The sequence below is a fragment of the Corvus kubaryi genome, unplaced genomic scaffold (assembly GCF_017639235.1).
Source record: "Corvus kubaryi isolate FWS band 111438036 unplaced genomic scaffold, C.kubaryi_AGA036_p1.0 split1-131, whole genome shotgun sequence".
Lineage (NCBI taxonomy): Eukaryota > Metazoa > Chordata > Aves > Passeriformes > Corvidae > Corvus > Corvus kubaryi.
This window is the reverse complement of record NW_024582073.1, coordinates 7,616,026-7,688,114: the sequence shown is the minus strand read 5'-3', so window position 1 is coordinate 7,688,114 and position 72,089 is coordinate 7,616,026. Positions and strand designations below refer to the sequence as shown.

Sequence of the window (72,089 nt, the reverse complement as noted above, 5' to 3'; positions counted from 1 at the left end):
AGTATTACTCAAAGATATTTTTCAGATTCACTACTTTTCTGATTTTTTTTTTTGGCTGAATAGGTTGTATTCATTTTTTTCTAGATGTAAAAAACTACACTTCGCAAAGTTGAACCGTGATTTTGAGGTTTGGCTTCCACATAAACCCCCTCATCCCCCTTGCCCATTTGTTATCCCCTTCTTGATCTTTTTAGTGTGCACCTTATTGATGATGTGTAGTACTGCTATTTAGTCATATTTTGTCATGTTGCAGTATATCAAATACCTTATAGAGCTGTGTGGATTACATCTGCTTAGTTATTTTAAATCATCAAAGCCTATGCTCTTAAGAAATGCAATTAGATTTGTTTGACAAAGATGATGTATTTCCCATAAACCATGTTGACTGACTGACTGATTCCCACAACTCTTAATCAATTAAATCGTGTACCATTTCCTCCTTGAATTTATCTAGAAGCAAGGTCATGCAAAATTATGCTCTTTTGAGTCCTTTTCTGTTCCTGTTTTGCAAACACTTCTTACCAAGAAACCCATAATAGACAGTACGTTTGTATACAGCAGCTGGGCAGTTGAAAATGCATTAATTAGTATATTTTAGCAGTGACACTTATTATTTATTATGCCATCATCAGAGAACACAATTAAGTTATTGTAGAGTTGCTATGGTTTCCAAAGGAGATACAGTGCAGACTAATTACCTCAAGATGCCAGATGGTGCTGAATAATTCCTGAGCAAATGCCTCATCACCTCTGCCTCTCCGTGTTTGTATAGTAAACAAAACATGAATAAAATGGAGGCTGAGAATGTAGTGATTTCCCTTTATAGGTCTCCACAGGTTTGTGTTTGCCCTGAGCATATTTACATTCTTTAGACTATATTGTTTAAATTTCTCCCATCTGTGCAAATATCCTAATGAATGAACTACAAAAAAGCATGGAAGAAAACTCTGCTGCTGGACATTTTGACTCAAAATGTTTCACCTGCACTATACATGCAGTTTCTGTATTGTCTGTCATGTCTATCCCAAGAATATGTCAGATAGAAAGATGCTTTATCCTGTTCACAGGGCAAGTAAGCTCTAAGAGACACTTTAAGAATAGTCTACACCCAGGATTTCCCTTTAGCCTAAAAACTTTGCAGACCATGCGACATCCTGGGCTGCAGCAATGCAGATGAACATCATTTGGACTGTAAGCCTATAGGGTGCTCCACATAGCAATGTACACGCAATCACTGGGAATCAGAAACATTACAAAGCTTAAAGACATTGACGTTTGAGGCCACTCAGTCTTACAGACAATATTGTTCGTAGATCTGTGCCTGATCTCATGACTGCTTTCTTGTATCTTTCAGTGATCACAGTTTAATTGGGTATCTCCAAAACCTTCAATTTTACAACCTGAGGGGCAGATAACTAGTTGAGCTCCAGATAACCAGTTGAGCTCTGCATGTGTAGAAAGTACCAAACTACGACTTTGCCATCAAGGGATGCAACAATATATAAGGCCACAAAGAAAAGTCTTTGGGATAGTGTGTCAGAAAGACACATGCCATAGTGCAAAATTTCTGACTGACTGTAGTGTCAGTGGGTATAACCTGAAGCATCAGGTCAGTACAATAAATAGGTCAGTCTTTGAGCAAGGGCTTTTGTGCCCTACTTCTGCCACCTCTGTCATAGGATTGCCAACACATGACCATAAGAAACAGCTTTTTAATTTAGTATATTTAGTATATACTCAGAGTTTAAATTCAGATTTGCTCTGTGGTTGGTCTAGGAAATCAGCCATGGAAAACCATAACAGCAAATGTTTCCCCTCCAGATTCAGAGCTTACCTATACAGAGATTGCTTAGGCTTTTCCAGATATGTGCAGTTATCTAACTGATATTTCACTTCTACAAAGCTTCATGGGGCTTGCTTTTCTCTGAGCTGGTCCATGCTGTTGGGATTCTGTGTTCTTTTAGCTTCTCTGCAAGGTTTCAGTGGTTCGTGCTATGGGGACTCTCATGAGCACAGCTAACAGAGGCAGCCACAGGTGTGACAGCTTGTGTGGGCTCTTCTTCGGGAGCTTCTGGGCCTTCTGGGGACAAGATCCAGGATTGGTGAGGAATGGCCGTGAAACCTCTGAGAAACTTAAGGGTGCCTGCTGCTGTCAGATAAGGATGAGGTAAGAGGAGATAAAAGGGTGCACAGTGTCCATACCTAGTCCTAAGGTAAGTGCTGCCTCTGGAGAAGTGAAAGTATGGAAGCTGGTGACTTCTAGCACCAAGAGGAAGGATCCTGCACTATCTAAGGGCTTACAAGTACAAGATAGGTCCACTACACTCAAAAGTGAAGAGGAGCCAGATATGCCTTCAAGAAAAAGGTCTGGTCCACCTTTGATTCGTAAAAAAGAGTTTGGTCAAAGGAAAGAAGATGCAAGAGTGGCAAAATGTGGTTCTGGAAATAGAATAAATTAGAATAAGGAGTGATATCAGGTAAGGAACACAGGAGGGGGTAAAACTTCTGATGCCAGGAGCACAGATATCTACAAACAGTGAAGCTGACTTGTAAACTGAGATATTGGCCCATCTTCTGGGATGCTGGAGGGAGCTCTCCTAGACAACCATGGAGCTTTCCATCAGGTCTATGTCTGAAAGACTTGGTGTGGGGTATGGTAAAGATAGGTGGACTTGCAGCCATGTGCTGAGTGGTGGTGGGAGGAAAGGGGGTGATAGAGCTCTAATTCAGTAGTAGTTTTGTGTGTTTCATAATACTTGAGTGATAATAGCTTTGTAATTGTATGCAATAATTATCCAAAATTATGCAGCTAAATCAGAAGTAGTGAGATGCCTATTATTTAATTATATTATTAGGTAATTACTTTCTTAGTAGTGTATTACTAAATCAGTAAATGCTTAATCATTATTTCAATATTATATATTTTAAGCCTGCAATTTAGGGAGTGTGAGTTAGGCCCATGAAACAACAGTGTCCAGAGGAAAATATACATAAACCAACAAAGATGTAAATATCAACTCTTACTTTGCAGTGTTGGACTTTAAGTACGAAATGAGTCTCTGCCTTGTCAGATTGTTTGAATATTTAAACACGAAATTAGTTTAATAAATGGGCATTGGAATCATTGCCTCAGTTCAAGCTACATTTGTAAATGTAATTTAATTTCTTATTCCTGCATAAATTTTGTTTTGTTCTTGATTTCAGAAAAGGAAACAATAATTGAAATGCTCAGATCAAATGAAATATTACAAATTTTCCCTTAAAATAATAGGTTCCTAGGAGCACTGACGATAGATAACTTTCTCAGGCCAAACTGTAAAAAAAACACTGTTAAAGTATCAGCCAATTTACTAGGAATATGTATGTTTCCCAAGATAACACATGAAGCTCTAGTTAGTTTGAGGATAATACATACAATTCTGGTGTAATAAAATTATTTTATTACAGGAGCCAGAGAGGTAGGAAATCACTTCTTGAATTACACCATCTATTGATCATGAAACAGCAAATTGCATAGTTTGATAATTTGGTGGGAAATGACTTGGCCGTAATCTATCTTTTTCCAGTCAGAGGAATTATGCATTTCTTGTGTATAGCTAATAAACCATGACTAACTGAAAATAAATTCTTATACTGCTGAAAGCTTACAATCTAGACATTCTAAATAATAATTTTGTTTTACTGTAAAAAGCAGTGTAGAGATTCGCTCCTCCAAGGAAGGATCAACAAAAGAGATCAGAAAGAAGCAGGTAAAGCAGCAAGGCTTGAGTGGAGGAGGAGAAGGTGAGCAAGTGGTTCAGAGCAGTAGAGAAAAAAAAGGACTGTGAAAACTTTGTTCAATGTTTCTGCTCTGAATACTCTATTTGCCAGGAATTTTGAATCTGATTAAAAGGCTTTCAGACAATTTGCCATAATAAAATATTTGCTCCTAATTAAATCATTGCATATGAGAATAATGGAAATTTTTATACCAATTAATGTCTTTCCCACTCTGCTTTGTTTTCTTGTTAATAGTGCCTGAAAGTTAGAGAAAAATGTTTTAAGCTGAGAGAAGTTCGGACAGAGAAAGGGAGGTGCAAGGACTTCAAATGTGACACTGAAACACACATACGAATAGTTTGTCGTGTTGAACAACATATGGCAAAGAAATTGTGATATACACATGAAATACATCAATATGTGTTTGCTAAAAATGAAAGATCATAAGCATTATTAATTTTCTGTAAGGTAAAGTGAGACTCTTGACTCCAGCTGATGGCACCAAATTCAATTCCTGTGCACCAAGAAACCTACTAGCTCTTGAAATCTGTCATCTCATATGCTGGCTAGTGTAGTCTTATGAAGTAAGGGCTACAACTATGCACCAACAGAGAGGAAACAATCCTAATTTTCTTCCAAAAAGAAAAATAAGACACATTCATGCATTTCATTCCAGTGAGTGTGCATCTGTGTAGTTCTACTCCAGTTGTAGTCACAGAAAACCAAAAATGGGATTTAAACTTCAAGTTTATTCAAATCAATTATTTATCAGCATAAAACAGCATTTTACAGCACATATGTATTTTCAGTAATACAATCATGGTATTCTTGTAAGTGATATCATCACACTATATGCCAGCTTTTGTCCCAGAATGCACATTTGTTCAGGTCTATGAACGATATAAAATGATAAGTAATAAGTCCTAAGAAGCAGAAATATATGTAGCCACAAGTGTAGAAATTTCTAATGTGTTCAGATACAGTGTTTACTTTAAGTATTCCTTGTATAATTGTGGACATAATATGTATAAAAATTGACATTCTTGTCTATAAGGAAAGAAATCAATCTGTATTACGTGAACAGATAATGGTAATACAGAGCTCATAAAAGCATGGAAAGGCATTCTGTGAGAATTTCTTTATTTCTGCTCCCTATTTGACAAATAGTATTTTTTAAAAAGCAGTATTTTAACAAAGTCTTTAGGCAAATACATTGTTAAAGCTGTAGCTGAGATTCCAAAACCAAAGAACCCTGCCTGTCAGTGACTGAATCACGAACTCAGACCAGCAGGGAGCGTGAATCGTTTATTCAAAGGAGTGAGTTGGTTTTAGACACTTCTCCAAGGCACAGTATTTCCTTATGTGGCGTGACCTATCCCGTGTTGCCACATCAGCAGCACACTTTGTAGGGGTCTGCTGAGTGACACCTCCTCCCCCCAGGGCCCAGTGGACACAAGGCTCTCTGTGCTGCCATGTGCTCCCTTGTTCTGCCATGTGCCTCTGCAGGCAGGTTTTACAGCTCACAACCTAATTCTCTCTTATAATTCCCATACCTGCCCTTAGTGTTTCTGACAGGAACTTTATCCCATTTGCTCATGCAAATTATAACTTGATTCCCTGCAATACTCTGTGTTGCCCTCCACTGTCAAGCTGCTGAAGGGAGACATCAGAAAAAGCCCCCACTTCACCACTTGACCCTGTCTTGACTCAGTGAGGCTTTAACCTTGTGCCTTACTGTGTGCTTGTGATATTTTTAAAGGAAAGAGCGACTGAAACAACAAAAATAAAATTTGACAGGTGGTCTAGGGTTCAACTTTTTCATCAAGAAAGACTGGTCCAGCCATCTAAATGCTAATGGTGGGGCAGCTCAGGTAAATGCTGTACAGTACCACAGTTGCTGTGTAGTCTTTGAGCCGCTCAAAAATTCTGTCTCCTATCATAAGACTTAGGTCTGTCCAGGAGGGCTGAAGTGCCTGAGTATCACTGGGGACCTGGGAAATGCCATAGCATCTATGATTACTTCGAAGGTCAGAGTGCTTCTTCCACCAGCTGCTGGCATCCATACTGTGTTCACATAACCTTCACATGTCACCCCTGTAGCAGGCAATGTGAGTGTCCCTCTGAGGAAGGTCTGTGTTGACCCGGGCTGTAATTAAACATCAAAATGCTATCACTAAAATACCAGGTAGGACAATAAAGGTCATGTGAAATATAGATGGGTCTGTATCCAGCATCTATAAATTCACCCTGAGGTCTCTTCACATCTGGAGTCCTCCCACAGCAAGTGGTGGCAATTTGCTACCCAGCTGTTCCCTGATTAAGCAATGTGGATTGCTGATGAGTGGTTTTGCATCCCATTGTGAAGATATTCTAAAATAAGGTTAGGTGCTTATCCACTGTGGTAATATGGACCTGGCAAACTTGACAGTAGAAATACAAGTAAATAGTGGCTGATGGATTATCAGATGCCAGGTGTTGAGATCTCACTGAATAACTTTTGCTGTGTGAGTTAATGGCTATATCTTTTGCTAGCCTATCCTGATACAACAGTCTATATGGAAGAGGTTCAAGAGAGGTGCAAGGTGCTGTATGCACCCTGCTGCAACTCACCCTAAGAGACTAGTTTTGGCAATCCTTGCAATTTTGTTGTATCACAGTGACCAGCGAACTTCAGCACAAGGTTGGAAAATGTCATTGCTCAAAACCTGACTGGACGTGGTCGTGGGCGATTGTATAACTGCTGAAGTGAAAGGATTGCATGGAGATCTTAGCTTCTCTGAAAAAATGTGATTGTTCTCTGTGTTGTTGCAAGGAAAGGTTTGAAATTAACAAATGAGTTCAAGATCAAAGACAAAAGAAATATGCACATTTTAAAATTGTACTATATTTACCCAGTCTTAAGATTTTAGGGGACCTGGCTCAGTACTTCCGAACATTTAGGAAATGCCATTGATAACTAAGATTCATTTGTGTCACTGACTGGGTCATCCTTAAAAAATCTGATCTCTGTGCTAGAGATACACCATCAAAATGCTTCACTTTTTAAAAGGAGTCTTTGCCTGACCAGCTGATTTAGCTTTCATCTGGGTTATTTTTGCTGAAAATAAACAAAGCCTGCTGTAGAAAAATGAGAAACTCTCCCTCAAAATGTAAGATACAGAAAGATTTGTGAGGATAAACCTCACAAATTACTTGGCCTGGAACTGAAGTCCCAGCAAAAGGAGATTTTTGATCCAATAAATACATGCCTTTGGAGACCACAATAAAAGGAATTCTAGTGGCAGAGCATGTCTATGAAAATTCACTGCAGTATCAGACATCCCAGGTGCCTAATTTATCAGGAATCATTATGCTGCTCAGTGTTCCAGGGACAGGTCTGGACAATGAAATAGCTTTTGCATTCAAAGAGGTGACATTTAGTCACCCGGCATTTAACTGCCAGGCATAAAGGCCACTGCTTGTGAATGGGGTTTGTTTGAGACCTCTGTGGTTAACTGGAGACTAAGGGTAAACTTTAGAATTAAGTATGCTGCAGCTCAGTCAATATCTTGAGCTCAACATCATTGATGGGGGGTGATGAGGCAGTTTGAGTTCCTGCTGAGCTTATTTAGAATTGGGACTGCCACAGAACCTCACCAAAGATTTGGTTTGAAATTGTGCCTTTGAGAATACTTACTTCAAATGTAAAAACCCAATAAAATTAGAGTGTATGTTTGAATTTGCCTCTGATGAATACATATCACAAAAGAAATAGTCATGTTCATATATGTGTTCAGCTGAAGGCTGCATCCTTTGGGAACTGATATAATTCAGCTCCATGGAGCAAACAAATAAGAAATAACAAGTTAACAGTTACAGTAAAACCAATGAAACCAAAACAATTCAATGCAAAACAAAAAGCCCCTCCAAAAGGTATTCTAACCAGAAAGTCATTTATAAATTAAGGAATCTCACACTCACAGAAGGAATCTCATAACTAAAAGGTGGAATAGCACTGTGATCAGTAATAATGCTGTGGGGCTGGCTACATTGAAAAAGCTTGTACAGGCAGGCTCAGGATACAGCCCTCAGACATGCCTTCTGGAAACAGCGCTGAATCCTGTCACTGTTTCTCAGCAGTGACAAATCAGGGTAGAGCTAGAAAGACAAAGATTTGGAGAGAGAAAAATTGTTTATTTTGTTTTGAAACAGCTTTAAGGTAAATCAGAAAAAAAAAAAAAAAAAAGATTTAGCATACAAGCCTTTTGTCAAGTCAGTCGTTATTTGTAAAGATTTTACCAGGAAGCCTATAAAGAAATTCACATGCAACTTAGTATATAGTGGAGAAAAAAGAGTTACAATTTTCCTTTCAGTTTCTTTTACCACTATTGGATCCTATTTTGGATTGCAGGTATAAGAAATCAGACTGATGCTGCATCAGAAGCTCCTGAGATTTTAAGACCCAGAGACCATTCTGACATTGAGAATTCCTGTGGAGATACACTGTCTTCCACTTTCATTTGCAGTCTGGTTAATGAGCCTGTAAATTGAATTAACTCAGCTGAAGTCCTCAAAACCCAAGCTGAAATGAAAACAAGATAAGGGAAGTGTATGGCAGCAATACTTGGTACCTTTGGCTTCCTGAGGAATGTAGTAAGACTGAAATAATAATAATAGTAGTAGCAACGATAACAACAACAATGACAACTGAATATGTTACTGAAGATAAATGATTCATTATAGTTTACAAAGCAAGCTATTAAACAGTGTTCATATATCAGAGTGCTGGGTACTCAGTGAGTCAGTGTTTCCCAGTTCTAAAGAGCAGTCTCTAAAGAGATTAAGAGTAGCTAAAGAGGAAGGCTTCATATTTTAATTTTTTCCCTGGTACTATGGTATGTGCATATCCTTTTGGATGATGTTTGGCATCTCTTTTTTAAATAGAAAATGAGTGGCCCAGGGAAGTGACTGCCAATTGGAATAGTAAATAACTATTTATGATAGCAACAGTGCACTGAAGTGCAGGGAAAAAGCTGGATATCACTGCATCATTTTTTCCCAATGGTTTTGAAACAATCAGTGACAGAAGAAAAAAACCATAATCTGTCCTTCCTCTATAGATGAAAAAGTACCTGTTTCTTTGTTGGCAAACAGAAAAGAAAGGCCTCCCTCCTCTGTTGGTGGTGCCTCTCCAGCCCCCCTGCACCTGCCTGGGGCTGCTGTGTGCCAGCATCACCCAGAGACTGGCTCTGACAGAACCTGACATCCCTGCGCCAGGGCGTGAATCACTGCCCCGGCTGCTCATTTGCACTGACTACACTCTGAATTTCTATTGGTATGAGGCAGTGATTTCATCCAGCTTCAGCATGGTTTCATCAGTCAGTCCAGACATGCATTTGCTGACATTGTTTCCCTGCTCACAGTAAGGGTTTCTCTGAATCAGACTGAGTGAGGTGATTCCCCATTTGTTTGCTGAGATAACAGAGCCTAAGTGACTTAATGATTCATCCCTCTTGCAATTACCTCAGCCATTAAACAGACTGATGCCCTAACGCCCTGCCCTCTGTCTGTCTTTCTCTGCTTCTAGACTCAGTTTTGGTTTACTGTCAGGTGGAAAAGTCAAACCTGTCTCACCTCTTCTGTGTCCATGAATGGTTCTTCTGCCTCAGGTGTCATAAACATTTACCTTTGTGAAGTCATGGCTATTAACTCTCCCCAGAGGCTCACAAGAGAAAGCTGATATGTTTCTGATATCCTGAAGGCTGTATGAAATGCCATCTAGGTTTGAATATATTTGTATATAAATAAATATTTCTGTCACAAAAACTGATATCCACCTTAAATTAAAAACAGCACAGCAATCCAGGGATTGGATGGCATTTCTTATCAGCTGATGCATGTACGGGGAATCACCGTGCATGCAAATCATCTTCTTTATACAGGAGTCAATCTGATGTCATGTTCAACAAGAGAATTTGGAAAAAACCCAACTTCACAAAATTTTTTCTTGTCTCAGCTGAGAAAACTGAAGACATGGAGAACAAACATACAGAGATTTATCAAGTTTTGAATGAAAGAAACTTGCAGCAAGAATACTAGAGGTGATATCAGTTAGTGACAATGGAACTAAATGAAAGTCCTTTGTCTTATTTTCATCACTTTTATTCCTGGGTATGAAATGAGACCTAAACTGCATTATTATATATTAGAATCACTAGAGTATCTGCTGTGTACTATCACAATAATGACGTGATTTTCTGGGGAGAAAAAAATGATAGGAAGAAAGCCCTGAATATATTTTTTCTCCTGTGAAAGCCATAGATAACTAGTAGTCATGTTTTGGCTCAAAAATAAATGTGAAAAGTAGTACATAGTGGAGGGAGGCATGCAAGATATGTGCTTCAAGTCAGATCAAGGGTTCTGGTAGACATTTGCATGCTCAGCAGCAGAATTTTCTGTCTTGTTAAGATCTGGTTATTAAAATTATTAGAGAGATGTCTCTGCCCAAATTAAGGTGCAAACGAGACCACATACCAAAGTCAATAGTATGGATTTTAATTTAACAGTAAATGTGAGGTAGAGAGGGAGAGGGAGAAAGAAATAGGAAAAGAGAGAATCTGTGGATCCTCCAGCCAAGGTGTGCACGCCCACTGCATCTGAGCTGTTAAGTGGTTGATTGTTTGAGTCATTAAACATTAACAATCCAGTCTCTCACAAGTCTGCAAGCAGTAACTACCACAGAAGAATAAATCTGACCAAAAAAAGGGCTACTTACATGTTGTTAGCATTGATTCCCTCAGAGTGAGAGCCCCAAAATAACTTTTGCCCATCCAAAAAATCTGGTTGGATATAAACCAATCTAAAAAACATTTCTATAACCTAAGAATAAAATTTAAGAAAACATAAGCCTACTCACAGTACTTATAAGTTCTTTTCATTTCTCTATAAGAATCTCTGAGTAATTCCTTTAAAACGATATAATTAAACTTTTCTTGCCTCCAAGGAACATTTGGGAGATATGTTTAAATAAGGCTACTCAATAATGAAGTTTAGAGCTCAGCAATAGGACTCAGAAGCTGTTTAACAGAACAGAAGAATGTGTGTGGGGAAGACCACCACCTTCAAAATTTAACAATGCAGCATTTAATGATGTACTTGGTGTTTGTCCAAAATATTGAAAGCAACATGTAGGCCTAATATACCTACCTTAAAAGAGCTATAAGGATTTTGTGTCTGATACATATATATGTACTTATGAGCCAAAAAATGACAGAAGTTTGATAGAATTTGAAATTTTATTTAGATGATATTACCCAGACATGCTATCCGTAAAAATGGTTACTCTAGAAAGCATACTTGTGTTACTTAATAAATGGTTATAAATCACATGAGAAAGAGCAGCACTAAACTGAATTTCACTAGAGTGTTAGTTCTTTCCAATGTAATTGAATGCCAGGTCCTTTTATTACTTATACTTGTCTTGTTTATATTTTCCAACAGGCCAAACACAGAAAGATGGCCTATATCGCTAGTGGGAGGTAAGAGAAATAGATGTATGAGGAATTTCAGGACAGGATTCAGGTATCTCTGCTGCTGCTGAGACTGTTGTGTGTGGAGCTCTGAGAATGGAAATGACTCTCTGAAGCTTTCATGTTGATTTTTTCATCTTTGTTTGCAATGAAGAGAGACTGTTTGCAATACTTGAAAACGAGCCTTGAAAACTGTCATCAGTCATTTTTCTTTACAAGCAAAGAGTATATCTCTTTTTAAAGTTCCTGGTTGTTCCTTAGTCATTGAAACAATGATAAATGCAGGGGATATTTTTTCTAGTGAATCAGTGCTTCCTGTAGTAGGTTCTTCTTCCAAAGCTCTAGTATTTGGATTGGGACATGCGATAGAGAAGTGGTATCAGATATTAGGTCAGATTTCAAACAAAAGTGTCATAAACTAACCAAAAAATATGGGAAGACATTTTCACATTTAGGAAATTTAAGCAGGACTTACAAGGACTGTGTACAAATATTTTGCTCTGCTATTATCTTCTAATCTCAATTGTTTTCTTTCACAACACAGGCCTACCTATAGTTTCCAGTATAAATGACAGTAAATCCAAGCCCAGAGGAGTTCAGACAGAGCCACTGGAATAATCAGATAGAAAACAACATTTTTGTCTTTTTTTTTTAATGGTTGCTCCACAGCCTAACAACCCTTTAGTTTAGCCTCAGATGTGTTCTGTGCTAGATTCTGGCACGTAGATCTCCTTCCCTGGGACTTGCCTGTCAATAGGGATGTGGATTGGTGGAGGGGTCCACACTCTGTTCTTAATCTTACCCCCAAGTAGGACATGTCTTGTGGCACCACAAACTGGTGGTGGTACTTGGGTGAGTGGAACTTAATGTCTATTTTAATATCTGGCCAGTACATCACATGAAGAAACAGTCTGGCTGAGCTATTACATCTTACAACATACTTTTTCCATTCTCTGCTGAACTGAAGATTTTTTTCTTTGATGCATCATGTCTATAAAACAATTTTTTTCACAACAAATTTGTTCTTTCCTCTACAAGCTGCTGCTCTAATGGAAATATTTTTCTGTCATTTTTTTTCCTGTTCAACTAGAACACAGGAGAACATGTAACAGAACTCTTAATGGAGCTCAGCATAGGAATTCAGTCCTAATATAGACTGTAAAATTTGTGTCCACCAAAAACTTTGGCATCTAGCTACAGGCTAGAGCTTCTGGAGAGACAGCTAACATTTACACATATCCTATGATGACAACTTACATGACTTGAAGAAAGAAGAGCTACAAACAATGAATTTTGATACCAGCTAGGTAAGAACAGTAATATAAAATAATGCTTGCTATCAGCTATCTGACATGGATCCAAATTTCCAGCCACTATTCTTGCTACTACAGGCAGTAGGCTGTAAGTGTTTTCCAGGACCTCCTGAAGGAAAACTGGTCTTTGCCTTGCATGACTCAGACATGTAACACATGTAAGAGCTGATCTTTTACTTTGTCCAGAGTAAATAAACAAATTGAGTCTTGAAGTACCACATAATGACAGAAGCTTTTCACATACTGTCGCTTCTGTATTTAGCTCAGCAGCTTGACTCCTATGGAAACCTACAGTGGGAAAAGTATAAATGAATGAAGTGTTGAAATGGCTGTGAATTTCAAGTTCGGAATAGTAATTGTTTGCGTTTCCAAAGGCAATGTAGAGCATTTCTCCCTAAAGATTTTGGAAATGGAGGCTTTCTGCTTACCCTGGCAAAAAGGATAGCAGAAAGAACCCATATATCCCTCTATGTCCTTGTGCACTTGTGTACATGGCCTAGACACAGGTCTTGATTTCCTAATTCATTTAATTCCTTCATTATATAAATTGAACAAACAATGCACCGAATTTACTAATGTAAACAGGAATGCTGGCATTCTGTCTAACTGTTTAACAGAAGTAAAATGAAATCTACTAATAAAATGAAATTACAGTGTAAAGCACTTGTCATATGAATAATTAGGCATTATAACAGGAACAGTATGCTTGCTTTGTTCTTGTCCATATTATTTCCATTTAGCAGCTGCTACACCTGACAAACAACTGCCAGATGCAAGAGTTCCCTGATGGGGACCTGAATGTGCTCTGTGTGTCCTCATGAACTTTAATACAGTTAAAATTTTCTCCAGGACCTGCAGAAAAGTAGACAGATGTTTTGCCAACTTAGCAAATTGGAAAATTCCTTCTCTGAGCAGGTGGGAAATGCACTAAATCTATCTCAGATAGAAACGATTTGGATAGCATTCACGTTCAAATCATCTGCTTTTGTAATCTCTAAAACATGGAGCATGTTGTTCACAAACTTTACTTACTTGTAGCAAAATAAACAAACTCAGCTTACCACACATGCTTTTACAAACCAAAACACCTGCTCTCCAACAGCAGGTGGGAAATCCAGATCTTTTAAATATCTGTGTCCTGATGATTCCTCTGCTAATTTTGCATTAAGAGTTAGAGATTACAGAATATGCTTCTGCTTACTACCAGTGTAATAGAGCTTGGGACAGTTGCAAACAGTCTTTTTTAGAGTGAAAAAAACCACCTAGTATCACAAGACTTGTCACTGTGAATTCATACCATCTGTCTAATGATGAATGACACCAGTGTGGATGGTATCAAGTCAGCCTACAGATTTGCTATATATACTTATTATCCTGCAGATACATCACACAAAATGGCCCTGCACACACTGTGCATCGAAACAGAGCATATAATGCTTTATCACAGGGTAGACTGGTCTATTAAAATGATCATGTGTTCGGAAATGAAGAAGGCAGTTGTTGATTTCAGCCTATAATTTATTTTTGTGGCATTTTTTCTCCTGAAGTCTCATTTCATGATTCACATTCCATTTTGCTGCTATTTGAATACTACAAATTCTGTTATTTTTTTATACCTTTTATTCTCTGATCCATGGGAATGTCACAAGGTACATTTTTATAGTCATTTCAAACAGCACACTCTACACTTCTCCAGCAAAGTGCAAACAATCTTTGCTGCTTAATACATATCTAGATACTCTTTAAAAAATTTTGCTGCAGTTTAATGCTATTGATTTGTGGTTCTTTCCTGAGGTGAATCTGGTAGTGCTCCAAACTTAGTGAAATGGAACACCTAGGACAGATTGTCTACTTGTGTAAGCTGCAGAAAATTGAAATATGTTTATGTATGATGAACTCTGACAGCAAGATTTACCCATATATTAAAGATATTACATCAGAATTATAAATGAGATTAGAGTTTCCTTCTATTCCCTTCTGCTCCTTTTTCCCCCCTTCCTGATACAGCTCTCACTTGGCATAATGTGATTGCTACTTCAGCTTCGTTTTTTCATTTTAAAAGTATTAAAGGCTTTGGCTCATATGACCTAATATCAGTGATTTAAGAGGTAAATATTGAGACTAAGTTTATTATCTAGATTTCCTCTACTTTGTCATGGATAAAAGATGTGATGAGTTGCCTCTGCAGGTACCTTCTTTCATGGAGTGTGAATTCTCAGGTGTCAGTCTCAGAGTAGATATTTGTCTTTCAGTTTGCCATGTAGTTTTCACCTAGTACTGGTATCTTAGCTCTATGTCAAGCAGAAGCATCAGAAGCCAACAGCCAGCAGAAACATCATCTTCTTTGTTCCTTTCAACTTAGTGATATTTTGAACATGATAAAATCTGCGGATTTTATTGGCAGTCATATTATTTATGACAACATCAGGGTAAATGGCTTGGTCCAGTTCCTTGTGAAATGAAACAAAGTCACATAAGAGGCAATTTACAAGTGTTTGCTGTTCTTTTTAACAGAGTGCTTCTCTGTTCAGGGGAGATCTCTATTTCCTGTGTGCTTTGACTTTATGGCTTCTGGACCCCCTGGCCTCAAATTATTCAGTGGCAGAACATTAGAACCAAACTAAGCAGAAACAAAATCTAACAATAGCCAAATGATTCAGAAAGAGTAATAATTATGGACAAGAAATATCTCATTACTGCAAAATCCCACCACGTTAGTTTTTAATAGATACTGCTCACTAAATGAAATAAGCCTTTGAATGAAAAGAAGGGTGTGTAGGGAAGCTAAAAATGATAAAGAGAAATTTAACAGTTGGCAGGGTGCAGCATCAAACAGCACAAATTGAGTTAGTTTAAGCATTTAATACAGTTTTAGTCTACAGGAGGGACAGACATGCTTAGTCAAGTTTTATCCTTTCTGCTGTTGAAAGCATACACCCAGGCAGATGGTACAAATATGTGCATCTCAGGTTTTTGAACTCTCAAATGTCTTATGTCACAAATACAACCTGCTTAGAGTCTGTAATCTGTTTACTACTGGATATGTGCACTTAGCCCCCAAGTCACATATTTGCTCACAGAAGGTCCACAGCTGGAACATCAGGATGGAATCTTATGCATGTAAATGGTTCTGTCAAGGGGCACGCTCCACCTCACTTAATTTTTTTTTTTGCAGAGAAAATTGTGCATAGAGTCTCTTATTTGTCATAACCAGACATAAAAATATTTCCCAGCGAATAATGGAATTGCCACGAAACTAAACAACAAGCTGATTTCCTACTAACAGAGAACAAGATGCGAACAGTATTTGGAATGTTTTTAAAATGGGGTACTGATTAATTCTGCATTTATTCAACACTACATTAACTTTTTAAGTCACTCAGGTAGCATCAAATTCTTTGCACTCCAGACAATACAAGTTTCCTCATTGCCTGCAACAGCAGTAAAATGATTTCTGTTAAAGGATATATAGTGCAATTGTAGAAGAAAAAAATATTATAAAATTTTTGTGCAAAATATTTTCGTTATAGAAGCTCAGATTTTTTAATATGTGGCAATTAATAGAAAAACAGTTGGGTTGTATTATTTAAATAAAAATTAATTAACAAATTTAATTACTCCAGGTTTCCAAGCCACTTATATAATCATGGAAACAGTGCGATATGGTTAACTTTGGCATAGGTAGCAGACTAAGTAATTTCTCCAGGTATCTTGCAGCCCTGTTTGGATAATTCCGTAAAAGACACTTTGAAATATTCATTCTGCTACAGAATGCTCTTTGTTCTGAGTCACATTTTAGTAATAATGAACTATATTTCTTGTCAAAACTCCTGTGGGCAAGTGGCTATGACACAATCAATGTGATTCAGCATCCTCCTCCTCAAATGAATTTCACAAAAAATCTTATAACTGCATTCAATATGAGTACAGACTTTGATACAAGATGTTTCTTTTCTTTGAAAGATAAGTAACAATGTATTTTAACTCTTGTAACTTATTATTTTTACCTATTTTTTCTGTATTAATTGTAGTAGTTAATAATATGGTGAGTCATCTTATTTAGGAAAGTGTGGCAAACACTCGTGCTATGAAATGCCACTAATCATTGTGTTTCCATTTTGTGGATCGGAAATAAGTAATTTTAGACTTCAGACTTAAAAATCGTGATTTCATTTGGGCTGAAGAGCAATATTTTCGTCACTCTTGTTTGAACTAAAGTCACAGTAACTCCCACATAATTGTTGAAAGATTTGAGCCTGCATTTCTGAAATCTTGACCAGAAAGTCTCTGATGCTTGAAGCTCTGCAGCTGCTCGTGACTGCAGGCATTACCATTCTGGGTTGGCTGAGGATCTAGGGACTCATTTCATGCCTACACTATCGAGGGGTCACTGGCTTCAGGAAGCAATTCAATATCCATGAACCTAGAGAAAAAAATGAAGCTGTAGAGAGTGTCTAGGGAATGTTTGTCAGGAAAGTGAGAAGGGGATTGAGTTCTTGATGCTGCATTTTTCTTTAAATGGAGAAAACACAGAAATAGCACTGTAAGTAGGAATCATCATGCAAACTCAGAACCAGCTTGGGGGTTTAAGGTGCTACTACACGATATTGAGTAGACATAGGCAGAAACCTCAAGTGTGGGTTGGTTATTTTTACATCTAGAGCTGAGTGCTAAACACCATGGCAAATGCTACTTGTGATTTGCTAGGATATAGCAATGTGATTCCCCATGGATGAATCCATGCTACCCTACTTCTCATTGTTGATCCTTGACACCTCAATTAATTAGCTTTCTCCTACTCCTTGTTCAGATTGCTTTGCCCAGTCCCTGACAAAACAGAACATACACTGTGATTGCTGTGTGGTACTAGCCTAGCTGTGGCTCAGTTTTATTTAATAACATTGTGTTACTCTGTGGAACAAATTCTGACTAATTGCTTCCCACCACTCTGCCAGTCTGTGAAAAGGTCAGCATTGAAAACCATCAAGTCAAAGCACCCTGCTGAATCTCCATAAGGTTGTACAAAAATAGCAGACTTTGGTGAATGAGGTCTGACTGGTAGGGAAGTTAAGTGTTTTGATGAAAGAACTGTGCTCATCGTTGATTCAGGTGCTGAAGTTTTGATTTTCCCCCCAGGTGCAATGAACATAAACAGTTTTGACTTTGTAGATCTTGTGAAAAACTCTTCCTTTTTGCCTTTTTTAGCAAATCAAACTACTTTCATATAAACTTGCGTAATTGCTGTTGATTAGTTTATTGCAGAATCACAGACTCAGAGAATACCATGAGTTAGAAGGGATCTATGAGGATCATCAAAGTCCAAGTCCTGGCCCTGCGCAGGACGCCCCAAGAGGTCCTTGCGCCTGAGAGCATTGTCCAAATGCTTCTTGAACTCTGTTGGGCTTGGTGCTCCTCTCCTCTCCTCTCCTCTCCTCTCCTCTCCTCTCCTCTCCTCTCCTCTCCTCTCCGCTCCTCTCCTCTCCTCTCCTCTCCCCTTAGCTTGAATTTTTATTTTAATCAATGAATATAATTTCTCCCTTTCTTGCTTTCTTCCTCAGTGCTAAAAAGTACACAATGTCTTTTTAATATTTAATTAATGAGATCACTTTACAGGTGTTAGTTTAAAGGTAACCATAGCACAAATGCATCCATTATTAACTGCAGAACGACAGTGGCTTCTTGGGAACCCTCTTCAGTTTAATATGAGAACCCCTGTCAACAGAAAACAGCACTGATATTGTTGTTAAGTGTGACAGACTGGCAAATGCAATGGGCACCACGCTGGAACAATGCAAACTGCTCATATCAATGAAAGAGGCAACATTTAAAAGCGATGTGAAGGCAGACAGCGAGAGGCTGGCCAGGAAGGTTCGGTTCCGCGTGGCGTCCTCGCACAGCGGGCGGGTGCTGAAGGAGGTGTATGCTGATGGGGAGGCTGCCGACTCTCTGGACTCCGAGTATGCCAGTAGCTCAGAGACTGACCAAACCAGCCGGCTGAGTGAAGTGGATGGGCAGCAGAATGGACACGTAGGGTCGGAGTGTGATGAAAATGAGAATGAGCAGGATGACTTGCTCATTTTAGTCAGAGCCACTAAAGAGAAAGGATTTGGTACAAAGAGAGTCAACATCCTCAGCAAAAATGGCACAGTCAGGGGAGTCAAGCATAAAGTCAGCGCTGGTCAAACCCTTTTTGACAATTTGGCAAAAGTATTTCAGGTAGGTGATGCAGATCTGCTGTCTGTAAGCCCTGTCTCTGTCCCTTTTAACTCCATACATTATTCTTTGCTTTCTTCAAACTGCGCTCATTTTGGATTTCTCAATATTCTGTCTCGTTCCCATTGCTATCCACCTGCTGTTGTTGCACAAGAGAGGCACACTGGTCCTTCTAGTACAAAACAGCTCCGCACTCCATATTGACTGTGAACTTTGTTCTTCAAAATTGACCCAATATTTGCTGAGTAGAAATATGTGTGTTGTGCTTCCCATGCATGGATTAGGAAAGAAATGTAACAGAGGATTTAACTGGGGCTTTTCTGGAGATCCATACAGGTCTCCTGTACAGGGATGTGTCATGTTTCCACTCCTGCTGTATTAAGTCTAATGAGTTTACGATGTTATCTGCTGTCCCTACATGTAAATATGTATACTTGCAAATTCCATTCTGTTTAACCTGCAAAGTAGATCGAATTAGGTGCAGGGTGGCAGCAATGATGGTTTTCCCATATGAAAATTTCAGGGGAATGAAATCTTAGTCGGAGGTCTCTTTTATCTATTTTCTATCTATTTTGTAGAAGGAGCAGAATATCTGTATTTGAAACAGTATATGCCACACTAATGCCTTAGGCAGAGAAACACAGGCCTTCAGAAAAATTAAGATAAAAGTTCTAAAATATTTATCTCATATGTATAATTTATCTATATATGCTATTCAAGCCTTTAAACCATTAATCTTCACACAGATAGCAACAAGTGTGCAACCAGACTCTTTCTCAAGGTTCTTAGAATCCAGAATTACGCTTTTCAATTAAATTATCCTGTGATGGCTTCAGGGCATTATTTTAAAACTTTTATGCAGTTTTAAATCATGGGGAATTTGATATTAATAACTAGTGTTTTTGCATTTTGAAATTACTTTGAAATGAGGTAATTTCATATTACATTAATAAATGGCAATAGATTAACATTCTCTTGCTTCTGGATATGAATTTATCCTCTATGTGGTACCTAAATTAACAGTCTTTTTGTCAATATGAATGTTCCTGTAGAAGTTGAAGTTTCAGAGAAGAATAGCCTGTTAATTTTTGTTCTTTACGTCACATCACACAGCACTCAAGTAGTTTGCTTTCTTCCAAGCTGCTCAAAGAAGAGTTTGTCCTTAATTCCTTACTCTGGTAAAATTTGTAACAAACTCACTTTTTCTAAGTAGATTTGAATTTGTAAGTATTAACTGAGGCATGTTTGGGTTCTTATCTAGCTTCAATGCCACTGTTCTGTGCTATTTCATTATGCAGAGTACACCATTTCACCCCACTAACCTCATTCCCTTCTAAAAGCTGTCTTCTACTACATCAGTAACACCAAGCTAAGAAATTTGAATCAGCTAGATAAACAGATCTGCTTGAAGACATATGCACCTTAATTAGTGTCCTTGCCATATTGCTTTTTCTGTCCCCAGTTTTAGATTGGAAGTTCTTCAGGAAAGCCCATGGACTGAAATCAATGTACTTTGATTGCAAAGCTTCTTGTATTTCTAGCAGAGTTAATGCTAGGACCAGGGCTGTTTCCATGAGGTGTTTTGCCAGGAGAAAGTATTTTCTTGAAAGGAGGCATATCCATCTTATAACTTCAGAAAATTACATGTATCCAAGTCTACCACAGAAGTCCTTAATTAAAACCTGTAAAAGAATGAGTGGTTTAAAAGGTGGTAAGGATTTTTTTAATTGACAATATTTTACTGCAGAAGAAAGGGGAAAAATTAAATTATCAGATGAAAACAAACCAAAGTTTTTCATACAGCATTACTATGAAGAACTCTGTGCTACAGGCATTGTAAAGTCCAAAAGAAAAGGCAGATTTTCAAAGTGGATGAGGAAAATATATGTGGAACTGAGAAGCTTCTTCCAAGGCAGGTCTAGATGAGTGATTTCTGAAAATAACTGTATATTCTTACATTAAGCACCTACTGGATCAAAGACATATATTTAATAATACAGAGAATATAATGGTTTGAGGTTTCTACTCAACTTCCCATTTCCCCAGAGATAAAGTTCTAAGTCTAGTGAAAAAGAATGACGGTTTGCATGTCTTTTATGCCATACTGTGAGCCAATTGTGTATGCCACATGGTGAGCACAGAGGAGAGCAAAACACAAAGGTTGGCTTTGAGATGGATTTGAAACTGCTCTATCCTAATGAGAAATATGATTGAAATCCGTCCAATTACAAATGAAATAATGGCCTTTGGAAAGAGATTAGAGAATGATTTCTAGTTTTCTGTAAGCATGTTCCAGACAATTAATTGAGCTGTAATACCAGTTAGAGAACAGCAAGCATTCTTCTTTCAAAGATTTAGTAATATAGAAAGATGTCTTTATTAGCAGGTAAAACACAAAATCTCCTTATCTGGGCAAGTTTCTAAGTTACCCCCTTAATTATGTGAGGTCATCTCCAGTTATATGTTTCTCTTAGATAAGCAGCAGCAGATGTATAACAATAGCTAAGAGGAGAATGCCCCTCCCTGAGGAGAGTCCATCTCTGCCCTTTTGATGTTTCAGCAGCAGGAACTCGTATGAGATGAATTCGTTGTGCATTTCTCAGAGTTAGCGTCAAAGTCAGTATTTTTAATCTCAGAGTATGCATATGAGCTCTTGACAATCCCATACTCTAGGCAGTGATAAATTCTTGTATGCAAACACTTCTTATTTAGTATTTACTATATCACTTCCTCACTAAAATGTGTATGTAAGAAGCCAAATACCGAGTGTGTGTGAATGTCTTGTGACCCTGAAACTAGGGGGTGTTTTTTTACTGTAATATCAGCATTCTGCTTCTTCAGACTATATCTGCAAACTCTTCTAATATACTATTTCCCCAAATCCCTAGAGGCTGCCTGTGATAGAGGAGAGATCCTTTAAAGCAAATCACTTTGCTCAGATATTCTAGGGATAAGCATGGATTCATTAACTGGGCTTTGTTATGTTGTGCAGTCAAGACCTTTGATTTTGTCTGTTCAAGTACCTGTGCTAAAAGCACTCATGTATTTTAATATTCTATGGAAATATTTGGATTTTTGAATTTTTTTTACACATTTTCTTACTACAGCCTTTCTACAGAATTGGTTCAGACGCTTTCTTCCCACAAACTTATCTGAAAAAAATCACACCTTCTGGAGCTTTTTTCAATTTTAAGAGAGTGATGTAATGCAGGAAGTATTTCTAGAAGAAAAGGTGTTTCTGGTTGTTTCTATATGATACAAGCCTGGTTTGACAACGTATATCTAGTAGATGTGTGTCCCCTGCTACATCTTCCCACAGTCACGCACTGAGTGCTTCTCTCACCCTCTCAATCCATGACGTCTCGTTTCCACTGTTCCCTGAGAAGCTGAGTCCTTCACATTACTCTGTCTGAGGACTGTCTGTGTCCCCAGAGGAGAGCTGCTCCAATGCTGTGACAGTGAAAGGTCTCCCACAGGTCATCCCTGCACAGCTGGTGAAGCTGCTGCCAGGTGAGTGGGAGCAGCTGTGGCAGCTGGGGCTAACACAGCCATGGGGATGGAATGTGGGACAGAGCAGGAATGTGGGACAGAGCAGGACACATCCAAGGGTTGTCTCAGCTTCATGGAAGAACATTCTGGGGGAAGAAAGGTGGGGAAGAGACCAGCTCTATTGAGGCTACAGGAGAGCATGGTTTCCATGGCAACCCCTCCAGCCTTTTCCTCCTTGGGGTGGATGCCACAGGGAGGCTGTTGACATAGCAACCACATCCTGTCGGGGTGAGACAGTGGTGGGTGGGGTGATGATGGGTGTTGACATAACAACCGCTCTGAGTGGGGAAAGTGGGAGGGAGGTCACCGGTGGTCATTGGTGGAGGGCAGGGACAGCCACATGTATCACCCAGCCCCCACTAGCACCTAACCTGGGCCTGGGGGTAGGCTCCCACAGTGCTGGAAATACAGGCGTCAGACAGCTGGGAACATTTTATTTGTGAGAAACACACACTACTGAAAATCCTGAAAAGCAGGAGGGGGCTGGAGCTCCCAGTCTCCCCGTTCATGTATCTCCTTGGTATAAATTTTCTCTGGCTGAGACACTAAAACTGACAGCGTCAGCAGCTCTGAAGCTGGGGACATGACTTGCCAATTATGTCAGAAGCATAAGCCCCTTCTTATCTGAAGTAATTGTGGTTGTATTTCAGAACACTATCAGAAATTTTGTTTTCTAATATCACAATACTGTTTAAATGCAAATGGGTATGAATATTTCCTGCATCTTTATGTAAAAAGTAGTAGAGAAATAGTTCTTTTTTCCTTGAAATAAATACAATTCTCTTCACAACCAATTTTTGTGACTAAGCCATTCCTATGATGGCTTCCGAGTCACATAGAGCAAAAATCCTTGGTTTGTCTAATATATTACTAGGGAGTGCAATGATTATTGTACGCCAAACCGGGTTTCCATCCCAATGTGCAATGTAATGGAGCTCAGCCAAAGGTTTTACACAGGTCTCTCCTCATTTTCCACTGTTTCAGCATGGGTATTTTTCTTCCATTTCCATACTTACACACTCCACTGGCCTTCCAGCCTCCTCTGAAAGGTCACGTTCTGCTAAATTAGCCACAGACCTCATTCTCAGGCAGGGCTTGCTGACATCTATTGCAAAAGGGCAGGCCTGGTTAACAGACCTGATGAATGTCTTTGTGAGCATTGTGTCAGAGAGGATATGGGTGAAGAGTCAGACATAATATACTCAGTCTTTAGAATATTTCCAAGCAGTTTCTCAGGTAGAGCTCACCTTTAAGATTGCGAAGTGCAAGTCATTATTCAGCCTGATGTAGAATGAGCTCATTAATGTTTAGAAAGGTGGGAAAGAATAAAGAATCATGTGGAAGTTTGTTAAGAGGAGGGATTTTGGGGTGGTTAAGGGCACTTTGATATTTCTTTACTTGTAGGTGACCTGGAAAAGTCAATACACAGCAGGACATGTAGAGCTTACAAACTGATAGGGCTAGCTAGTACCACAGACAAAATAAAGTGAAATACAGCAGGAAAACCAACCATCTTCCAAAGAAGACAGAGGCTAAAAAGTGATGTTAAGGAAAGTTTCTTGTGTCATAGTACAAGCAAAGGTTTTTAGGGTGGATGGCATGCTGTATACCACTCCAGCCTCTGGAGGATATATCGCTACAATCCCCAAAAGTCTGGGGAGACGAGAGAGAGATCTGCACCTTCACTGGAGAAGTCACGATACTCTCTTCCTCTCTGATCAGCTGATGATCAGCGCTGGCACTCCAGAAATCATTGGACTATTTGAATTCAACATCCTCTTCTAGGACTGGACAAAGATTGTAAAAACTCTCCTGAACTTTGCCTTCATATTCTCCTCCATACACACTACTCTGTGACTCCCAAATGGACATAGCCCACCAGAGAAAACAATGGACTGGATTGCTTGCATAGATCATTTGTTGTAGTAATGTCCCTTGTATTGATAGAGATAAATCCCAGTGAGCTGCAGGTATCTGAGGTAGAAACATCCAGTGTATTTTCCTAATATTAGCAAGTCTGGAAGACTAATTACTGAACAGTGTTACACTGAAATCCACTGGAGAACAGGAAAAAATGTAATGACATGGAGGATGAAGTGATTATGAAAAGCAGGATTTCGCTTGTTACAGAAAATTCAGAGTTAGAAGGACAACTGGATCACTACTGGGATGGGCATAGCATCCCTTCACCACTTGCTTTGTACCTTCAGAAGGGCTTTGATCTGTGGCCACACTGCATGGGACAGTGATTCATCTGATGCCATTGATCATGTCACAGTTAAAACAAGTGGTTTCCGGAGCTGATATCTGAGCAGACACACTGAATTAGAAAGGAAGATGTTCAGGTCTGTGAGCTTTTAACTGGAACCTGGATTTGGCCAGTACTTAGGGTATTGGTTTTTTATTGTTCACATGTTCTTGTAGAAATCAGCTATAAAGCACTGAGGTCAGACAGGTCTATTACTAGACTATTCAGGACATTTTAGGATTTGCTTCTGTTGGACTTGAAATGTATTTGACATAGACTTGAAATGATCAGTAAATAGACTTTTAAATATCTAAACCTCTGGAAGTGATATACAAGTTTTGAGTTAAAAATGAGACTTACCCATCTCATTTTCAAAAACTGTAGATATGGGATGTCTTGACTTCTCAATACACTCAACACTGGGAAGCTTACCAACAAAACTGTGATTAAATGTATTACTCTTTTGAGACTGAATCAATAACTGAAGAAAAAATTTATAGGCTTTTATGCTGGCAGTCTGACCAGCATGTACTGGACATCTGTCCAACCTTCCAGTGCACTGCATGGCCTCAAAATTAGTCTTGCTGTGATGAGCAAGATCTTGATCCTTGTGAAGTGTCCATAAATGAGGTCAGTGTTCTTGAGACGCCTCGTCCCTTGCATGGGAAAGGGCACAGCAAGGAAGCTGTGGTATTACTGCAGTGACTATGTGTACACAGAATATGTAGTACTAGAGGGAATCAAGACTTTAGGTATGGATTCAAAAAACTCACAGGCCTCTGTGAGGAAGGACTTAGACATCAAGCTCCAAAACCAAGATTCTCCAAATCTCTCTTTGGTGTACCCTTGCATCAAAGGCAGCAAGAGCCTTTCCTTAATGAAAATTTGACTAATTCTCTGCCTTGGCCACATGCCTCAGCATCTCAGGATTGACAGGACCTGACAGTTACTTACTACTTGTGTCCTATGGGATCTGTAAAATAAGGGTTCCATTGCCTGTCCCACCTGCATGGCTTCATGCAGTAGGTGTTCCATGAGCATGCCTGGTACCTCAGCTCCTACACAAACTACACATAAACAGATGCTGCTTTGTTATGAATTGTGCCTGCAGGAGGCAGCGGTGGGAAATATACTTTGAAATAGTCACAAGATAGTGAGAATAAATTGTTGGACCAGGAGTAGAACACAGGCTTGCTGATTCTCAACTTGCCATAGCAAATACTACTGTGCTCTTCAGCATCATCCTTCCCTTCCCTTCCCTTCCCTTCCCTTCCCTTCCCTTCCCTTCCCTTCCCTTCCCCTTCCCCTTCCCCTTCCCCTTCCCCTTCCCCTTCCCCTTCCCCTTCCCCTTCCCCTTCCCCTTCCATTTTCTCTTAAGCACTATAGGGATCACATTGTTCCAGCATAGAAGCATCCTAGAAAAGCTTGTAGCCTGTGACTTGCTTGTTAGGGAAAAGAGGCAGGGAGGAGACTGAATCAGGTATTCAAGACATGAGAGATTGCAAATTATGATGTTCTGCCACCTTGTTTCATCTTCTCTCTTTTAGTCTAAAAATAGATTTTCTTTCTTTTTGAAAGAATAAATGCAAATGCCAAATGGAAAAAGGCTTCCTGGTTGTACTAAGTGGGATTCCTAAGTCATATTGGCCTCAGGAAATTCTCTGATCTGAAAATAGTCATAAAATGAAACAGTATTAGTAGGAAATGCCATATATACTTTCCAGACTCTTACTTTTAATTATCTGTCTGGTAGATGGCCTGGGATACCAGATGAGCAGTAGGTCTGAGCCTACGTACTGCTCTGGGACTCTTACATAATGTCCCTTTGGGGGGCTGCTCAATAAGGTGCTCAGCCTTTGAATTACCATGGAAAATGCTTCATCTTGCTTCAAACTAACTTGAAAAAGAGTCATGTTATGCAAGCAGCCTATCAAAAAAATCTTAGGATGCTAGTACATAATTTTTTTCTACTTATTCTAAGAGTAAGATTTTTTTTCCCCCTGAATTGGCCTCTTACAACAGAGATGAAAAAGATGAACTGATTAGTCTTAATCATTAATTAGTAGCAATAGCTCTTGTCTTTTGCCATCTGTGAAGCTCAATTTGGTAACTCAGCAGGAAAATAAGGAGAAAATATCTTTTGAAGTATTCTTAAAACTAGGACTATCAAGAAAATTTGGGGCTATTCACTTTTCTTTGACATGGTAAAACAGGCTGCCTGCTAGTTCATTGCCCCATAATCTTTGCATGCCTTTGACACAGCAAATACAAATATTGTAGAACACATAAAGATGAAATAAATTGCCTATTTGCTTAATTCCTATCATCATACTTGGTCATTGACCCTTAATTTTGTGTACAAATAAATTACTCTGCAGCCAAATATTTAAGGGTCCTCATTGCACTTGAGTGTCTTAGGTGAAGTATCTTTTACTTAAAACTTTACAAACATGGAAGCAAATATTTGGCTACATTGGGCTAATTTGTCACCAGAGTGCACAGCTGTGCAATTGCAAAAATATGGTAATAATGAAGATGAAAAAACAGCTCCTTTATTAAAACTTAAAAAAATTTTCTAACAAGTTAAGTGCATTAAAATCCCATTATTTAGTTTGCAGATCTCAAAACTGTTTCAGTTCTTAACTAGGATTTGCAAATACTAGGATTTGTGTAGGTTTACACAAGCTAGGAAATATCAATGTATATGTGCCACAGGTGTTGTGTTTCTAGACTGCTCTGTTCTGTCAACAGCTTGCTGTGATATTTGTCTACTAGGGTTGGCAGTTTATTACATACTGCACCAAAACAAGGTACATGATTAACAGCTTGAAAGAAAGAAATGGTCAAAGACATCATATTTTTTTTTGGCTAGAACTTTAGCCTGTGACTGCAACATTTGGTGGTACCATAACTTTGTAGCTGAAACATAATAAAACATTCTTCAGAATGGAATTTGCTACCAGAGAGAAAAGAGTACAGCTTTCATGCATGAAAACCTTTCTAATGGCTGCAACATCCATTGCAAGGTAGTACAAAACATGAAAATCAAACCTCAGTGAATTTTCCCAAAGCTTGCAAGAGGAATAATAAATAGGACAGCATCCCCAGCATGTTGGTTTTGAAAAGAAGCTGGAAAGTTACAGCTCCCCATCCAAACAGGAAATCTTGTGGTTTTGCTTGATGCAGGAGTTATATTGTGGAGAAGCTGTCACAGCACGACTCTTTATAGCCTCCATCATAGAAAGCAACAGAAATGGTCACAGATGAACAGCTGGATTCACTGAGGCAGAGACTCATTTCACGCATGGCAAGAAAGAAGACAGAAAAACTTCACTCATTGCTAGTATGAATTGTGGAAAGCATTTTAACAGCCTTAGTACCATTTTGCTTTGGAATTTTAACAAGAGACACCATCCTTCAATGTCAGACAAGTATGTCTTCTATACTGCAGTAAAACCACACACAGACTCATTCTTTCTCCATTTCTCAAAAAGAAATATAAAAAGCCTTACTGGCCAATATTTGCACACATTTATATCACCATGCAGTGTTATGAGCTGCATTGACAAATCAGCCAATGCTGCTACAAAGGCAAAGAATAGTTTCTTTGAAATTCACTCTCAGTACCCTTGTTTTGAATATTACTGATTGCTAATTATCTAACAAGCTTTAAAACTACTGGGAGTTGTCAGGAGTCATACACTGTTATTTAAGAAAAATCTGTTTCTCCTTGCAAATTCTGTAAGACAGAAAGAACTCAGTCTCTAAAGAACTTACAGCTTTTTTAAGAAAATGTGATATTTTCCTGCCCAGCTGCTCATGTCTTGCTACTGGTTTGCTATACCTAAATGCAAAGGACTCTCCCTCCTAGCCCTACAAGCAAATATGAAACATTTCATTGTTGTTCAAGTGGAGGATATCCTAAGAGGCAGACTGATAGACACAGTGAAAAAGGAGAGCTTTAAGCATTATTGCTTCTTTCCACCTGTCACAGGTCATAATCCGTACCTTGAGAACTTCCCTTTCCAGGTGTTGGCTGATGAGGTCTCTGGTGAGACCCCACCTGAAGTGCGGTGTCACCTCTGGATTTCAATGAGGGAGGGTTATTGTCCTGTTGGAGCAAGTCCAGAGAAAGGCCACCAAGTTGATCAGGCCCCTCTTATGAAGAAAGGCTGAGAGAATTTGGTTTGTTCAGCCTGGAAAAGACAAGTCTTTGGAGTGATCTAATTGTGGACTTCCAGTCCAAAGGGAACTTAGAGGAAAGATGGGGCAAGACTCTTTACAAGAGCATGTAGTGACAGACAAGGGGGAATGGGTTCAAATTCAAAGACAGTAGGTTTAGATTAGATCTTAGGAAAAAATTCCTTACTGTGAGGGTGGTGAGGCACTGGAACAGGTTGCCCAGGGAAGTTGTGAATACCTCAACCCTGAAGTGTTCAAGGCCAGGTTGGATGAGTCTCTGAGTAACCTGGTCTAGTGAAAGGTGTCCTGCTGATGCCTTCTATGATTCTATGATGGTTTCAATCGGATTCACTCATGCAGTGGGTAAATCTGGTTGTTCTTTCAAATCCCACAATGATTCAAAAATATAAGCACCTACTCAGACCCTCCAAGTTCAAACTTAAACTTGTCATAAGGATTTAAAAGGCTCAGTTTCTAAATGACTTGTTCAGGAAATAGATTCTGTTCATCTAACTGTCGGCAAAATGTTGCCATGACAGCTATTGTTGTATTTGCTGGGTGGTCAAGCCTTTTGCAAAGTGGTCTGCTTGGTGAGTGATGTTCTTGTGCATCCTCATGTGGAAGATTGTGGGGTGGAAGGACACTTTTACTGGCCAATATTTGCAGCTGAATGTAGGCAACTAATACTATGGGGAGCTTTTTTAGCTGTTTGTGAGTGGGAACAGACTTGAATAATGTAGTTCCTTCACCCAGGTGGTTTCATCATCAGCTGCTCCAGCAGTTCTCTTTTGAAGACACAACAGATAACAGCAAGAGGTTTCCAAAATGGAGAACTGTCTAGTGAACCTTCTGACCTGTTCTTTATGCTGTCTCAATTCTCATTTTGGCAGGCTATTCAGCTGGCAGAAGTGCAATCAAGTATGGGGTTTCAGCATTGTTTGAAGACATGATATGAAATTAGAATAAATGTTATTATTGATTGTTCTTGCTACATGGTATTAAATGATATCTATGCAAAGAAGCCATTGAAATGTTGTTCCAAAAGAAAAGCAGACAGATGATTTAATAATCTCAGCTTCTTCATTTGTAGTCTTACTCCTTGAGCAGAACACATTTAACTCTATGACATGATATAGATGATATGATATAGCCCCATTGTAAGAACATTATTATATGAAAAGTATGATTATATGAACATGAGTTTCTGTTTTATTTAAAAAAATACACATCTCTGGGCGAAATCCTGAATCAGACTAGAATGTAAAGCTGCTTACACTGACCTTGCTAAAACATTAGTTCAACTGCAGATGTGATATATACAGAATAACTAACTCGGTGGCTATTTTGACCAACAGGTTTAGGACCTGGTATAAACCATACAACCTGCTATATTCTGATTTCCAGACATTATACCTACGTGGTTAAAAACCGAAAGAAAACAGAAGCTTACGCCTTAGTGTTTTTCCAGCAATGAAGTTTATAATTCTGCTTCATGAAGTTGACTTGTATTTTGCTCACATGGAACTGGTGGACGAGTCACCTGTCCCCTTTCATACATCAAGGCTAGCTGTGACAGTATAGGCTGTTCTAGGTCAGAGCTGGTTTAGGTATGCTGTCTAGGAGTTGTATCTGCATAAAAATCTCAAGCTCTCTGCCTTTTTTGAAAATCTATTGCTTAAAAAAGAAATTAACCTCTTTAAGTGTGCAATGTAGATGGATCTTTAATTTAAAAAATGGATATTGAGTATATAAGTAATAATTAACTACTCAAGGTTTGAAGATGAAGGTACCAAATATCTAGGTATTATTAAGTAATGAGATAGCTGAGAGCATAGTTCCAATTAGGTTAAGTAATACAGCAGGGAAACAAGGTCCTTCATCACTCAGTGCTAATGCAGAACAAAGTAGTGCTATAACTACAAGATACTCCTTTGCATCACTTCCATAAATTGAGTGATAGGGCTCTCTGAGAGGTGAGGACTGAATCAGCACTTTGGTGCACCAATCCCACTGTAACTTTGATCTTTGCCTCGTTCAAAGGTCTGTGCAGAATTCATTACCAGTTGCTGAGTGCTTTGTGACCCCAGGTGAGATAATGCTTCGTGTCCACCTGACAAATGGTTGTCCTTTTCTTTAACTGTGTAGTGCAAATGACAACTCCAACCTTTACAGAATAACCTGTTTTTATCTCCACCCACGAGTAACATTTTCAGCTAGACTTCAAGTTGTATAAGGTGTCAGGGAAGAAAAAGTACATCGTTTGTCAGATGTTTGGCATTGAAAATTAAGGGAGGGTGGTGGTTTCTCTGATTTGCTCAACATTCCTTGAGAGTTTCAAGATTTTAGTGAATCTCATTTCAGCTTCCATTTGTAGAAATGCAGTAAAAGATAAAATAACTTTTGACAGAAAGCTTATTATCTGCTGAACATAAAAACTCCATGTATCCCAAATCAAAACCAGAATTTTTTTAACCCTGTCCTCTCATTTTATTGCTTAAGAAGGTTAATTGTGAAGAATTGATAGTAATTTTTCAATTTTCTCTGTTGATGATTGCAGTTGAGAATGACACTTATTTCATTAACGTTATTACCTTCTTTAGTTGTTTTTTGAGTGAGGAGTTCTGTTATATATGACAGACTGACTCTAGGCTGTAATTAATCCATGACAGTCTGAAACACTTTTCAATGAAAATGCAATATATTTTTGATTGAGCTAAGTGTAACTGATTAGGGCTTTTCTGAATACCAGTTTTACTTGCTGATTCTCTCTAGCACTAGGAGAATCACCAGTTGCAACACTGGTGCAAATATAATAAGTAATGGACTATTGTGCTGTTTCCTATCTGGTATACTGAAAGTAAGTGTTGGGAAAACAGGTTCACTTACCACACAAAGCATAGCTGACAAAGAAGGAAGAGCCATGAAATATCATAAGCAGGATCTCACCAGTTTCATTCTCCAGTCAGAAATATGATGAATGGCATTTGTAAGAAGCTCAACAGACTAGAATACAGTTTTCATAGACCTCTAATGCCTGTTAATTAACCAAACTAACTGACATTTGGGAACTATAAAGGGGATCACTGCATGAGTTAACTGCACCTGGCAATGTTTAAATGTAAAATGAGTCAGAGATCCCTGTATGTATGTATTATTATTATGTTATTATTAGCATTTATCAGTCTCTCCAGCAGTCTAAAGACGCCAAGGGAATATTTTAGAAAGAATGAGTAGGGAACTGGTGAAAGGGAGGAGCAAAGAGAAAGAGGGAAGGGATAGAAATCTGCTTTTTTTTAAACTTCATCTGCCTGCCAGAGAACACTATACAGGGTATTCCAAAGCTGCTGCCAAGTTTAAAAGAAATGGACCAGAGTAGACATTGTAATTTTCATGGCAGCCATTTGCTGCTGATCACACAAGCCTGTTGCTCTGAAGCATGAAATGTTCTACTGAATGAAGCAGAAGTGATTACAGACAGATGGGGTCAGGGTTCACAAACAAGGACTCACTCAGAGCCATGCTGTTAGCTCACTTTTTCACATAGTCTGAGATAGCAAACACTTTCATCTTGATCTGTCTATTCTCATCAAGTCCTGTTCTAGTTCACTCCTGACTAAAGCCATCCTTACTTGCAGAATATTCTCAGAGAGGACATGAGCTGGCCAATGATTGTCCCCAGATAGACAACATAGGTTCAAACATCTAGAACACTGTGGTAAATAAGAAGCAAAATGAAAAGCTGGTCATGAGAAGAGAAAATAGGATTTGAACTCCACAACTGCTGTTTCAAGCAAATGTATTGTGTTTGTTTTTTAACAAGTCAGGGTGTCATCGTGGGAAATGGTACATAAAAAACCAGTAGAATTACCACCAAAGTCTGAGTATGTAGTAGAATTAAACGTTCCCTTCCAAGAGAATGAAACATATTTTAAAAATTCTATTAATATTATTAGAAAGAAATCCACAAAGTAGCTTAAAATGTGAATTGGTGGTATAAAAAATAATTATGTCAGAAAAATAACTAGTCATTTATCAAGTATTTCATACATGCATCCAAATATAAACAATTCTAGAAGTGTTTAAAGGTCCTTTTTGGTCAAGTGACCAAACACTAAGTGCTAAACAGAACACTTTCAAATGGACCTACATGCCCCCTCCTTTTATTTCCAACCCTTCTTGTTTTGAGTAGAGCCCAGAAAACAGAAAGGTCCAGAAGAAAAAAAAAAAGGAAAAATTGAACAATATTTTTTAAACTTGAGAAAATTTTCAATTTATCAAAGTTCAATTTTCATTTTACTCAGTCTATGTATTCCTGTTGCTAGCGATAAAAGATAGAAATGAAATAAACACTGATCAACTGTTGAATAATAATTATTTTTCATACTCCCACATATAACTGTTATCACCAAGTGGTAACTCGTAACTGTTAAGCAGCAGGAAATTAAATGAAGTAATCTAGAACAAATCTTCTAAGAACGGAGACTTATTCTCAGATTTCTGGGGATTGAAATTTGTTTAGAATTGTGTAATTAATACTAACATTATTCTCATGACCCATCTGTGATCCATTGTTTCAGTTCTCTGGTCTTCCACACTATTTACAGGCACAACTTCAGGTAGGCAGATGCTATGCAGCTCAAGCCATACATTTTTAATTTAGCGATAGCAGCATTTCCTTAGGTGACATGCTGTAGTCTTATTTTCCCTCTTTTACATTAATTCGTTTCTGTTTGCAAGGTACATTGAAATAACAGTGACCTTCAAATTTGCCTGTTCTCTAACTATGTGTCATCTGTTAGTAGACACAGAAAATGTGTAGGAATGATAAACTGTGAACAATTTTTACTTTCACATTTAGTTTTACTTCCACATTTCCCAGCCACTTTAAAGTGCCTGTATCTTACTCATGTCCAAGGCACACTGCGTAAAGTGTTATGCTGCTGTTCTGTGAGCAAAGTCTTCAGTAAACTTCCTCCAGATAAACAGCTGAAAATAGCCAAAGAAATTCAGCTCTCTCCTTGTCCTTTCTCACTGATGTAACGAAGTCATAAACCCTCACTGGGATAATTGAAAAGCTGGGTCCCCTTAGTTTCACATAGATCAGACATTTACTGTAGCAGCAGAAGAAAGGCTTCCACATGCTGGCAGCATTAGAGGAAATGAAATCACTCCTGGAGGCCTGGCAAAATTGTGTATTCATTTTAAAACTTATTTTAAAATTAATGAATTTGATGTGGAAGAGAGATAAAGAACAACCAGGCTTTCTGGAGGGAAAGGGAAGCTTACTCTGCAATCTGGTCAGATCTTTGAAGTAAAGAAAGAAAAAGGGATGAGGGAAACGTGTTTTCAATTACAGCTTGAATTCAGAAATTTTGGCAAAGACAGATTAACGGGAGTATGTAGGAGGTTTTTTAACACTGTACTTCAACCACACTTGTTGGTGACCAACAGTAAGATAAATCCTTTTGTCTGTTCTTTTGATTACAGCTTAAAAATACCTATATTTTAACCCCATATTATGGTGAATTTTCTTTGTAACTTTTTTAGCTAAAAGAAAAAACTGTATTGTCATTTCCACCAGAACTACTGTTCTGACCACAAGGGAATTTGAAGTTTTGCAAAATTTGTGCAGTTTTTACCATTTAATTTTCCCGAATTCAGCTCTTCATCTGTACCTGACTGGCACAGTCTATTTCTTAAGAAGCAGTAATAAAATTTAATAAACACTTCTAATCAGCATTTATTTTATGCAGTTGAAGACCCAAGAAGCAAATCAGAGAGCTGATATAACCTATAACACTGTAACACAATTGTGCAGAAATATGGGTTTCAATTTCCTGATCCAATGATTACATCAAACAAAGAAAAAATGTTTATATTGCCACTCAGATTGTTCAGCTGAAAGCCATTCATCAAACATAGCAGATAATCAAACATCAGGAACATTAGCTTATAAATCTCCTACTAGCACTGCACCTGTGGAAAACAAATATTTCCCTGGTTGGATGCCAGATTACAGCACACTACAATGAGCCTTGCAATACAGAGTAGGCACAGAGGGGAAATATGGCATAACCCAATGCCAAAGGAAATTCATTTTTAGGATAGGCGCCGATTGGAGTTTGCACCGTGTGGAACCACAGAACCATAGGATGGTTTGGTTTGGAAGTGACCTTAAAGATGATTCAGTTCCAACCCCCTGCCATGGGGAGGGATGCCACTTGCTAGATGAGGTTGCCCAGAGACCCATCTAGCCAGGCCTTGAACACTTCCATGGATGGGGAATTCACAACTTCTCTGGGCAATGATGTATTCTGTATAGGTTAAGGTAGGTATTAAGAATGTTCATATTAAATATACTATAAAACACCTATGAAAAGCAAAAAGCTACTTATTAGAAACAGCAGCATTTCCCCACTGAAAAACTTAGCTTGTTTTGCTGGAAAGAAAAGTTTTATGGTCTAGTGTTGTTTCCTGTCCCAAAGGAGCCATTTTGCAAATACTGTGTTTACAAGTAAAGTGATGCCAGCACCTTTCCTCTTGTACAGGAAATCTTGTTGCTCTTAAATGAATTGATGAGGGAAGAAGAGGGTAATATATGAACAGGCTGTTTGATGAACAGCATCAGAGCAATCATTAACTTTCTTTACTCTCTCCTTTCGCAATCAGTTTGTTTCAGAGATGACAAAATACGGTTACTGAACTAACAGATGAAAAGACAAGGCCGGAATGTGCCATGGCCCTGCCACTGAAGGCTGAGAAGCATTCAAGCTCTCAGTGAAGATGAAGATCAATGTCAGAAAAAGCAAGTGCACTTCCCATGTGGTCTGAGACCATTTTGGTCACCTGACAAGAAAACGCTGTATTTGGTAAAATGCATACACTAGCTCCCATGGAACTTTATCCAGGTGAATAGTCACTAATGTATGCTCAAAGAATTGTGCTCCAAGAGATGGCAAATAAATTTATGAATATACCTCCAGTCAACCTTCTCAATGACAAATAAATTCCCTTTGCCTAGTGTATTCTAGGAAATACTGCTGTTTCATTCACTTTATTTAGTGAATGCCTTGTGAATGACAGAGCATTCTCTCTGTCACATTTACTTTTACAAGGCTGAATCTTGGTTATCAGCTAGAACTGGTTAAAGACCTTGAAATGTATCTGTATTGTTAGTCAGATGAATAGATATAAAATAATAATCCTAGAGTAATTCTTTCCATGGTTTACAATGATTGATATGCTCAAAGGAATCAAAGCAATGGGACAACACCCAATTCCTAATTTGAAGGAATCCAGGAAGTATGTGGCTACAGAGACACATTTTGTAGGAGAGATCATAATGAGGCTGAAAGGTTGTATATGAGGTTTCAATTGTCTATTTTGGTGTGAGATCCCACAGCACACTTTGAAAATGAAGGGGAAAGTTATATGCCTTGCTGAACCATGGCTTAGATATTTTCTCACTGCTGCCTCAATGTTGCACTGGGAGATTCCTGCTGTAAATGGAAAAGAACTGAATCTGTCTTTCCTAAGAAAATTATTGCATATTATTTTTGTATGGTGATTGTGATGGCTGATGAAAATTTTCTGAAATAATTTTCTCTGGCTAATGCAGTTAAGAAAATTGTACTACACTGAATTTTGTGTTGGATTTTTCTGATGTGAAAGAAGTCATAAAAATGTTGTGATAGGACTAGGGAGAATAACTTCCAACAGAATGAGAGTAGGTTGAGATTAGATACTAGAAAGAAATTCTTTACTTTGTGGGTGGTGAGGCACTGGAACAGGTTGCCCAGAAAAGTTGTGGAAGCCCAAGCCCTGGAAGTGTTCAAGGCCAGGCTGGACGGGGTTTTGAGCAACCTGGTCAAGTGGAATGTGTCCCTGCCCATAACATGAGGGGTGCAACTAGGTAGTCTTCGAGTTCTACTTCCAACCCAAACCATTCTATGATCCTATGATTTTCTTTGATAATGGAAATTTCAAAGTTATTGGCAGTGCAACTTTTTACAGGCAAAAAGATTACCTGTGGGATGATGTGACTGGCTCTAATATTTTATTGATGTTTGCTCCATAATATTGTATTTTACTTGGTGTCTTTATAAGGCTAATGTGAGGGGAAGGGGACACTAGCAAATTGAATCACACAGATCTCTGCAACAATTAAGGGGTTTTGAAATAATAGTAACAGCTCAGCTATTACCTCTCTTAGCCTATTCCCCACACAGGAGTCTCTACCTGAAGCGGCTTCATATAAATGTCACAGGACAGTCTAGGTACATCTTGTCTGGCTTCTGCTGAATGCAGGAACAGCTCAAAGAACTGCACAATGTGAAAGGAGGTTGTTGGGCACTCCTTATTTTGGCTTCTTGTGCCTCACCTAAACTGCTGAGAACAAAACTATTGTCAGTAGCTCCTGCCTCTTCCCCTTCAATCTTTGTGAGGAGTGTCCTTGCAGAACAAAGAAATGCTTGTCCTTTCTTACAAACCAGAGTAACATTTCCAGGACTCTTCTCAGAGACTCTCTCATTTTTCTATTTGAGAAGAATTTCTTGGAGATGTAAAATTGATAAATATGAGGAGAGAGGGAAATAAGGATTGAGCAAGCAAAAGAGAAACAAGAATTACATTACAGTGTTTCTTCCCAGGAGAAGTGCAGACTAGGTTAGGTTTAATCACAGGATCATCTTTTGCTTCTGATTTTCAAATGTTTCATTTTATCCCATCATACACTGAATGGCATAAATACACTAATAAGAAAATACTGATAGAACTTTCAGCACTTGATAAATAAAATCCAATTAGATGTGGACAGATATAGATCTTCTTTCAACTAATTTAAACATATTTCTCATTTATTTTAAATAAATTTTGCCCCAGCTGACTTCACAGCATTGCTGTGCCCTGTTGAACAGGAGCTGCTCTTACGCCAGTCAGTGCTAGACCTGTATCACACAGTTTGACTCTAGAGGATACAGGGTCTCACAGAGACCATGAGCCCTGGGCAGATAACCTGTTCTCTTATCGGAGCTCAGGTCACCTGTGAGCAGGCTGTAACCTGGTTGTATGAGTGTGTGCTGGATGAGCAGCAGCAAGGACTCTGGGAGGTGAGCTCAGCTGTAGTCTTTGTGCCTTCTGAACCTGACCATAGCTGAAGCATTACAAAGAGCAGGGAGAGGCCAGGTCATGCCCTGCACTCCTTTGCTGTGGTATTACAAGTATTCTTCTGCTTCGAAATCAAAGCCCTTTGATATCCCTGATATATGAACAGCACTCTGTGCAGAAGATATGTGGAGAAGTCTGAAGTGGCAGAAAAAGAGATGTGATGTTATATGGTATTATTTGAGGAACAGAAACGGTAACAACACACATATACATGGTGTCAGAGGATGGAAAGACTTCCTTTTGGTTTTTCATTTTTTAGTATACTGCCAAGTGATTTTAGGATAAAAGGAACAGTATAAATATCACAAGTAATATTGTTATTACTTTTGTTATTTCCTCTGACATCCCCAACATTGACACACAGTGAAAAGTACAAATGAATTACAGATATAAATATGCTATACCAATATCTGAGGTATAATTGCATTCTGTATCTATTTTACTCTACAGTTGAACAATTTTGAGGATGTCAACCTTCAGGAGGTAAAAGTGCACTATTTTACAAACAGCAGTATATGTTGTGTGTGTAGATAAGAGAGACAAGAATTGCCCAGGAGCTAGAAGATCAAAGAATTTAGGCTGTTGCTGGATCATAGGCCTTCTCTGTAACTGTGCCCAGCTCCTCAGAGTTATCCAGCCCTATGAAATGCAAACAGGGACAAAAGGCATGTCTCATGTCCTGTGTTATGACAGGTAGAGGAGCCTGGGCTCCTACACAGCTTTTGGAAACTGATGTATTCTTAGAGCTGCTGTTTGTGGATGAGGTGAGTTACAATGCACAGCCCGAAAAAAGCCACACAAGTATTTGTACTGTTTTAAAGCCTGAGGAAAACAGGGACCTGACCACTTTTTTGGAGAAAGCAAAGCTAGCGTCTCTTTGGGAGTGTCCCAGACTCTCTAGCTACCTTGTTTAGGAGTGCAGCTCTTGGTAGCCTCACATGTAAATTGGTATTGGTGGACCTTCCCAGCTTGCTGATAGTTATGAGGATGGCAACTGGTGATATCATTTCAGTGCCCTAAGGGGTCACAGATTACAAGTCCTACATTTTATACCCCCTTTAATTGCCAAAACTGCATAAGAAAAAGTATAGTGTTATTTCAAGACAAGGCCAGTACATGCTTTGACTTGAGTGTATGAGTGCTGTGTTGCAGAAATCAGTCTTCATTCTATTGAGCTTTTCTAACATGCACAGTTTCCTGAATTTAATAAAGTTCTGAATTTTACTGAATATTGATGTAGTGCTGGATCCTTGAAGGCAATGCAAACAGTACTGCAGTCTTAATGTAGTAAAGCACTTAAGACAGAGTGTAAATTCAAAATTATGTGTGCACTGTGCTTTTCTGTGTGAGAGCCCATAAAGGGCTGGACTTCAGACAGTGACATGTAAGGGATGTGATTTCATACCAAGAGTACACGCCACGACTGGGGACTGCTTGCAACAGCTTCAGTAGGTGTAAACAGATCTTACTTGCCAAAGAAAAAACATTTTACTTTGGTAGATAAGTCTGTGTGTTGGAAGAGATCTTATGACCAGCAAATCAATTCTTCTGGGAAGATAGCATTAAAACTTTAATTTGAACCAGACAACCAATAGACAGAATGGACTGGTCCACAACACCATTAGCATTGTTCTGTGTGGTTATGATAGCAAATATTGTAGTTTTTGCTAGAACACAGGTCTTCAATCTTCAGCCATCTCATCCAAAGAATGTTGCATATTTTCTCATAAACAGTGACTTGATGAAAAGTATGTTTTTCATTAAATGCTATACATTTTTGAAAACGTGTATGTTCTCATGAAGTAGCACATAGAAAAACAATGAAACATTTTGGTCATAGCTTTTGAGTTTCAAATTATCTTTCAGAAAGTATTCACTATTTTTGTATGTATTTTGGAAGTCTTTTAAAATGCAAAAGCTAGTAAAAGCTTTTAAATCTTGCAGAAATGAAATGCTTAATTTTTTTTTTTTCTGCAGAACTTCTTCAACAAGAAAGTCATAGCTATTTTCTTACCTTCATTTTCTGAGTGTAAAATAAAAACAGAAAGTCCAAACCAGATTGTGATCAGAAAGTTAGATCACAATTCTTCTTGCCACTCAGTTATTGATACAAATTCAAGCTATAAATGATGTAATGACAATTATGAAGTGAGCAGTTTAATTCAATTTTAGATATGCAAGCATACATACAAAATATATATATGCATAACTCATTTTCATTTGCTCAACATTTTTGTTAGATCATGAGAGTTGCATTTACTCACTGAAGCATCTCTGGCACAGGGTTTGTAATGTGCTCTAGATTCCTGCCTCAGCCTACTTAGTGAAGCAGATACTTCTGCCAGTCTGATAGTATCTAATTACAGAGCCATGGGGTGCATAATTCAGCAGAATGCTCTGAGATGCTGAAAGATGATATTCTGAGACAGAGAAGGGTATATCAGCCCTTGATTTAGGTCACACAAGCAATTCAGTACTGCATGAATAACATGTTGAATATTATACCTGAACATAGTAAAAACCTTTAGAAATCTCTTATGTGATAAAGCTTTTCAGCTTTTACCAAACTGCTATACCAGCTTATTTTTTTTTTCACTTATAACTTTCTTCTTCAAAAGAATCAAGTGTAAATTTGTGGATGATGCTTCCATCAAAATTAATGATACATGAATATGCATGTAAATAGCTATTCTTTTCAACTAATGGGGTTAAAACACATGCTTATACTTTCTACTTAGAGATAGGATTAAAAAACATCCCATGACTACTTTGGTAGTGTTGCTGTCATGGTTTTCATTTGCAACCAAATAAAAATGAGGTTAGCATCATGAGTATAGTATTCCTCTCACTGTTGGATTTGTCTGTTTACTTGTTTGCAGACATGGTCATATACAAAGGTTTTCAAAAAGCAAATTTCACCACTGTTTTAGGAGAAATCCCTTTATGCCCCAAGGTATAGCAGTAGTCCTTACAGTACAAGCAGAGAAGCGTTGGCTTGGACCACTGTTAGCTATTAACTGTGCTGCAAAAATGTCCATGTTAAGGGTTTTGGTGAAAAGATAAAAAGCCACTCAAAGCCAGCAAGGCAGACAAAAATGTCATAAAACATATTAAAGAAAATCTATAGAGTGTGTTTAGAGAGTGATTAATGGCAAATACAATGAAGAATTAATTTAGCATTGTTTTTCAATAGTTAATTTTATAAATTCTCCTCACAAAGAGGAGAGAAATATCTGCTCAGACTGGTGGGACTGGTCAGGGCCAAGGTAACTACGAAACCAATAGAAAAACACGGACACTTCTGCTGCTGCTTTAGTTGCAGCTGGACCCAGAAGTCAGGGATAAGAGATGGTGGGGAAAGACTGAACTCAGAGATATTCATGAGAGATTTATGGTGTTTATCTGGCTTTCAGAAGCACCATGGAAACACCTGACTGTTGTACTGTTTTTTCAGAGCTACTGAGACGTCTGTTATTATTGACGAGGCAACTGTTATACAGAAAATGTAAATGCTCAAAGACATGTTTTAGGAGTGTGATTCTCAAATATTTCATATTTCTGAAGCTCCGGTAATACGCAACTTTTTTTTTAAAGACATTCCAAAATTTTTAAGGAACTTGGAAATTCACATATTCGGTAATATATTTGTTGTACAGTTACACTGACTACTGGGATTTCGTTTAAAAAAGGTTCAGGATGTCTTATTTTGGTGACCTTCTCCCTGTTTTATCATGTACTTTGTTTTGTTTTACTGCCTGTCTCTTTGTTATTTTTTCATGCTTTTATTTCTACATTTGGTCTCTACTACTCTTCCTCTGTCAGTATTCTGACATTTTAGGTTTTAGTTTATCACCTGGTTTTCGTTAATTCTGTATTTTCAGTCCTTTATCAGTCCCCAGCATCCCTTCATTTTGTTGCTTATCTGCTTGCTCTATTAAGCCTTCTCTTTTCCAGCAGCAATTTCTTCCTATCTTTTGTGGTCCCTCTTGATAATGAGCTCACAAATTTCACCTCATGGGTGAAAATCCCTCATGTTGCTTGCAGAAGATTTGCCCAGTTAAGGATTACATTGAGTTGCAACCACGTCAGATGGACAGCAGTGGGATGGCAGAGGGTTCGATTTCCCCCAGTTGTACACCAGGACCAGGATGGACAGGGCTTTGAACAACCTGGTCTAGTGGGAGGCGTCCATGCTCATGCCAGGGTGCTGGAACTAGATGGTCCTTAAGGTCTCTTACATCCCAAACCATTCTATGATTCTATGACTCTCTGATTTGCAAAAGCCCTGACTGACCTGATGAAGAAGTCTAGGAAAAGACTGAGTCAGGCACAAAGGAAGTAACATGGTTTTTTCGTGTTCAATCATGAACAGGATTGAAGCAATTACTTTTTCTCTCTAGACAGAAAAAAAGGGGCAGCTGTTTCTTAGTCACTGGAAGTGGCAGCTCTACTGTGAAATGATGCAGGTCATGCTAATGCTGTTTCTGGCTGCTTGACGCTCCCAAGAAAAATGCAAGCTATTCAGGCTGAGGCAGTAAAGCAGAATGTGCCTTTTGACTATTGGGGAGATGGTAACACTAAAGATGGTTAAACTAAGAGCTGTAAACGATGTAGAGGATTGTTACTAAAGCAAATTTATTTTCCCCTGAAAACTTAAATCCCTTCCTTGGCAGTCTTTCTATTCAGACTCTTTCTCTGAACCACAATCTTGGCCCATGTGCACAGAGTTTCCTGAATCTGACACAATAGTTGCCGCCTTCAGCCAAACGGTAATCTGTAAGTGTTGCCTACAATCAAGAGAGAAAAACCCCTTGCAACAGTGTTAGAATAGTAAAGTAAAAAGCAGACCTTTATTTGGAAGCTTCCAGGTGTCCCAGTGGTGATGGGCACACCCAGCACCAGATTTCTACAATTTTTATAAGGTTAATTAATTAGGATATCAAATGGGTACATCCAATAGGAGATTCAGTTGCCCCAGTAACCCAGCCCTGGGTCAACCCCTTGGAGCTGGTCCAAGGGCTTCTTTGTCCCCCTTCTTGCTATGATTTCTCAGATTCTGGTTGGAAAACAAAACGTTTTTCTTGTAGGTCCTCTTCCTGACAATAAGACTAAACAGTATTTGAGGAATGTATTACAAGGTTAGCTTGTTGTTCTAAAATCTAGGGGGAAAGGGTAGGAAAATACTGGAGCTACAGCCATTCATTTGCAATCTATCAAGCTACAAAGATATGAAAAATACATAAAAAGCTTAGGCATCATAAGCTTCTTGCTTCAATGAGAATTCCACCTACAAGAAGTGCAAATAAGTGGTTAATGTAAGTTGCTCCAAATCTTTTGGTACATTCATCTGTCTAACTTCCACAGCTTTATTAAAGTTTTGTCATGCCCATTAACCAGAGAATTCTCTTTAATTTCACCCGGAGTTTTATGTGTATTTATGAGTTACATGGGGTGATTCTAATTTCAAGTTTACAAAGCAAAATTGTAAAAGTTCATTTTCTAAAGTGTCTTGCTTTTCATTTGTTTACATTGCTTGCTATTAATTATGCTTTTGCCACAGTTAAAACCTAAAAAGGAAAAACACAGTGTTTACTGGTTTACTTCAAGAGTGTATCCTGGTAATTAAATATTACAGTTTGCAGCCTCTATATTGTTTAGAAAAATAAGAATTAACATAGATTCTTATTATAACCCCCCAGTTTTTAGTTACCAATGTGGTTTTCAGACAGGTGACTGACAAGAAGGATTTTCGTACCATGATAAAAGTCCTTGCAAGGACAAATTGTGTACATTTGTAGCACAGAAAACAAGGTTTTTATCAAAATTTCCCTGAAGAATTATTTAGTCCATGTCCTTGATACTTCTTTGCAGGGCAAAAAATGGTATTTCTTTACTGCAACATTAGGAAAAAATAAAGGAATAAACATAAAAGTGACTCTTTGTACACACCTTCCACTTGATATCTTTCCAGATCACTTTACAACTTTCCATTTTTCCATCTCTTCAGCTGCTTATTTGTATGCTGTAGGGACACCACAGTTCTGATGCTTCACTAGATAATGACTGTCTGTACCCATGCTGCCAGCCTCTGGTGTCTGGGAACAAACAGCATTAGAGATTAGAGCTATGGAGGAACAAGAGCTTTCATCCTGTTGAATAGTTTTGCTCTTCAAAACGTATTGTCACTCCAAAGAGGAAGAAATGATGAATGTGTGAAATTTTCTATTTAAGCAATATTTTAGAAACTTCTTTTGGTTACTTATGAAAACAACGAACTCCTCTTCCTTCAAGCAACCCATGTGTGGTTACTAAAATATTTTGCAGTATTTATGTAGAGTACTTGTCTTTTACATAGAGAATGAGCTAATTCTCTCACTTGGAATGTGTGAACAATATGCTGGAGAAGAGTCAATGCTGCAGTAGCAGTATAACAGATTTTCAACCTAGAAAACGGGCTGGAGAAAAGCAGCCCGTTTTCATAACACTTGTTCCTAAAATTGAATTTCTGACATCCATTCAAAGAGAAAAAATATTGACCTATCACAACATGGTTCCTTTCCAGAATGGGAGATGAAAGTCATAGTTACATATGTTGGCAATTGCACTTCCAGTGCTCTGTAAGTGATCTGTGAAATGCAAATATTTTTCCTAAGAACTCTTTACCATACGAAGAACCTTGCAAACACCTCTCTAAGCAGAATATACTTTTTGCAAGGATCTTTTTTTTTTTGTATTTAGATAGTAAGATAAATCATGACTGGTTATATCGCAAAATCTGCAATGGCATCTGCCCCATTTAACAACTATGTTTTTATAGCTATTGCATGACATGGGTAGAAAATTATCTATTCACCTGTCAAAGTTCATTTTCTGTACAGTGTTACAGTATAGTAGAGGTATTCTTGCTTTTTGTTTTCTAACTTGTGTTTTGACACCTGGAATACTGATGAAATAATTCAATATAATTTGCTTAATATAATGGACAATTTGGAAAGCTTGGAATTGCATTACCACCTTCTTAAAAAGCTGGCATTTCAGTTATATATTTGAACATAATGTCTTTGTTTAGACTAATGATTCTCAGGCTTCTTGAAAATTTATCACTCTCTTGGGCAAAATAATCCTTGTAGTATTTACACTATCTAATTATTTTCATCCTAGAAAGGAAAGAAGCAGCATAAACTTTTACATGAGGAGAAGTGGGGTAAAATGTCAAATCTGATCTGTAGAGCGAAACTTTTTCCATCTAGCTGCAGTAGGTTTTTGATTGGACACTGAATACACACAAAATATACCTTTTTATTGTTGTTTGGATGTTAGAGTAATTTGTTGTGGAACTACATTAAAAATTAGGGATACATCTGTATCTTCTGCAGTCATAATCTAGTTCAGCATGGAGACCCAAAGTATTCTGAATTAATGTTTGCTCATAGATGTGCTAAGGCGTAGCTCAGGCTCTTGTCTTGAAGGAGATTGTCAACAACACCTAAGGCAGAAAGTTTAGTCTTATTATGGGTACTACCAGACTCTCTGTGTGCAAACACAAGTGACTGTATTGACAGAATCAGACATCAGCAGAACAGTGTCAAATTATTCACATTTGGAATTCCACCAGGATCTAAAATATATCTGTTTGTTGAAAATATAGAAGTTGGCTCACCATCTCTAAGGCTTTCCAAAAAAAGTCAAGTTGCACCTTACTTAAACCTCTTAAATTGCCTTAAGTTGGTGTTTTCAAGAACTTCATTCCTCCTGTTCCATCTTCACATTTGAAAAAAAGATGAATGTTGGACTGTGTTTTTAAGATACTGTTTGGTTTTGTTTTTCTTAAATAATATTTTAAATAAAATTACTCAATACTTGGAAGCTACTGACACTTCTCAATGTAATGAGAACTATTTTTTTTTCAGGTCTCAACAGTCCCAGAGTTTGGCCGCATAGTGATTTATACCACCAGTCTTCGTGTGGTGAGAACCACTTTTGAAAGATGTGAACTGGTTAGAAAGATATTTCAAAATCACAGAGTTAAATTTGAAGAAAAAAATATTGCTCTGAACAGTGATTATGGAAAAGAACTAGATGAAAGATGCAGAAGTGTCTGCGTAGTTCCCTCACTCCCTGTTGTGTTTATTGATGGCCATTATCTCGGGGTAAGTAAAGCATGAACTTATATGTTTTATCTTAGAGTTGGGAAGAGCGGATGAAAGTCTTGATGAACGAGAAGCAGGAGTTTTAGAAAATTGTCTGCAGTGCTGCAGAGAGGGCAACAATCAAATACAGAAATCCTTTTGTAGTATGCACTGCACAGATCCTCACTGATAAATTTTATCTAAAGATGCAAAAGACAACCAGGGAGAAACTATCTGGAGGAGTGTAAGAGGCAGTAATACATCTAAGACATCATCTGTTTCTTAAAAAATATCTTATTCTGTAATTGAAACCATGAAAATAGAGATGAATGGATTTTTTCCCTCATGAGAACCTGCATGTATGAGTGACTCAGGAAGAATATATATAGCATAAACCTGTCATTTAGTAATATCTGTGTTGAATATGAGACTAACACCTTGGGGTGTCAGGCTTTAAATATACATTGAATTTTGGATGATGTAGTTTGTATCAGGACCTATAGTCAGCTGAACATATTTTAGATACAAAATTGGCTAATACTTTTAAAAAAGCCTGGCTATAGAAGAGAAAAAAACCCAGCCCAATTCTGCCCTATTATAAGACATAAACTCCAAATGGAAAACTCTAATCCCCATTTTTACACTAGTATTCTAGGTCTAGAAGACTATTGATATTTGAAATCACCTTTTCATTGAATCTGTACTTTTGAAACGTATTCCTCATAGACAGAAAAAGAAAAAATCAAAAGAAAATGATTCTGGAAAGTGGCATAAAGAAAACAGGCTGAAAGCTCAGAGCAGGTATTTGTTTGGAGTTGTAAAAAGCTAGCAATTAGCACCGACTGCGAGACTGTGATTGTGAAGGGAAACTATATTTAAACACAGTGAGGTTATTGTGTTTGCATCACTTAAGGCTTTCATTTTCACAAAACATTTAAGCAACAAAATGCAGTGTAACCAACAATCAGGGATAATAAATATTGGGCCTGTATGAACACTTCCTTCTCCTCTTCCCCATGCCTTCCTAGCTTTCCATGTGTTCTGAATGATTTAGACTTCCCTGAGCACTAAAACAAGATCGTTTGCTGTCATAGGCCTTGCCAGTCCACTATAGCAGCTGTAAAATCACCTGTGTGCAGAGTATTAACAGGCAGTGATTTTTACTTCATAGTAGAATATGCTTCTATAAAAACTCTGGAGAGTTCTCCAGCCAGCTAGGAGTAGAGTGCTGCATTCAACAGCAGCTTAAAATTCAACAGGGTTCAGACTAAGATTTTCTTATCTAATTATCATGTTGAAAGTGTAAGTGGTGAGTTATGATTGACTCCAAGGAAATCTCAGTCCACATATGATCAATTTGTCAAAAGAATTCAGATAAGATACTGAAATTGATAAAATATGTTATTTGCTTACCTGTGGGAAATGCCTGGATACAGTCATTTTGGTATGATGGATGGCCCATTAAGTCACTGCCAGTTGGTTTTTTTTCTGTTTGATTGTTTTTAAAGATTGTGAGAAACTTGTTTTCTCTCATTAAAACTCTCTAAGTACTGTATGAGATATTTTGGAGGGGTATAGAAAAGAAGTAAAGTGAATTAGGAAGATAGCTTTCTGTAGAAGAGACAAATATACCTCCTATAGATAATGAAAAATGAAATAATTTGGTGTTCTGATCTACAAACATTTACTGCAGCAAGGCAACTGCACTTACGTTGTTTAGCACAAGAAAACTAAAAGCCATGGCCTGCTGAAAACCAGGAAAAGCCCCAGATATGGAGTGTGTTTTCTTGCTTCTTTTCCTTTCTCTTTTTTATTTTTTTAAATTGATGAGGCACACTGTAGTTAACTGGAACAAATTTTAGTTTCATGAGAGAATTAAAGCTATTCCATGTAAAAGTGACATTATTTGTGGAAAAGCAGATTTGCAGGCAGGGAACAGTGCATGAGACGTCTCCTCTGCTCACAGAGAGCTCATGGCAGCATGTGCCTCACCCCTGCTCCCACATGAGGTTCGTGCCCTGCACTGCTCTCCACTAACTATCACCATGGGAGGCACTGCTGCTTGCTGCAGCACCACTCTGGGGTGCTTTAGCTGAGACGGACCATGATGAGAAAGCCAAGTTTGGTGTGAGCGGGGCTAAATGGGGCAGCGCACTGTGGCTGCAAACAGAGCACCTGTGCCTAGCAGGGAGGTGGGAATGGAGAGCCCCAGGATGAGCCTGTCACCTGCCCTGGCAAGGGACCTGTGTGCACTCATAGTTTGGTAAATGTGGCAAGCCCCATTATTTTATGGAAGTTTTTTCTCTGTCTTAATATGGCTTCACAAGAATTTGAAACTCATTCATTTAGGGAAATAAGGAGCGGGGCACTAGGCACGTTGAGAAGGTCTGGCAATGAAGTATTCACCCCCCGTCTCTGTCAATTCACCTTCAGAAAACAGTGCATCATGATCCCAAAGGCAGAATATTGGCTGGAACCTGTGCTAGGCTTGTGTTTCATTAAAATGCAATTGAGAACTAATTACAGAATTTGGTCTCGTTGGTAACAGTGGATATTTCTATAGTGTCTTTTATAATAATTAACTTCTGATATGCAAATGAAACACAAAATCCCAAAGCCTAGTGTGACAGTAAATAAATCATGCGATATTTTCCTCTTTTTCTCTCTCTTTTTTTTTGAATTTTGAATATTTATTTCCTGAAAAATCCCTCCCTGAAGGAAATTGCATGTAGCAATACAAACGAGAATCTATATTGAGCTTTTAATGAGTCATAAGTAGAAAAAACCCCAACCCTGAACTAAAATATGAACAGTTTTGAAAGGTGAAAGATCATTCTTAATGAGATAAAAGTAACAAAAGCACCAAACCCCAGCATATGTGCACCTGATAGAGTATATGGTACCCAAGCTGTTCAGAAGCATGGACGAAGTTGTTTGAGCACTGCAGGCTGTGGGGATAAATATTCACACTGCTGTGGAATTTATCATTGCCTGCACAGGGACAATGTAACAAATCCATGACTTGGGCAGAAGCAATAGAAAAATCGTATTTAGCCCCTGTCAAGCAAAGTCCTGCATGCTGCAGTACAGGAGGGCTTTTAATCTTCTCATTTTTTTCAGGATTGAATCATTGTATTTCTTGACACATGCTGTCTAAATATCAGTCTGTCAGGAAATTGCTGTTTCTTTCTGCTGCATGCTCTTAACAGGCTGATCTAATCCCTTCTTTTCACCTGAGGTTGTCTCCATCTGAAATGGAATTATGCCATCTGCTGGGATACCAATGCAGAATAAAAAATTACTTCCAGAAAACAGAGAGCCACACAGGAAAAAATAATGGAACATTCATTTACTCTTATAAAGGCATTTAGAATTGTTAAAGTTTGATGTTCTGCAAAGACCCACTCTCCTGAAAAAGGGATGCAAATAAAACAGGCAAATGAAGTCATTCTTTGTAAAAATGTTAACTCACAGAATAATTTTTTAAAAATACATGTATTTGTTTTTTCTACTTGAAATATGTGATTGAATTCCAGCATTCACTTGCCATACAAAACTACTCGATTTGTTTCAGATATGTGAATTTAAGACTGTTTTTTCTGAGGAAAATATCTCCTGTTTAGTTTTCCCAGCTATAATGAATCCAAAACAGCATGAGGTTTATAGTATTGACACATTGGTTACAATCATTTCCAAAGAATGATGAGGCTGTTTTTGTAGCTGACTTTTGGAAAATACATGTGTAAAATATTTTTTTTGTGAAACAGGAATTAACAGTTTCCTTTTAGCTGATTTCCAGTGGCCATGTGTATTTTAGCTCTCTACAACCTCCGTGTTTTGTTAAATACCTTCTTCTGGTATTCACTTGATGGGAGAATGTGAATGGCTCTGTGGCAGTAAAAGTATTATGTAATTATTGCATTCAGTCACCTAGCATTTTCCCCCTTGTTTCCTTCATTTTTCAGTTTTAACATGTCAGGAAATGCAGGATTCAATTGCTTTTTACACACCACCCTTTCCTGTTCTTTGAATATCAAATCCAGAATTCTGGTGCTGGTACTATACCGCAGTGTCACTTTTCTCAGTTTGTGGGCAGATTTCCAGGAAGTTGTTTGTACCCTCTGTGTATCTGCTGCCAAGGGGCCCCTGGCTGCGAGAGGTGTGGTGTTGCACACTGAAGGGAGTGTGAGCTGTGGGCAAAGACGGGGAGCACACAGCCCAACTCCTTGCCACGCCACAGTGAAGAGCATGGCAGAGCCAGTGATGGTGAAGGGTGTGAGTGCATTTTTGCTGCCTTAACAAGAGGCCTTTCTTATGTGCTTAGCAAAACAGGAAATAGGGCAGGCAATTTATCTGCAGTGCAAGCGTGTCCACAAGAGGTATGTTGCAGTGCCTTGCTAATTTTTCTCAGGGTATAAGGAATGATGTGGAAGAGAGGCTGCTTCCCAAAACCAGCAGGTATTCTAGTAAAGCCAAGTGCAGAGCCATATACCTGTGTTTATTCCTTGATGAAGAATTACATCATGGAAATGGTAATGGTTTATATCCAAGATAGGTAGCAGCAGACAGGTTCATTGACAGGACAGAATGGGGGCAGTAGAAAAAGTAGTGGACCTTGTCCTAGTTCTACAGTTAAAGGGAATTATATATGGGATTTTAATAGCTGAAATATGATGTTAATTTCTGAATGTTCTCAAGGGATAATTGGGAAAATAATGCTATTAATTAAAATTGTCTGGAAAAATAATGATTTAGCCAAGTGTGTGGCATTTCCTTGCCAAAAGAAGGGCAAATATCTGACTGCAACCCCTGGGCTCCTCTGACATGGCAAAGACTCAGCAAAGTGAGTAGATAAAGGATTCGCAGGCTTCTGCTTTGAAATCTAACTGGGTAACAAAACTGAAAACTCCCTTCTCCCTGCTGATTCTCCAAAGATTATGCCCACTGTCCCTCATGCTCTTTATGTTGCTCTCTGGAGGGACAGGTTATTTAATGCTTTACATACCTTTGTGAGTAATTGTGGACTGAGCACCACCTAGGAAAAGAAAGGCATCACTTTCTGGTCATAAAGCAGCTATTGGACTTACTTAACAGCTGCTTTAATTATTCTATTAATTATAGACTCTGTGTGTTAGGACTCAAAGATCCAACGGGAAGGTTAACCTCTGCAGATTGTATTTATATTTCACTTGGGCAGCCACTAATCAGAGAAGACAGACTGGAACACTTAAAAACATTGACAGCCATTCTGATGCTTGGGTTTTAATTAAAAAACCATAGCTTCCTACCTTGAAAAGAACACAGCTGACTGACTGACTGTCATCAGAAATATAAATAATTAAAAATATAAATCTATAATGGGAAACCTGTCAAACTTTTAACTACTGTGCTGTAAAAGTCAGTTAGCATTATCACACAACATCACTGTAACATGGGGCAGAACTCACAGGAATGTTTTTGCCTGTGGCAACAGAGAAGAGATCCTTTCCTAAAGGGGGCAAATTGAGGCTTGTCTAGCTTAAGGAATTTGGAGTGCTGCAATCCCATCATCAATAAAGTTGCAAATCCTTAATGTCTCTGCTTCGGATGACCAGCACAAGCTTTGTCTTAAGCTGCTGCAGTGTATTTAGGCCCCAAGCCAATACTCCATGTGCTGCCTTGGCCAGCCCTCACTGTTGTACCAATGACTCCCATTGGCTGCTCTGTGTGAAAGCAGGGAAAGATGAGAGACAAGCGTGAAAGGGCCCAACAGACTGCTAAAAGCTGCTCTGCTGGGAACACAGCCTAATGCATGTGTGGGAGCTGGTGTGCTCTTTGCCCATGATCTATAATGGATTTCAATAGAAGAATCAGCACAATAAGGTTAGATGATCAGTCCCCTGTCATATTCTGTGATTAACTACAACTAATTACCTTGTGTGATACTTCTTTTTTTAAATAACTCTTTGAAAGTATAACACTGTAAGAGTAGTGTCCACTGAAAAAGTGGCTTTCCACATCCACTAAAATATTTACATTTTCCTTTTTAACTAAAATTAAAATCATAAAATAAGAGTCAAATGTGCTTCTCTTTTGTATGAAGCCAGAGCAAAAAGACTTTCTACAGGGAAAATAACCTTAGTAGGGTGTCATACAAAGACCTTTGAAAGGTTTGGTTGCCTTTAGTTGCCATTTGGGCTACACACTTGCAGCCTCTGTAGTCCCCAGCAAGGTGCTGTGAATGGTTTGACATTTCGAGGAATATTCGAGACACACATATGTTCTCTGTGCTCACCAGCAGCTTTTCCTGCCCCTCCCAGAAACTGGGAGAGGTGCTGGTGGGGAGCTGGGGCTGATTACAGGCAGCTCAAACTAATGGCACATCTGAGACCTGTGCCAGCATCCCACTGCACCTCAGCCCTGTGCCAGTGCCCCACCACATCTTCTAGGTAATGCTGGAAGCAAACTCAAAGACAAAATTTAGAAATCTGGATATGCAGGGACCAGCAAACTGGGGCAGCACAATGGCATGAACTCACCACATGGCGAAGATGTGGCCAATTGCCCCTGGCAGCAAGTAAGGCCTGTGTATCTGTGCCTCAGTTTCCTCACCTTTTGTGGGTTTCTGATTAAAAGTGTCTGCAAGTGCTTCACAATATTTAGTATTCAATGAATTTGGCTACATAAGTGAAATATAGACATTCAAATAGGGCCCTCTAATTAGAAGAGGAGAAAACAAAAAGTTCCATATCCTCCCTGACACTTTAATTTTGCCTGCAAATCTCTTTGCTTTTACTTTCAGGAGGAAAAAAGTCCCCAACACTTCATTAGAGCCTTGGTTCAGGACACAGAAACCCTAAGAGGCCTGATGTAGTCAGACTAAGTTATTATTACTTATTGTTGTGTCTGACTTTAATGTTGTTATTATATTTTCAATACTCTTTTTCTCCTTGTGTTATACATTAGGCACATTATGTCTTAATTCAGTGCTCAGCTGCCAGAATATTTGAAATACAATCTCCTCTTCTCATTTTGCTACATTCTCTTGTGTATTGCACATTTATATAATTGTAATTTTTTTACATAATAACTAGAAATATTTCTTATTGTGTCAGGAAACATACCCGGTAAAATAAAGGGAACACAATCAGAATTTCCAAGGTGTGTCACCTTTTAGAGAAAAGGCAATGTGATGTGTCACCTGGTGACAAACTTCAGGCATTAATATCAGACCTGTGATTAGATTCTCCTCTCCTTCTAGCTTTACTAAGTTTGACCTAATTGCGATATAATTAATGTGAGTCAAACTTGTCCTCAACCTGTTTAAAATTTCAAGACCAAATCTTCTAATCATCTCTGGTTTTCTCATGGTAAAATGGCTGACATTTTTCATCTTCTTTTTCCCTGATAGGGTGCTGAGAAAATTTTACTAATGAATGAATCTGGGGAACTGCAGGATCTCTTAACCAAAATTGAGGTAATTGTATTTCTGCAAATAAATATAGGGAATATACATTTACTACTTGTAATAGAGTATATTTTCTTCTTTACCATTTTCTTTTCTTCTGCTATAAACTGATGATCCCAAATGCTTTTTTTGTTTTACTCTTTTTTACACTCTGTTTTGGGGAGGGAGCCCTATATTGTTATTACCTAGACTAATTTATGTCGTAATCTTCCGAGAAAAAGTACATATATAAGACAAAAAATGTCACACAACAGGAAACTGATAACTGTTCACGGAATACAACCAATGCTTCACTGCCTTTTGATGTTTTTTTGGAGTGTTTGGTGGGTTTGTTTTATAATTTCTATTTTTCTTTTGTTTTTTTTTTCTCTCAAAAATGGGTTTGCTACAATTGCAAGGGGCAGTCAGGTTTCTTCATTACTGGAGATGCAGAAAGTGGTTGCATAAACTGCCATCTGCTCAAGGAGGAAATGGCCATTGTTCAAGAAACTGAGCTAAGCAATTTTGCTTTGTTTTCTCAACTTTTGTTAGTTCCCTTAACTACATCCAGGGGTATCTGTATATTTACAAGCTTAACAAGCAAAAATGAATGTAAAGAATATAAATATTACTCTCTTAAAATTTTTAGATTATTTCAAATAATGTTCAATGAAGTAAACAATCATCAAAAATTATGAAGGATGGGAGCATACCTGAGATAAAAAGAATGTTAATTTTACATTAAATATTTTTATAGGTTGTCCCTGGGTGAGCTAATAGTAATAGGATCTGTTTGCCTTGTGAAGAAGAACAGCAAGTATATGAGCTACAGAACAAAAAGAAAAAAATGCCTGTTTTGCATGTTCACCTGAGTTTTCAATAGATTAATACTGTTATTAATGGGTTTGCAGAAATTTTTCATTTTTCTTGATGGTGCTCCAGGTACTACATTTTCTGTGGGTACTTTAGTATACTCTGGTAATAATTAGTCTCTAATTTTAAGTGGTACATAATTCCTCAGACTAACACTAGCAGGAATTGTATGGATTTTTGTTCTTTTTTGTGAATAAACCTGTAAAGTCTTTATTCAACAGTGCAATGCTAAAACATGTGTTAAGTTCCCGAAATGGCACACCTTTCCTTTCTCTGGTTTGAACTTCAAGGCAACCATTAAATAAATTAGCCACATTTTCATCAAGTGAAACTTAAAAGTGTCTTTGAAATATATTCTGTTCTCCACTGTCTTTAATCCAATAAAAAATAGAGTAAATTTATGGTTTTACTTGGGAATCAGGACAATTGAGAGGCCTCAAGCCTTGCTTGAAGCAATTTTCTCCGGGTATAAATGTTGAACACTGATGATCTTTCTTCTTTACACTTAAAGCTTCAGCATTCTACACCCATAAATTTTAATACACCATTTATTTCCTTGAGTACTGTTTGTCAGAAGCTATGAATTGCTTTTTGATATCATCAGCTTTATCTGTAATAGGTATAATATGTTCAGCATGAGCATGCAAATGCTGAAAGTCATAATATCTTAACATACAGCATAGAAAACACAACATCATCATAAAGTGCCTGGAGTTTGGATTCAATCATCGCAATATCTCCTAGATTTAATCTAAACCTAAACAACATCCAAGTAATGCATACAAGCTATCCTTTAGCTTGCTATTTTGGCAAGTATAAATGCAGGCTACTGAGGTGTAAAGTGACCAATGAACCTGCAGTGAGCCTCTCTGACATTGCATGTGGATCTGACCAAAGTAAAGACAGACTTACTGGTCTTCCGTGGGGGTTTTCCATGGGATGGGGTGGTGGATCTTGCCCAAAATGGGAACCAGAATGTGTATTTTTAGCTGTCCTGGAGCCTTCATTGTCCTAGACCTTATGGTGGTTGATGAGGTAACATTTTTGTCTTTCTTACATTCTTTGAGCAGAGAGTCCAGCTTCCTCAAGAGTGCCCCTCCTGCGGGGGCTTTGGTTTCCTGCCGTGCTCAGCGTGCCATGGGAGCAAGATGTCTGTGTTCCGCAACTGCTTTACGGACTCGTTCAAAGCCCTCAAGTGTACTGCTTGCAATGAGAATGGGCTACAGCGCTGCAGGAGCTGTGCAGGCTAAAAAGGGCATCTCCACTTGTTCAAACTAGTTTTATGGTACTGCACCAGTTTGTAATATGACTTTTTTTAAATTAATCCATTTATCCAAAACAGTCAATAAAAATCCATTTGTTGTATACTTCTGGCTTGAGCATTTGAGCTTTTTAATCTTTGATTGTCGACCATATAATGAACTCTAAAATACATCTTTCTAGTTTCCTTATAGAGAGATTTGTAGTCTGGAAAACTTATCACATTATGTGAGTGCTTCCTTTTTCTGTATGGGATCATCTGCAATCATATGTGTCTTTGAACAACGCGCTCAAGTTACAGCAAAATGAAGCTTAAACTTCAGGTTATTGAGTAGGGCTGCTTTCAAAATCAGTGAGAATAAAGATTTTGTGATATGGAGTAGCCCAAGACTCTTCCACACAGCACTTCCCTGAAAAGTCACCTGGGCTGAATTCTGTCCTGAATTCTATGTGGCAACAGAAGAACAGAAATATTTCTTGCAAGTCCCATGAATCAGCTTTCTCTTTAGTACTGCTTTCTGTTTGTTACAAAATTAATGTTGTTAGACAAAGTTCATAGACATTTAACATAGTAGATGTTCATAACCATGACAGTATCTCAGAGCTTTATGATTCTATATATCACAATAGATCTTATAATGATTCAGTGAGAATGCCTGACAGCTTTGTAAATTGCATACAAAGAAATTGAGGATGAGATTTCAGCTTTTTCACCTTAGCAACTGTTGTGGTTTTATGACTAGCCTGGCATGAGTGTTTCAGGACCTCTGTTCTCCAGGGAGGCCCAGGTCTACGCCCAGACAACTCCAGTATTGGTGGATTTCCCCAACACAAGCACAAGAGAATTAGCCAGTGATTAGTCTCAATGAACTATGGGCTCTCCATACTGAATATATTCCAATTTGGAAGTGCATTACCAATCATGCACTTCCAAAGAATATTTTTTAACAGGATAACTTTAGCGAGCCATCACCAACTGCTCATTTTGACATTGCACGTTTGTATCATGTTCCTGCTGTCGATCTGTACTGGCACAAGAAGTAGAAAGGTAGTAGAAAGCACCTTGCTGAGACTGGTGTTGGCTAGAAAACACTTCCCTGGTAGCCATTTCACCCTGACTAAACTGTGTTAGCAAGTGTTAAGCCACCTTGCTTTATGCTTCTTGCCTTATTCTTTGTAAAGCTATGCTGGCTGGAGTTTAGGGAAGTGCGGTTGGCTTTACTAGATGTTGCTTACTCTGGTTGGGTACCCCATTTCCCTTCCCTCTTTCCCATATAACCTTCCTTAATTTCTCTGTGATGAAAAACTCAAGTATTCTTTCAGTGTTTTGGGAACAGCATAGCTGTGGTGTAAACCAGGATAGCCACAGCTGCACAAAACATGGCTTGCAAAAAAAGCTGTGTCTGAAAACACTTGTTTTTCTGATGCCTTATTTTCCTCACCCGAATCATCAGACAACCATCTTTCCTCCACCTCCCTTCCACTTGCTATATCTACAGGTGGTGGCTGGTGCTGAAGAGTTGGACAAGCTGAGCTTACTTGTATTTTTGAACATTTGAATCTAAGGGACTTACGCATATTCTATTACATATTGAATGTGCAGGCTTGAAAGTGCTTGTATGATCCTACTGCTCCTACAGCTTGTACCTTAAGGCTCAGAGGAAGCATCTGGATCTTTGGCATTACATGAGAGAGACTAAATTTTATGCAGAAGCCATTCATAATGCTTAGCAGCACCTCAGGTATAAAACTCTGACTTGCAGATGTGCTTACTTTTTTTACTGCATGGGTAAGAAGAAAAGAAAGAAAATACATTACCCTTCTTTTATTTAATAGTCGTGTGCCTTCTATTTCTGGCTGGTATTGCAGTCCAGACTGGTATGATACAGAACAAAAGGCAGCATAAAGCAGAATACTGATGATTAGAATGTCATCATTTCTGATGCATTAAAACAATTTTTTTTAGTTGTTAACTTGCTATGGATCTAGAGAGTGAGATCATTCACTGTAGTGAATACTGAACTCAAGATGGCATAATCAAATTCATCCTTGAGGGAAATTACTAGTGAAGAAAATGCCAGTGCATTTGTGATACCGTAATTCCACAGTCTGCACCCCTGAGAAGACATAGTGCTTGATGAGATGGTCCATATCACCATTCACCCACTGAAGCCACATATGACCAAATTACTATGACTGGTCAAAGTATGTTAAACATTTTCAGTTTCACTGAAAATGAAGTTTCTTCATTGACCTGGAAGAAGGGTTGGAAGTTGGTTTTCTTCCCATTCAGGCAACCAGAAAATGACTTCTCTTCAGAGTGGGACAAAAGCACTAAATCCCATTTCTTTCCTGATTTATCTCCAGGGGCTGTGAAAGAAACCTAGAGAGAGACTGTCCTAGCCAAAGCCCTAACCCTTCAGAGGCACTTAATGTCAATGAGAAAAGATAAGGCAAAACCTCCTTAGTTTTCTTTTTTAGAAGGAGAATGGTGAAAGCAAAAGGTCAAGTTCTGCAGAACTTTTTTTCCCCAAGGATTTTTATGGGAGACACAGGACACCTAACGCTGACAAATACAGCATTCTTCAGGCACTGCATATTTGTCAGTGTACTAGAAAAATATCTTTTCTCCTCTCACATCAACTGAATTACTAGCTTTTTCTCTCCAGCTATATTTTTCTTCTAACAGCCTACATGAAAAACAAAAACTTTTTTTTTTTTTAAAGGGTCATTTTTACTGTATTGTTTACAGTCTTTCCTAGGGTTTTGGGTCTGGGTGCTCAGCTCTCCACAGCCATCCTAGAAACACTAAGTGTGGAAGAACGACAACATTACTAAGGCAAGCCCAGGAGCCAGTTGAGGGATATGATGATTTCTATTACAACAGATGTAACAGGCAGCTAACAATATAGCTTTTAAGTCAGTCTGAAATAAAATGAGGTATGCAGCTCTGTTCTGATTTACACCAGCAGTGCCTCTTTACTTCCAAGGAGTTAGCAGCCATCTCCTCTGGTATAACAAACAAGACTCATCCAACTGCATCTTTGTATGGGAAATTTTCTATTTCTAAATGCATCAAGCTCTGCTTCTCTTGCTTCTGGCCCTCATGACAAGGTCGAAGTAAGGGTCCAAGTAAATGTCTCTGCCTGACAGCTCAGCCTATTGACATATATGAGAGCAATTATCAGAGAGGAAGGTAATCCTTAGGTTGTTTGCTTTGCAAAATCTTTCTGAGCTTAAGAAAGAGAATGGTTTGGAGTTCTCAGTCCAGTAGCTTTCAGCACTCTTTCCAGCGGACTATGTGAGCATAAGATTTCTCTTTAACTCCGTAGAGAATTTTGCTGCCATGAGAGCAGAGGGTAAGAAAAATTTCTTACTCTAAATAGTGAGGATGACATAAAGCAGGGTGTTTGTTCTCACATTTTTTTTTCTTTGTAATGAGTTATTTAAGAGTAATGTGCTTCTCACTTGCACTAAAAGACTAGGGATTATGAATTTTATTTAATATTGCACTATTTAATAAACATATTTGGGTTTGTTCTGTTGGGGAGTAGTTTGCACTTTTAACACACCAATGGGCATTAATTTTCTGTGGGAAAAAAATCTGGGCATTTTCAATAGGAAATAGTGCATCTGGGAGTTGATTTCCACTCAAACTTTATTTTCTTGGTGTATTCTTTCTAAAGATACCTCAAACAGATAGACTATCTTATGTGTCTACAGCCTACTGTAATAAAATATTTTATATTAATTTGGAATGGTGAGAGTTTATGCAGACAGTGCTGCAAAAACAGTCTTGGCCTTTTACTTAAAGCGAAAAACTACATCAGACATACATCTTACCAACCTCCATACTTAATTCTGAAGTTTTCTGACCTCAGCCATGGTCCTGTCAAATCAATGAGAACCATTCTACTGATTTAAGTTCCTGGTCAACTGGGTCTAACCTATCTTCCCTTTACAGGTGAAGTGATGTGAAACATAGAATTATGTAAGTAATGCTTTATTGTGTATAGTATAAATTCCTCTCCTAAAGTAAGAATGTGGTGTCTTGAAGTCCTCCAAAATGTTCACTCACTCTGTGATTCATTTCTCTTATACCTGTGAACACATAACAGTGAACAAAAAGAATCTGATAGATCTTGAAATAAGAGAAGTTAATTCAGCTGTAAGTAAACATGCATTATAAGAAAACTTGCTACTTTTGACTCTCGTGTACTGTGAAAAATGTAACAAGAAATTAATGAGTATTTTGGGGCTTTATTAATGAAAATAAGGAATGAATTCTACTGAGATGAATTTCAAAATTTCGTGAGTGAATACATAATGGATGACACTTCAGCTACTTTTCCTAGCTATTGCCATTGTATAATTGCATTAAAATGAATTTCATTCTCTTAGCTTGAGATACATTATTTGACCACAAAAGCATTCAACAGGAAACATTTATGGCCTAAATAATTTAGTAGGGAGAAGAATTAAGATTGCTTAGCTTTAAATAATTTAGAGACGATAGTAAAGGACATTGTAATCCAACAATAACTTGAAAAGTAAAAATTATTAGAACTTAATCTTTACGTTTAATCCAATTTTTCTTTCTTCTAGCATTAATTTGCTTAGGGATAGTGAATAAGAAAATAATTGCTTTAGAAGGAAATGACTGTGAAAAAGCACTTGCAGTTTAAGCTTCTTCTAGCTTATCAGCTCTACTTTGAAAAATTGATTTCAAATGAGTAAAAAGATTTATGAAAACCAGTAAGTTTTCCACTCAAGAAAAACCACACTGCAACAAGACATATACTGCCCGTTTCTCTTTGAGGTCTCATATTTTTGCCACTGATGGAAAAATCATCTCAATGAAAACAAAGGTTTATTTAAAAGACTCTATGCCATCCCAATAATCAGAAATTAATTTCAACAAAAATCATTATCTTTTAGTAGATTGAAATTTGGAAGTTTTTATAAAAGAAATATGCTGCAGGGTATATGCTGCCCTTTGGCAGCTGACAGTTATATTTTGATCTGGAGAAAAAGCTTGTTGTGACAACACAAGCAATAGTTTTATGACCAGTCAGAAGAGTTGACTACAAGTTGCTATTTTTATTATTGATCATGATCTGTTTAAAGTAGGCAAATAATGATCAATAAAAATTCATCAAACGTCATCATTGAAATGTGATCACTCATCAACTCACTACTTAGAAGTGGCTATTTTTTCTCTATAAATATTTAATCTGGTGGATGAATTCTTGTCTGTCAGATAAGGGAAAAATTCCCTCTGATTTCAAGTCTGGTAAATTATAAATGAGTGAGGTGACAAATATACAAAATATCATCTAAATGTGGATCCTTTCTGAGCTAACTCAGAGTACAAACATTATACTATTTATTTGGGACTCTGCCCCTGATTTGAGCCAACATCCGAGACTTTGAAGAACATCTAGACCCTGTCTTGCCCTCAAAATTCATTTGCACATTAATTCTCCCCATCATATGTCATGTGGGAATAGCACACAGTAGGACAGAGATCTTGCACTCCAGCAGAAATCCTCCAAACCTGTGGGATGATATATTTAATCCTTATGCCTCAATAGAGCTGCACAGGCAATGAATGCTTTATACTGCCTCAGGGATCTAACCAGACAGACAGAACATAAGATCAATACTTCAGCCTGCAAAATTAAGGGACTCAGTAAAAACTTGTCCTTTTTTCTGTTAAGTATAAGCAGAAAAATAATAAACAGTCATCATCATTACTCTTATATGTGAGATATTGCAATCATTGCTTTTAACATTGTAAGAAAATCATGCTGCCTCTCATTATAGCTTGATGGTAATAGCTGATGCTGATAAGTTATCCTTTCCAACATAGTCACAGAGTAAAATTTAATAGAACACTATCAAGCATCAGAACTGTACTTTTAAACATAAGTAGAATATTATTATCATTATTAGTCCCTCCATCATTCAGGCTCTCTCTCAGGAAAAGCCAAAATAACCAAAGCAGGATTAGCAGACAAACCTATCAGAAAGTTTAGTCTGTAATCCTCTTCTTCAGTGTTTTAGAGAGATCCCTTAATGCATCTTCTGTGGGATGCAGAGTTTCCCAACATGGCTTCTTGGTATTTGATGTTGTACTCTTGTGATATCTCCAACAGGGCACACAGTGCTCCGAGACAGGTGGTGCTGTGCTGCCTTTTTCCGCATCCCGTGTACTTTTACTGGTTTGGAACATAATGATCCTAAATTTGTCAGTGTTTTCTCATCTTCTTAACTAAATGTACACATCCTGTATCAAAGAAAAGTTAACAATTAAACCCTCTCCTCTCTTTATAGCCACCAAATCTCATCTTCTAAGACATTCTTCATGAACAATATGGTTCGAAAAACCCTGGAATATTTTTCCACATTTATTCTCCACTCCTTTGTCAGTTCTATGACCGCAGTAAGTCTTTCCTATTGCAGCCTCTACCTTTTGCAGAGCACCTAATGTTCAGTAATGCCAAATTTGTCATGCCACATTTTATGCTTGCTTTCAGCCAACTTGGTATATCTACTAACAGCATGATTTATAGCCTCAGGGCCTATTCACAAATCCTATTGTCCTCTCTTGGACATTTTCTACCTTCTGTCTCTGCTGTACTATGAATTAGGGTCCACAACACCTTGCTATAACATAACTTGGTTTTAGAATTTGATCCCAGATCATTAGTTGCATCCTCTCTCCTTCATACTGTTTATCTGCCCTGCTTAGAAGAGGTTGTTTTTCCCACCCTTCTCTCCTAAATCCTCAACTGGTGTCACCTTTGTCCTTCAGATCTCCTGACAACCACCTCAGGGGGGGCTACTAACCTACTGTAAGCAGCTGTCTTTATCCAATACACCTAGTGAGAAACAGCATAAAGCCAAAGCAGACAGTATCTTTTCAGCTTAACTTCAGAGTGAGCTTTGTTCTTTTCAAGTTATACTAAATCCCCAAAGTACTTTTTTTCCTAACATGGCATTTCATATTGATAATGACAGTAATAATTACAAACTTATAAAGGACTGTTTGGCTGTGAATCTGTAAGTATTTCATAAACAGAGAAGACCAGCACAACAACTCTGAATGGTAAATCGGATTTAATACCCCTGTTTTAACATCCCAGCTTGCCTCAGAGGCACAGAATCTAAATCTCCAGACAAAAAAAAATGTATTGATGCCCAGATTCATGTAGATGTTATCAACCAGAAATTGGAATACACTAAGTCTTCCACCCCTAAAAAAATTTCTTTGAGGTATTTATCTTTTTTAAGTATAAAGTTTTACCAAAAGCTTTATAGCTGAGAAACTAAGTCTCTAACTTTCCTTCTTTCCTTCCTCCATTGATGTTATTAGATTCCTAGAAATAATTAAATATTAAACATCGATATAACATCTGCTTTAACTTTTAAAATCTCGTTGTGTGTAAGAATCAAATGGGTTGCAAAGTACATAAAAAATTTATCTTTCTGTTGCAAATTTGTTCCTAACATGAAGCAGCAGATTCTCCGTGTCATCACTGCTCATTAGGGATAGATGTCAATAGTGACGTGCTAGTAGCAAGTTTGGTAACTTTTTTAATCTTTATCAGTATTTCATTTTATGACATTAAATACCTATTAAGATCATCATCAACCATTATATTTTGAGTGTTTTTATGTGATAGCACAAAAGGGTCAGACTGTGTTGTCTTGGTTTGAAAGGCAGGTGTCTGCTAAGGAAGGCAGGAGCCTCCCTTGGAAGGGCAGATGCGACCCCCCCTTCCCTCCAAGTTATTATAATTTTGAAATCAAGGGGCTTTTAGGCAAAGATGTGGGAAATAGGACTAACAGTTCTTTACTATTATATATCTATATGTGTATAACCAGTCAAACAAACAGCAATACCTATGGCAGTAACAGCAAACAATCACAAACCCAGTCCCAGCCTTCTCGGCTGTCGGGCCCTTTCCCCTCGGGTGCAGTTCCGCTCGCAGCCGGCAGGCGCGCTGGCGGCTCCCGGTGAGCAGGGCAGGTGCGATGGTTCCCCCGCGGCTGCAGGGGGCGCTCCGGAGCGAGCTCGGGGAGCACGCGGCACCGGTGCCCTGGGATCCCGGGAAGGGATGGAACAAAGGCTTCACAAACCCCTGGGCAGCCGATCCCGGCGTCCAGCTGGACCCTTGGGAACAGCAGGCTGGAACAGCAGGTTGGAATGGCAGGGACGAGCACAAATCCCGGTATGGCAAAGGAGATGTACCCAAACAGGGACCCCCCGAGAGGTCTGGGCAGGCAGAGCGAGCAGGGCTACAACGTAGCGAAGGCTTGAAGCAACAGCAGGGGCAGGGCAGCCATGGCCCAGCTGCCAGCAGGGCAGGGAAGGCGGCCTGGGGATCCTGGGTTTTCTCCAGCAGAAGGTAAAGGCAGCCCAAGAAAGCGGCCTCTCTCTCTGTCCAAACGCCAATCGACGCGCACCCGGGTGAAACAAAAGAGTAGCTAGATGCACCCCACCCTCAGCGGGTAGCTCTTTGTTTCTTTAAATACCCAGCCATTTTTTCCCCCTAGCAACACATACGGGGAAAATTCCTTTAACACAAAAAAAACCAAAACAGGAGAGCTCCTGAAGCCCCAACATCTGTCTACAGAAGCAAGGATTTACATTTCATAATAATAGAGGTTGTCACAATTTTTTGGAAAATTTTTCTACTTTGAGCATTGTGCTAGTGATAAATTTTTTCTCCTGTAAGTTGCAATTGAAACTGACTGCCAATATTTTGTCATTTCACACAGAAAGGTGAGAATTTTTCAGTGCTTTTTCTATTGACCAAATACTAGAAAATGTGTGTTATCCATGAAGGACAACTATTACCTTGATTTCAAGAGAAAGAACTTAATGATGACGCATAGATTTGCTGGATACTTTATCTAGTTGAAATAAAAATATCTACCACTCTTCAGGCTTGAAATAGTTTATGAATTTTGCTATTAAATGCAATCAACCAAATAAAGATTTATTAACTAACTACAGTTCAGCTTCCTACTCTCATGCACTTTTGTTCTAGAACTTGTTATATGTGCAGTCTGCTCATAATGTTTGCTTTCATTTGAAGGAAAATTATGAAAAAAAGGAAGCGTTATATTTACCACAAGTGACATCAGCTAGGGCCTAAGCACTCATGTAGCTAAACCCAAAACTTAGAACAGTAAAGCCCCATTTTTACTCCTTTGTTTCTGAAGAAAATAACTTGATCATTTGTGTCACTGTACTCAGCAATTTGTTTTGCTACTCTCACGATGCCATGTTCCATTCTCATTTTTATTGCAAAATTCTCAGAAGAGGGCCCGAAGCTGTGTTTGGAAGAACCTTTTCCTGGCACAATACTTAGAGGAGTTGCTCTAGACTCTACTGGAGCAGACTAGTTCACATTCTCCATTAGCACTTTTAGTCCTGTGTGAGACTTGGGGAAAGACTGCAGCACTTCAGCAGAGGTTTTGGATATCATGTCATGCCCTACATATAACCATGCCTTCTGCAGCCCACTGTGAGTGAATTTTGGATGCTGTAGCACATATTGGCAGGTCTCCTAATATGCCTCCAGGAACTGGCCAAAATCTGTGCCATAGCTTGGAACACATGATAGATCTTAGGTAAGGTTTCTGTTTCACAAAATAAACTTAACTATCTGTCATGTTACTCAACACAAACGTGATTACCCTGATTTTTTGTTACAGTTTAGAAGTACCTCCTTCTAGCGTTTTACTTTATGTCACCTATTTTAAGCTTAGAAATTCCTACTAATAAGTGTGTATAGACCTACAGCTCATACAAGAACTTAATAAGAAACAAATAAGAAACAAACACTTCTGTTCACACCTGAAAATAAAAAGAAAATAAAATGCAATCTGAAGTATTCTGTTTAGAATGGGAGCTTGTGTATCTTCACTTCCCTCTTCTCAGTAACCCCTTCATTTCCGAAAGAAATGTGCAGAGAAACATTTTTATCTATAAAAAATATATAATGAATCAGTAGCAGAGTTTATACTTATTAATTAAAAGATGCCTAGTAATTACTGTGTATGCTGCAAGAACAGTCAGAGTGATTTATCCTGGACCATATGCATTCATGGACACTGTAGGACAATCCTTCTTGCAAGGTCCCATATTCGGCCACTTAATTCTAGTGCTCTCCAATAACATTCCACCAAGTAAAAGTTTAAATGCCAGTTCTTACAGATGAAAGAGATTATACCAATTCAGCTCTTAAACTAGTGAAATTCAACCAGCTAATTAAAATTTAAAAAAAAGTGCTTGCCCTTAACAAACATAAGCAGTGTGTTCAGTTATTTTTTTATATAACTTTAAAATAACCACAAATAAACCCCCCTCCAAAAAAGCATAAGTTCACATCAGTCATTTAATAGTAGTAAAATCATGCCATTTCAAACATTTTCCATATATTTATCTGGTAGTTTTCCAGCCTTTCAGTCACTGCACAAAGGAGAGACTCTTCACAACTTTTCTCTTGCCCATGAGTATCTCATCTCAATGACAAATGGAATGCTTTCTCTTCCAGTATGTTCTCAGTGGCACAGCCTAACAGGGTCTTACACAGACCTCACAGCTTCCTCTCTACAGTTCTGGAAGGCTCTTTGCTACATTTTACTGGGTCTGCTAACTGCTTAGGTTTTCTTTCTATTATGGATATTCTTCAGTCATTTTCTTTCTTTTATACCAAAGAACCTTGAGTTTTTCACAGAGACCTGGGTTTGCCCTTTTTGAGAGAAAATATGAAGAAGTGATAACTTTTCTGGTCTGTGGTGGGGCAGGACTCATTACCCCTGGGATAGGGAATTACATGAAATGATGAGATCATGTCTCCTTTGTTGTTTGCTGGACTATTTTTTGTTCTGGAAGGCAACTATGACACAATCCAAGTCAATCTTGCTACTCTGAATAGTGTCCCTCTCAAGTACACAGTTAAAGTTAAATCTCTGGCATTGGCTTCTTGACCAGTTCCCTTTAGGTAACTTGATTTGTTTCAAATTTCTACAGTGCCAGTAATCCACCTAAGAGAATAAAATAAGCTAAACTTTTGTGTTCTGTATAAAAGTTACATTATATAACAGTTTAATTCCTAATTATTTGAATAGTGAAAAGGTTTCCTTGGTGCAAAACATTGCTGGCATCACAGTCTCCTAGTGTAAATTTTCTTTCCATTAGAATGAATTCCTTTTTTTAATAACAGGGAAAATTAACCTGATTAAATTTATCACAACCTTATAACAAGTGGAAACTGCTGCCTCAGTCCAGAGTCAGTGATCATGTAAAATGATCATGTAAAATTGAAACTAAGAGCATTCCCCAAAATGGCATTTAAGTAGCTTTGATGTGCATCTTCGCAAAAAAAGTCACATCTCTGATGACACGGTGGTCTCATGTTGCCTGTAATAAAAAAAAATGAAGCTGAGTTGCATTCTAATATTAACTGCCAATGTTCCTGCTGTGAAAGTACTATGTTACTGTTTGGTTGGGGTTTTTTTCTATCCTATGATACTGGAACAAATCACCATCCAGTACAATGCATTTCATAATAGCTTTACTAGAAGCCATGTCCCTTCTCCTTAATATAACTTAATTTATGCATACTTTGTTTCCTGGGAGGAAAAAGACTGAATAGAATAGCCCTAAACTGGAAGCAGTCTGTTAGGCAAACCAGAACAGATAGTGAGACTGAGAGACTTGTAACGGGGGGAAAAAATGATGATACATGATACTGTAGTTTCTTTAAGTTATGCCATGCAGCCTTTTATTGAGTTTCTAGCAAGTTTGGGATTTTTAGCTCTTTACCTTCTGCTGTAAGCTTTGTATTATTGTAGGAGATCTACAGCAGCTGATCTTGGAAATGCAGTTTTAGAATAGATTTTTGGCAGCACTGAGTTCTTTAATAGGAGACAGGATTTGAGATTGTACTCAGTAATAGCTGTAGATAAGACAGAGACTGAGCAGAAATGTTGCCTAGATGTCTTCAAAGTTATTTGATCTGGAGGTAGTCATTTGTTGGTCTACTTTTACTTAATGGGGGAAGGTCATGGAATCCTGAAAAATACTGCTGGAAAATGACAGCCTGCCCACAGTAATCATGCAAGGATCACATGTCTTCTGGATTGGATGCAACAGAAATTCTGGCACAGCACAAGTGATGTTGAAAGACTTTTAAAGCAATCCTAAAGTAATTGGTATGACAACCAAAGGGGCAGAAGGGTTATTTAATTCTAGGGAATGTAGAGATATCTTTGAAGAAGAATCATTAGCCAAAAGTTGTCACTGCATGTCTCAAATCATGCTAAACGATGCAACTATATACATGATATAAATAAGATGGAGATTGCTGCAAATGAGAGATATGATGAGCAGGACTGAACAGGCAGTGAAACCATTCCTGTTTTGTAATGATGATGATGATGATTTCCTTTGGATTTTAAATTCTTCGTCAAAGTAGATGCTGGTTCCACCTCTCTTAATCTAGGGGGTTGCTCACTCTAATTTCAGCTGCTCTAAACTCATGATTTAGGTGCATATTGTATATCACAAGAGATCATAAGTTAGATGAGCTGGCTGAATTTTAATGATGCGGTGGGAGAAATCCCCTTTGAGAGGGTTCCCGGTGATCCAGTGCCATAGCTCAGGTGCCAAAGTTATGCAAATAGTCACAGGATCACTTGTCCCTAAATGTTTATATGTATTTTCTTGGAAGAAAATACCTTCTGCTTAAATTCTTTGCATCTCTTTTCTCACATGGCCATAGCACCTGAACTGACAGCAGGCCCTGGCCTATTACATTACCCAGTATTTCAATCTGAAATGTGACACAGGGGAACTATGTAACCTCTGCAGTACGACACACATTGGAGCCATGATGTCAGCAAGTCATGATATCTTTGGAAGGCAAATAAAAATATTGACTGTCAAAAAAAATTTAATGCTGGTCTCAGTTTGTAAGGTACCTTGTCAACTTTGGCACACGCTTATTAGAGTCCTAGAAATCAAAAAGAATGTTTCATAATATATTTGGGATTTGGTTGGTTTTCTGTCCTCAGTGATAACATACTAAGAATGAGGGAATGAAGATAAATAATTTGTCTATTGATAAATCCTTGAAACATTGTGAAATAAGCAGGTATTACAATCAAAGTCTACTTTTTCTCATCTTGAACTAAAGAATAATAACAAACAAATAGACAGGATTTTACTAGTACAGCAATACAAGAGATTGATTGCTTACAGGAAAAAGGAGAGCCTATCTACACTAGTTCCAAAAGATGAGATTTCATTTTAGTATTAAAATGATTATTTGGAATATATCACATAACTTTAGAGTCTTGAAGAAAGTGAAAAATAATAAATTCCCTATCGAATAAATTCTAAAAGCTCAGAGCTGAGGCTGCTCTTCCCTTCTCACTTCTTTAGTCTTGTTTGACAAATCCAGACTTATTAGCAGAGCTGTTGAGTGCCTTTAGCTTGAGCATCTCTTGAAGGATTTCTTGAAGCACCTTTCAGAAAGGTCCAAAGTGAAGATGTAGAAGAACTGAAGTGCTCCCCTTTGCTTTCTTACCGCTGTTCTGAATTATTAAGGTGGACAAAAGATAGGAAAGAACCTGTCTTTGGCAGGATGGAGCTTAATACCTCTTTTAAATCTGCAGCATTTCTTATGAGTGCCTCATGTTTGATTTTCCCCACTTGGAAAGCAAAAGTTGTGTGTAGGTGGAGATATAGTCAAAAACTCCTTTGTATGGTTTGTGCTAGGAACTTTTACATCATGATGACAGCCATTTCTGGAAGTACAAAATACTTGGTTTGTAGTGCTAGCAGTGAACCGCAGGGATCTGAAGAAATATTACCAACAATATACAAGAAAACAGTGATACCACAACTCTGATGAAAACAGCACCTGGAGGACAGCAGAGGAAAATGTTCTTCCTAATATTGCTGTGAATGAGAACCCAGCAGAGTAGGTAGACGTCCATGTGGGAAATGTTGTATATTATCAGTGAACTTCTTTCCTGAAAGCATTTTATTGTCACGAGTTTTATAGATACCAGAAGCAATTCAAAGTGGTTAGAAAGCTCCTTAATGACTATATTGTTCACACGTTAGGGAAAATTTGTGGTCACACTGAGACATCTAGTGATACCATGGACATGCTGTAACACAGTGTTACAGTACACTTTTGTCATATTTTTGTCTTTTCCGACAATAAAAAAATGTGTAAGAGCAAAAAATTTGGAAGAAAGTGGCTGAACTTGCTGGTTATTCAAGAGTGTTTTCTGCAGTCCCAGTTGTTTCTGTCCCAGGCAATTCAGCTCTGTAAGCTTATTCTCAAGCTCTCTTTTATCATGATGGCAAAACTGTCATTGCTTTTCCCAAAACTACTCTTGCTTCTTGAGGGCTAAATCTGTGTACCGTGATGTAAGAGGGAAAGATCTGTTTACTTGCCTGCTGCTTTCTCCACTGGCAGCACAATTCCCTGCTTCCCTGTTTTGTTACTCAGAAAGCTTCTGTCACTTTGATAAAAATGAATCATAAGAAAAAAGGCACAGCAATAGAAGAGAAACAATTTCTGTTTGAATAAGAAAGAGAATCTGTAGTTCCCAAAATCTTCAGCACAGTGTAAGGTTAAAAGTGGAGGACAAAGCCTCCAGCTCTGGAGCAGTGGTTTTATGTTGTCTCAAGAATAATTAGCTGCCTGTTGAAAAGGGCTGCTCTTTTTCACAGGAAATATATTACACGGAGACAATCCAAACAACTTTACTGCTGGATAAGGAGAAGTCTGGTGAGCATCAGCGGTAGATGAGGACCTTTATTCACAAGCAGTTACACAGAAAGAGAGGCAGCCTCAGCTGAGATTAAAGGGATAAATAATGAACAAACACAAAAGGGAACTACTTCTTTTGCTCTAATGTCTTTAAACCATAGCTTAAAAGAATCTGCTTCAAAGAAATAGTCTTCTTCAGTGAGTCAACTTTTTCCAACCCAGAGAAATGTACAACTAAATTGTTGTTGTGGTGCTTTCTCTTCTGACCCATGAAAATATTACTGCATTTAGGCTAGCAAAAATGAATTAAAATAAATTTTTTAAAGTGCTTATGATTATTTGGATGAAGTAAACAGGTTTGAAAATGTAAGAGTGAATCTATAGTGTTTGGACAACTTTAAATATAAGCATATAATTTTTTCCAAAATGAAACCATGTCTCAGGATGTCTTAAGTAGGTCATGCGTATGTTAATTATAGACAAATATGTAAATATATATATATAAGTATATACTATTGATATAGCATCTATATGTATAAACACAGACATAAACAAAAAAATTTACACCATGAACAGCCATATGGGCCTCTTTAAACCTTCCCTTTAATGCTTTGACATGCATCATCATGCTCATATTTAGAGAGCATGCTCTTTAGGGCACTGAATCATCCCTTACATTTTATGTTAAATATATTAATTGGAGAAAGTGTAATAAATAACTAGAATATTTGCAAACAATGTTATATGTATATGAGTTTATAATTTTTCAGAGGTCTTACAGCACCTCTAAGAGTTCAATAAACAAGACTGATCATGACATAGTGAGACAGATTATTTTGCCTCCAGACTTGACTCTGAAGGAGAATCAGATTAAACATTATCCTTACAGGGCATTTCTGTACTCTGGGAAGAGGTGGTAGATTATAATGAAGTTGATGAGTTCATGTAGGAAGCTATCAAGATAGAACTGTCTCTATATAAAAAATAATTATCCTAAACAGAGAAAGCGTGAAAATATATTGATCATTGATGATACTATGAACCACAGATGAAAAGGTAAAATAAATTGCACTTGTATGGAATAACATTTATAGTGACTTTTTTTTCCCCCGAAAAAAAAAAATCCTGCTACGACAGTTTTCATTTGGCAATGAGGATAAATTTATATCAGATAAATCTTTTAATAGTAATTACTCAGTTGGGGACATACAAAGATTTTAGGCTCTCCCATATGGAGGAAAAAAGCTATTTTAGCTCCTAATTTCAAACCAGTGGTGTTACTCCTGTTCCTGTTCTTTCCTTCCTCCGTCACCAAACCCTGCTGTGACCCAGCACAGTCCTTCAAATGGGAGATAAAAAGTATGGTATGGCATGCCAGGCTCCTGTGATTCCCACTGAAACACCATGTAGTAAAGAAAACCTGTTGGGTGGAAAACCTGCTGATCCTTAGGGATGACTTGGAGGACATTTTGCCTTTATAGCTTCATCCCTTGCCAGACTATAACTCACTTGCATTTTTGTTAACAACTTCATCAATGTAAGACTATGACCTTATTGAATATTCCTGTGCTATAAAACTTTCTGTACTCTGTGTTCTTAATTGACTGATACATGGGAGCAGAAAGACAATAGAGCCATTATAGTGATTATTTTG

At 38.1% G+C, this 72,089-nt stretch overlaps 1 protein-coding gene across 1 annotated transcript; it reads left to right on the top strand.

The window, feature by feature from the left end:
- Positions 1-18,349: 18,349 nt before the first annotated feature.
- On the top strand, positions 18,350-55,653 carry GRXCR1 (glutaredoxin and cysteine rich domain containing 1). Its single transcript, XM_042053740.1, has 4 exons — positions 18,350-18,796; positions 45,848-46,087; positions 53,457-53,522; positions 55,436-55,653. Exons 1-4 carry the CDS (start codon positions 18,350-18,352, stop codon positions 55,613-55,615), a joined length of 933 nt encoding a protein of 310 aa, XP_041909674.1. The 3' UTR covers positions 55,616-55,653.
- The last annotated feature ends 16,436 nt before the right edge of the window (positions 55,654-72,089 follow it).

What these genes read in the sequence shown, in the direction of transcription:
- GRXCR1 (XM_042053740.1), top strand. Translation starts at nt 18,350, where the DNA reads ATGGGCACCACGCTGGAACAATGCAAACTGCTCATATCAATGAAAGAG. An exon ending in ATTTGGCAAAAGTATTTCAG is followed by an intron (nt 18,797 to 45,847) that starts GTAGGTGATGCA and finishes TTTTTTTTTCAG; the next exon opens with GTCTCAACAGTCCCAGAGTT. An exon ending in TTGATGGCCATTATCTCGGG is followed by an intron (nt 46,088 to 53,456) that starts GTAAGTAAAGCA and finishes TTTCCCTGATAG; the next exon opens with GGTGCTGAGAAAATTTTACT.